Here is a 60,955-nt window from a genome sequence, read left to right on the forward strand (position 1 = left end):
GCCTCGAGGCCGGGGTCTGCGCCTGCGTGGGACAGGGGGCAGCCTGGCAGGGTGTGGCTCGGGGAGGGGGGTGCCGCACCTGGCTCCAAGCTGCAGACGGGACGCGACCTGGGCACAGGGAGCCAGGTGCGGGGGAGGGAGCTGGCCCTGTCCCCCTTTGCTGGAGGTGTGGGAGAGGCAGAGGGGAGGGGGAGTCGGGGCCCCTGGGTCCCCTCCATGACACTGGGCGTGGCGTGGCTCCATCCCAAACCCCGGCCAGCCAGACTGCATGGTTACTTTCCTCCCCAAAGAGGAAGGCTGAGACAGGGTTTGCAGACAAGCCCTCTGAGGACAGAACCCCCCGGCGCAGCCCCGCCAAAGTGCCCTTGTCAGTGACAGATGGGGTGGATTTTCCACGCAGCCTCCTGGCGGACACCCCAGAGCGGTCCAGCCACCTGGGTGGGGTGGGGGTCGTGCCAGCTCTGCTGCCAGGCCGAGGTGTCTGCTGATGCCCCCAGGGAAGGAAGGGCCTGACGGGGAGCCAGAGGCCAGGCGAGGGGAGACTCACATTTTCCGATGAGAGCTCTACAAGCAGGGCTGCCGGAGGCCCGGCTGATAAGGGGAAGGGGCCCCTTAATCCCCTCCTGCTCTGCCTCTTTGCACGGTGATCAGTCACAGCCACGGGATGGGGACGCAGGGCCTGCCCAGGGAGGTCCAGGCCAGGAGCCAATGTCACATGTGCCCCCCCCAAGGGGGTGGCAGCCTCCCCAGGGCCCTGGTCAGCTCCAGGCTCCAGAAACAGGCCATGGGTTCCTCACCCATTTCTCACCACCCACACGGGGCTGAGCAAGCCGGGTTGCAGAGAGGATGAGGATGAGGGCTGCTTGAAGGGAGGAATGAACGGATGGAGACGCTCGGGGCCCCAGGGGAGCACCTGCTCTGTCCCATGGAGCCAACAGGTCCTGCCGTCCAGGCCCAGCGTGTGCCTCACCAACGGGGCCAGCAGCTGTCCAGTGATGAGCCCAGGCCACCAGCCCTGGTCCCACGCATCCTCCAAACAACCAGCAGCAAGCCTGGATGCACGATCCCCACCCCTACACATAACATGTCATCAGGGAGGGGCAGGTGCAGGCTGGTCAGGAGCGAGGACCCAGGCCACAGCACACGGGTCCCTCCCAGCTCTGCACACCCTGGCTGTGCGGCCTTGGGCGAGTCACTTAACCTCTCTGTGCCTCCGAGCAACCCTGCTTGTTACTGCAGAGATCAGAAGCCCTCCCAGGCTTTCAGTGGGGGCTGGACAGAGCACAGGCGGGGGCTGGCCACGTGGGGACATCTCCTGGACACTCCACTTCGTGCAGAACACCAAGCTTCCAAATGAGGTGCTCGTCCAAACGCCACTTCTCGGGTCCGCGTTCCCGGGGCTGACGCATGGGCGATGTGCTGGAGGGGTGAGGTGGGGGAGGGCTGGTGGCGAGGGCCGATGAGTCCACGTGGTGGCCACGTCACCCACGCTGCCCTTTCACCTTCCCAGCAGCCCCATTCCATGCACGAGGGCACGGAGGCCCAAGGCTCGGGCTGACATGCCCGAGGCCCCCAGCACCGGGTGTGCCCCCCCCTCACTGTCCCCTGGGCTCCAGGTAACGTGTGTGCACACGACAGGCACATTTGGGAGGCCTGTGGGCGGTCTCACCCCTGGCAGACTCTGGGGCACCGTGGACAGGAGGGGAGCCTTGGGGCAGCCGGGCCCCTCCTAGCAGCCCAGCGCTGCCCTCCTGGCCCCTTCCAGCCAGGCTCTCGGACACATGGGGCCCCCAGCCAGCCAGCAGAGCTGGACACATGGGGCCAGTGATGAGCAGCAGGGCTCCTCCCCACAGTCACAGGAACAGCGGCTGCCAGAAGGCCGAAGAAAGGTCTATTGACTGGAACATTCTCTCTGAAACTCCCGAGCCAGGCCGGGGTTTGTCACTGTCCTGAGGAATCACGAACCCCAGGTGGGAGGGTCCTGGACCCTGGAAATGGGCTGCGCTGGCCCCTCCCCTCCACCCTCACCTCACCTGCCCCTTGGATCACGTGCCTCAAGTTCAAGGGGAGCAGCAGAGACCCCCGGGGGAGGAGGGCTCAGGTGCTGGGCCGTGTGTCTCGGGAAGGCCTGGCTGCCCCGGGTTAGGGTGGTCCGAGGATTCTGGGGCCCGAGGGAGGCAGTGGGGGTGAGACCTGGCCAGGCCGATGGGGGCAGACGGTCTGTGCCCAAGGGAGCGAGACTCGGGAAGCCCCGGGCCGAGAGGTCAGCTTGGACCCTTGCTGGCAGAGGCTGACATTTCCTCAGTTACTAGTTCAGCCAGAAATATTTACAAGTGCCCGTCATGTGCTGTGTTAGTGTCCTGGGCAGCTGAAGCAAAGGACCACCAACTGGGCAGCTGACAGCTACAAAAATTCACTCTCTCACAGCCTGGAGACCAGAAGTATGAAATCAGGGCCTCGGCAGGGCTGCGCCCCCCTCCAGGGGCTGCAGGGGAGGGTCCTCACCCCCTCCCAGCTCCTGGTGCTGCGGGCCGTCCCTGCGTCTCTGGGCTTGTGGCCACATCACTCCGATCTCCACTCGGTTGGCCCGTGGCTTCTCCCTGTGTCTCTCGTGGATGTCTTCTTTTGAGGACACCGGTCACTGGATCAGGGCCACCCTTGTGACCTCATCTTGACTCCATCACATCTGCAAAGACCCTATTTCCAAAGGAGGTCACGTGCACAGGTTCTGGGGGTCAGGACCCCAACATACCTCCTGGGGACACAGTTCACCCTCAACAGCTGCCAGCCCTGCTGGGTTCTAAGGGGGAGGCCGTGAGGGAGGTGGATCCCCTCCCCTCCTGGAGCCAATACTTGAGTGGGGGCAAGACCGACAAGGTGGGGAACAGCCGCTTGGCAGGTGCAAAGGCCCTGAGGCAGGCACCTGGTTGGCGGGGGTAGAAAGAGGGGAGGGGGCAGGAGAGGAAAACAGAGGGTGAGGGGCCAGTGCCAGCCTCCCGGCTTCTCCTCCAAGTGAAGTGGGAGCTGAGGGGGCGGAGGCGAGGGTCTCAACCTTCCATTACAGGGCCTCTGCTGCGGGGCTGGGCAAAGGCTGCAGCGAGGTGATCTGTGCACAGAGCAGGAGGCGGGGCGGCCCGTGAACCCCGCCCCCTGACCACGGGAACCGGACAGAGAAGGGATTTAAGTGCCACCCGTGGGAGGACTCAGCACAGTTCTCGCCACACACACAGCCATGGGCTAGCGAAACGTCTCAAGGGCCACCGCAGGTGTGACTGGGACACCCCACAGACCCACAAGTCACTGGGCCTTGGGGAGGGGGGTACCCAAAGCTGAGGAGTGGTCAGGGCAGTGGCCTCCCTCATTCGTGCGTTCAGCCCAGCCCTGGGCTACTTGGGCCTGGAGGGTGAGAGGGGTCCGTCCGCGTCTCCCCAGGGCTCACGGGAAAGCAGGTGATACAATGTTGTGTTGCCCCGTAAGGATGGGGGACCCCCACGTACCTGTTCCCCCACACCCCACACGGTCCCCTCAGGCTCCTGGGCTCCAAGCGGCAGGACGCGGCTGCCTCTGCAGGGACCTCGCTCTGGCCCAGGTCGCCTGGACCTCACCAACAGCTCCCAGCCCCAGTGTGGTGCCAGTGGCGAATGACACCCAGGTGCCACGTAGGAAGACCCAGAGCAGGGTCCGGACGTCCGGAGCCCCACACGGACACAGCACGTCTTCCGAAGGACGTGGTGTACACGCTGGGGCAGCGGGTTGGCCTCCGCCAGTCAGCTCCCTGGCGCCAGCCATGGACCCCGGGGCCGGGCAGCTGGCAAGGCGCCCAGCAGCGCGCTGGCACTCGCTGACCAGCACAGACCCCACCCCGACGGCCCTCCCTAGAAGGCACGGATGGCAGCGGCGAGTCCTAAGAAGCACCTCCAAGCCAAGAACCCGAGGGGGCCTGCGCAACGGGAAGGGGCCCTGCACCCGCGACTGCCCGGATCCCGCGCTCGCTCGGAAGGCTCTGCCTTCAGCAGGACCGGGATGGGTTCCTCCAAGTCCTCTTTTCCTCTAAAGAGGTCTTTGCTCCTGCCTTTGATCTTCCATAAAGCCCTGCGGCTTCTGCTTCGTGTCGGCCGTGACATTGACAATTGTTTATTAGTTCTAAAATAGCTGAAATTCATGTCAAACATTCCGCATGTTAGAAAAATGTTTATGAAGTGTTATCATGGTTTATGTAACTGTGCGTGTTTGGGAAAGCAACATAGGATGTAAGGACCACACAGGCCTCGGGCCTCAGTCCCAGGCCAGGCCTGCCTGGGCAAGGCAGGGTCCCACTCCCCTCCGGAGGCTCTCACTGCCTCTCAGGGTCAGGGAACTGTCCCCCGGTCCCCCGGCCACCCACCAGTGTCAGGGTCAAGGGAGGGCGGTGTCCACCACCTCCACCTCTAGGGCATTACTTAAGCCTCCAGGGGTCTCTCCCACCTGACGGGCCCCCGGCCCCAGTCTAGGGGTGAGGACGCTGACCTGTTTGTCTCCCCAGATTCTGAAGTGTCCACTTCTTAGCCACTGGATGGACCTTTCTTTGGTGGCTGCTCCTGTCTGTTCTGGGGCACAGGTGCCAGCAGAGACCACCTGGTCTGGCACTAGACGTCTGGGCTTCGTCACGGGCAAGCTCTGAGTCTGCCGACCACTCAGCCCACAACCCTGGACAGTTCACTTCACATCTCTGAGCTTCAGCTGTCTTACCTTCAAATTGGGATCAATACCCACAAGAATGGCTAAAATTAAAAGGACTGACAGGGACTTCCCTGGCGGTCCAGTGGTTGAGACTCCATGCTCCCAACGCAGGGGGCACGGGCTCGATCCCTGGTCGGGGAACTAAGATTCCGCAGGCCGCACCGAGCGGCCAAAAAAAAAGGACTGAGTGACAACACTGTGTGGGAAAGATTGGAGCAGCTGGGCTCTCATACCTGCTGGCAGGACCGCCGAACGGGGCAACCGCTGCTGACACAGTGCGGCTGTTTCTTACAGTTAACTACGTGCCATGTGACCCGACGCGTCATCCCTCCACCCCTGGGTGTTTGCCCATAGAAAGGAGAACCTACACTCACGCAAAGCCTGCGCAAACAGCAGCTCCATTCACCAAATGTGCATCCACGGGGAGCAGACAAACAAGTGTGGCCCATCCACTCGAGGGAATTCTGCTCAGCAAGAAGAGTGACCGCTGCGAAGGGGACGGGTCGGGTACATCTCAAACGCGAGACTCCAACCAGAAGAGACCACCCGCGGTGTGGCTGCATTCACCTCCGGTGGCAGAATGTGGCCTGGCAACTTCGTCGGGGGGCAGGAGGGGGTGAGATTCCCCAGAAAGAGGCCAGAGGCAGCCTGCCAGGCTGGGGAAAGCCCTGAGCTGCGATCTGGGGGTCACATGGTTGGACGTGTTCATCAAAACTCATCGAACTGAATGTTTCAGGCTGTGGGATGCCTTCAGAAAAATGCCTGCCAGGAGTTAATGCTCAAGAACAGTAATTCCTGTTCAACAAGACGTCCTTCGACTGGGAAGAAAATGTGTCTCCATCCCGAGCAAAATACCCGAAAGACGGATGACGGGAACCCAGATGCACATGCACGAGCGGTCACAGCGACACTGCTCACGGTACTGCAGGTGGGAGCAGCCCGTGTCCATCAAGGGGGTGACGGATAAACTAGATGTGGTCCATCCATACAATGGGCTATCAGCCAGTCATAAAAAGGAATGAAGCACCAACACCCGCTACCTCGTGGATGAACCTCAAAAACATGATGCTGAGTGAGCACGGCCAGACACGAACCACCGCGGACCGCAGGACCCCACTTACAGGAAGCATCCAGCACAGGCACGCCCATCAAGACAGAAGGCAGACTGGTGGTTGCCAGGGGCTGGCGAAGGAGAACAGGGAGTGACTGCCTAATGGACACAGGGTCTCCTTTTGAAGAGATAAAAATGTTTGGGAACTAGATAGAGGTGAAGGTTGCACAACATTGTGAATGTACTAAATGCCCCTGAATTGTTCGCTTTAAAATGGTTAATTTGAGATCATGAGAATTTCACCTTAATTTTAAGAATTAGAATAAAACCTGATCGGGACTTCTGTAGCGGCACAGTGGTTAAAAATCCACCTGCCAATGCAGGGGACACAGGTTCGATCCCTGATCCGGGAAGATCCCACATGCCGCGGAGCAACTAAGCCCGTGCACCACAACTACTGAGCCTGCGCTCTAGAACCGCGAGCCACAACCACTGGAGCCCACGTGCCTAGAGCCCGTGCTCCACGACAAGAGAAGCCACCGCAATGAGAAGCCCGCGCACCGCAACGAAGAGGAGCCCCCGCTCGCCGCAACTAGAGAAAGCCCGCGCTCAGCAACGAAGACCCAGTGCAGCCAAAAATAAATAAATAAATAAATTTATAAAAAAATAAACATAAAACGTGATCAAGGTTTAGAAGAGCCTAACCGTGGGTGTGCAGTGTTCCGGGTACACACGGCCGGCAGAGCTCACACACCCCGTCGACCGGCAAACCCCGGGGGGCGGCGGGGGAGCAAAGGCACAGCCGGGCAAGAGAAGCAATTCACCCGACAACCCATCACTTGACCTCGTGCGCTCTCAGTGCCCACCCTGGGCAGCTCCCAGTGAACAAGAGCCCGTGCGAGGGCTGGGGGACGGCCACCCTGACTCCCCACCATCACAGTACCTTCAGGGGCCCCCTAATTTGCTCTTTTGTCCAAGGTCATTCAAGCTGTTCAATCAATAAAATAAAGACTTAAATTCTGCACCCCAGAGAGTTTACCATCTGACAGGGAGCACGAGGTAGCCACAAAAATCCCCTTCTGGAAAGAGCTGGGGAACAAGCGAGTCCTCAGACCATCCCGGCCACACCAGAGCCAGGGGATCTGGGCTCGTTGGAGGCCCAGGTGCGGCTGCTGGGCCCCAGCCCTGAACATGCAGTGGCCCCCGCGCCGGGCCTGTGAATATTTGGAAAACCCCTACACCCCTCGCCCTGTCACTGTGCCCTCCAAACCTCCAGAGGACGAGGTTCCTAGCCGCCCCAGAGGGGCTGCCGGAGGCTAGCGGCGTGCATCAAGGGCACCTCGCCCCCAGGACCCTGAGACCAGCAGGGATAGAGACCTTGATCGCCGTTCCCATGTCCTCATTATCTAACATTTTTTTAAGGCCCTAACATTCTGACTTTTAATATTTTCAACTCTCGTTTCTCGTAAAACAACAGTATTAGTATTTCTGAAAAGACACATGGCCCATTAATGTATCTTTATGATGTGTGCGGAATCCGTGGTGTGTGGGCCATGGCTTTCCAACCTCACACTCCAGCCCACGAGGCCTCATTACAGCATCTTTGTCGACACAGGCTCCCTCGCGCGCTGCAGGAAGACGCAGCTTTATTGCCCGCGAGGTGCCGGTGGACAGCCGGGCTCAGGGCTGCGATCACTCCCGTCACAGACACCTCCTCGCCCCCGCTCCTCTCCTGGAACCCCAGACCAAGTCACCCCGCCCTACAGCGACTGTATACAGTTCCCACACGCGCTCCTATAAATTCCCACAGCCCGAGGAAGCCAGGGCCGCTGTGCGCAGACACACAGCGTCCGGGAGCGCTGCCATCGTGGTCCGGGCTGTTTATATCTGGGGACAAGCAAGCAGAAAAACGAGTTTTCAGCTTCCTGGAGGCCCAGAACTGCTGGCCTGGCTCCTCACGGCCGCCACAGCCCTGGTGACCAGGACGCCATGTCCAGGGGCAGAACCGCCTTCGCTGATGGTCTTGCCCCCTAAGCCCGTGGCCTACCTGGCCACAAGGCTGAGGGGTCAGCGCCCTCCTCAGCTGCTGACCCCCAAAATGCCAACAAACAAAGCAATCTCAAGAGTGCACGTTCGGGAGGTCTCAGCGGGCCAGGCAATGCCCAGGCTCCTCAACACGGGCAGTTCTCCCATCGAATGCCCACACCCTCCAGGAGGCAGACACCCCAGAAGCCACCATTGTCCCAAAAAGGAAGTTGAGGTGGGTGACAGTCCAAGGCACCAGGTTTGGCCCCAGGCCCCTCTGCCCCCCTCCCCAGAGCCTCCACCCTGCGGCCAGCGAAGGCTGTTTCAGGAGGATGTGGGAGATTCAGTGAAATCCCAACCAAAATCCCAGAAAGTTATTTTGTGGATATTGACAAACTGATTCTAAAGTTCACACGGAGAGGAGGCGAAAGACCCAGAATGGTCAACACAATATTGAAGGAGAAGAACAAAGTTGGAGGGCTGACTACCCAACTTCAAGACTTACTAAAAAGCTACAGTAATGAAGACAGTGTGGTACTGGGGAAAGAACAGACACATAGATCAACGGAACAGAACAGAGAGCCCAGAAATAGACCCACACAAATATAGTCAACCGATCTTGGACAAAGGGCCAAAAGCAATACAATGGAGCAAAGACAGTCTCCTCAACAAATGGTGCTGGAACCACTGGACACCCATCCACAAGCAAAAGATGAATCTAGACACAGACATTACACCCTTCATGGGAATTAACTCGAAACGCATCATAGACCTGAATGTAAAGTGCAAACTGTAAAACTCCAAGAAGATAACAGAGGAGAAAACCTAGATGACTTGGGCCTGGTGATGCCTTTTCAGATACAACACCAAAGGCAGGATCCATAAAAGAGAAAATTGATAGGCTGGACTTCTTTAAAACGAAAAACATCTGTTCTACAAAAGACAACTTCAAGAGAATGAGAAGACGAGCCGCAGACTGGGAGAAAATATTTGCAAAAGACACATCTGATAAAGGACTGTTAACCAAAATATACAAAGAACTCTTAAAACTCAGTAAGAAAACAAACAACCCAACTGGAACTGGGCCAAAGACCTAAACAGGTATCTCAGCAAAGAAGATATACAGATGGCAAATAAGCACATGAAAAGATGCTTCCCGTCATATCTCACCAGGGAAGTGCAAATTAAAACAAGGAGACACCACTATATCGCTCTCAGAATGGCCAAAATCCAGAACACTGACATCACCAAATGCTGGTGAGGAAGTGGAGCAACAGGAACTCTCATCACTGCTGGTGGGTATGTGAAATGGTGCAGCCACTTCGGAAGATAGTTTGACAGTTTCTTACAAAACTAAACATACTCTTACCACGTGAACCAGCAATTGTGTTCCTTGGTATTTACCCCAAAAGGATGAAAACTTATGTCTACACAAAAGCCTGCACACAGATGTTTAAAGCAGCTGTATTCATAGTTGCCAAAACTTGGAAGCAACCAATATATCCTTCAGCAGGTGACGGATGAATAAACTGTGGTGCATCCAGACAGTGGAACATTATTCGGCACTAAAAAGAAATGAGTTATTAAGCCATGAAAAGACATGGAGCAACCTTAAATGCATTTAACCAAGTGAAAGAAGCCAATCTGAAAAGGCTACATACTGCGTGATTTCAATTCTATGACATTCTGGAAAAAACAAAATTATGTAGACAGTAAAAAGATCAGTGGTCGCCAGGGCTTGAGGAAGAGGGATGAAGAGATAAAGCACAGAGGATTTGGGGGGCAGTAAAAATACTCTGTATGATACTGTAGTGGTGGATACAAATGTCCAGACCCATAGAATGTACGTCACCAAGAGTGAGCCCTGATGTAAACTGTGGACCCTGGGCAGTGACGAGGTGTCAGTGCAGGTTCACCGGTTGTAACAAATGCACCAGCTGGTGGGGGGCGTGGATAATGGGGGAGGCTGTGAACGCGGGGGGCAGGGGGTATATTATGGGAAATCTCTGTACCTCCCTCTCAATTTTTTTGTAAATTTAAAACTGCTCTAAAAAATAAAATCTTTATGTTAAAACAAACAAACAAAACACTATTCAGAGGTGAACTATATAAGGTACTGAGATTTTTTTTTCCCCTTTTTGCACAATTTTTGAGCACTCTGGGGTTAATGGTTGTCTTTTTTTTTTTTTTTCTCATTCTATATTCTTATCAGTACATAATTCCCAAAGGGATCAGCCATTGTCTACATCTCTTCTCAATCCGGCCGAAGCCCTCCGGGAGACCTCCTGCCGGGCCACCCGGCTGCACCCCTGACCCTGGCGACCCCGTGGGGACCCCTCTCTAGAGCCCAGCCCCGCACTCCCTTGGCTGACGCCCTGTTTGCTGCAACACAGACCCTGCAGCCTGCCTAGGGAGCCCGCCTCGCCCATAAGAACTCGAGTCCACCTTAATGCCTGGCAACGAGCGCCTAGGTAGATGCTTCCAGGCTTGAAGTCATGGTCTTGGGAACGCAGACTTTGCTCCACCGCCCTCCAGCCTCCAGAGTCACTGAGGAGAATTCTGAAGGCCTGCTGCGTCCTGATCCCTGCCTAGGACCTCTCCTTCCTTTCTGGAAGCTTCCAGGATTGCCTCCTCACACCAGGTGCTTGGAAACGTTGCCCCAAGATGCCCAGATGCGGGGCTTGCCCATCACACAGTTCTGGCCCCTCAAGGTCCTTTCCTTGTGGACACGTGCGTCCTTCCATTTGGGGAAATTTTCTTATATTATTCCTTCAACTGTGGACAGAATCTGCCAGGGTTAGAGTCACTTTGGGATCGCCCCGTTCATACATCCGTTTAAGAAATGTGTGTGTATGATCCAGCAATCCCACTCCTGGGCATATATCTGGAGAACTTGAAAAGATTCACACACCCCAGTGTTCACTGCAGCGCTATTTACAATAGCCAAGACATGGAAGCAACCTAATGTCCACCAACAGATGAACGGATAAAGAAGATGGGGTACCTATATACAATGGAATACTACTCAGACATAAAAAAGAACAAAATAACGCCATTTACAGCAACACGGATGGACCTAGAGATGATCATACTAAGTGAAGTAAGTCAGACAAAGACAAACATCATATGATATCACTTATATGTGGAATCTAAAAAAATGATAGAAATGAACTTATTTACAAAACAGAAGCAGACTCACAGACATAGAAAACAAACTTATGGTTACCAAAGAGAAAAGAGGGGGAGAGAGAAATTAGGAGTTTGGGATTAGCAGATACACACTACTATATATAAAATTGATAAACAAGAAGTTCCTACTGTATAGCACAGGGAACTACATTCAATATCTTGTAATAAACTATAATGGAAAAGAATCTTAAAAAAAAAAGGAAACGTGTGTGGAGCACCCGCCACGTGCCCAGTGGTGGGACAAGGAGATGGCATTCTGAAGTTACCCGGACCATCAAGAGGCCACTGAGACCTGCACTGTGTGAGCCTGTGAGAGAAGGGCCTGACCCAAGCTGCAGTCCAGGAGGGCTGCCCTGAGGAGGTGGTGCTTGGGCCAAGACCTCAAGGATGCCCAGGAGTTGGCTAGATGGAGGGAGAGAGCTGGCCACAGAGGATTCCCGCCAGGTGGGCATCAGTGGGCCCGTCCAGGAGGGATCAGACCCCAAGGCTCTGAGGAGGCTTCTGGCTGGCTGGGCTGAAGAAGCAGGAGTTTGGCCCAGGGAGCCATCAGCAGCAGGCGGAGAAGAGGAAGGGTCCCACGGAGGGGACAGCCCACACTGGCCGGCCCTGGGCTGTGTGCCTAAGCTACCCCGTGCTTAGAACAATCTGGCTAGGCGGAGCGGGCCAGCCCCTCTGCAGATTAGCAAAGGGCTCACTGCCCCGAGGCGCCTGCAGCAGATTCCACCCTGAGTCCGTACAACCCTGAGAACAGGCACCTCCCTCCCCTCACCCTTGTCCTGTCTTTATTTCAAATGTTGATAATTTGTTCATCATGAGATTTTTTTCCTATGAATTTTGATCTTTTAAAAGAGTGTATCAAAATATTATTGACCATTTCTTTAAAAACTAAACATGCAACTGCTCTACGAACCAGCCATTGCATCTTGGGCTTATATCCCAGAGCAATAAAAACTTGTGTTCAGGACTTCCCTGGTGGCGCAGTGGTTAAGAATCCGTCTGCCAATGCAGCGGACACGGGTTCGATCCCTGGTCCGGGAAGATCCCCCATGCCGCGGAGCAACTAAGCCCGTGCGCCACAACTACTGAGCCTGCGCTCTAGAGCCCACGTGCCACAACTACTGAAGCCCGTGCGCCTAGAGCCCGTGCTCTGCAACAAGAGAAGCCAAAGCAATGAGAAGACCGTGCACCTCAACGAAGAGTAGCCCCCGCTCACCACAGCTAGAGAAAGCCCACGCACGGCAACGAAGACCCAACACAGCCAAAAATAAATAAATAAATAAATAAATAAAAGAAAACTTGTGTTCACAGATACTTAGGTGTGGTCACCCACACAGGGCCCAGATGTCCTTCAAGGGGGAATAAATGGACACGTGCGGCCCGTCCACACTGCAGAGCTCCATCACGCAGTGATAAAGAGAAAGAAGCTGCTGTACAAATGCCAGTGACTCGGGAGGAGCTCAGGGCGTTTTGCTGAGTGCAAAAGCTAGTCCCAGAAGGTCACACACAGTGTGATCCCGTTTATAGAGTATTTTTGGAATAACAGATTCTAGAAATGGAGAACAGATTAGTGGCTGCCAGGGTTTAGGGACAGGGGCCGGAGGGAGGGGGTGTGTTTATAAAAGGACAAGCGTAAGGTCACAAAGGGTGCTGGGAATGTTCTCTGTCTCAGCTTTGGTGGTGGGTCCAGGAAACTACAGAGGAGATGAAACCATGTAGAATTTAAGACACACACCAGTGCAGGTAACGTATCACCAAGGAAGGCAGCCATGCCTTCCATGTAAAGGGCACACAGGACCTCTCTGCATTATTTCTTACAGCTGCATGTGACTCCACAACCATCTTGACAAAAATTTCATTAAAGCAAAACACAGAAATGTAAGTTACGTCTGTTGTTTGCTGAGCTTTTGGTGTGCCTTAAGTTTTGTACCCTCTCCTCACCCAGATCCAGCCCTGGTGGGACCCTCTGACCGCACGGACACCCCTCCTCTCCTCCTGACCCAGACCTCTGCAGGCCCAGCTGGGTCCTTCGCCAGGTCTCGTGCGCAGCCCAGCTCAGAGCCGGGGCGCAGCCCTCCAGCACGGAGCACGTGGGCGTGGAGCCCCCTCCACAAGCCCACTTCTCATCTTCCTGCAAGAATCAGTTGCACCCAGACTCAGGGAAGATGGCACGCCAGCACTTTGCCGCAGTTGAAAAATAAAACGCATCTCAGAAATGGAAGCAACGTGAAAGTCTATGAGCAGAAATGGCTAAATTCAGTGAGGTCACTCATAGGGAGGGACGCCCTGGAGCTGCTAGGATGGAATGAGGGAGATCGGGCTTCTAAGACTAGCCTGATCCTACAAACTGCCTGAGAGCTGGCTAAAACTAGATTCCCCGGTTTCACCTCTGACCTGCTGGCTCCGAGTCTCCATACCAGCCTGGACGTCGATCCGTCCATCCATCCGTCTATCCATCCACTGATCTGTCCATCTATCTCTCTATCCGTCTATCCATCCATCCGTCTATCCATCCACTGATCTGTCCATCTATCTCTCTATCCGTCTATCCATCCATCCGTCTATCCATCCATCTCTGTATCCATCTACGTCTCAATCCATCTATCCACAGATGCATCTATGTCTCCGTCATTCTGTCTACCCGTCTCCATCTGTCTGTCTACCATCTACCATCTCTTGACCTTCCTTCCATGCACTACAATAGACACAGAAAAATTTGTTTTCAATAAGGACCCCAGATGACTCCAACATCAGGGTGTGCAAAACATGCTGTGCTAAAGACTGTGTGCTTCTCATTAGCTGCTCAATTAAATCACCTTCAGGTATGTTAAAATCCTGAATCTTTTGGCAGCTCCCCAGAAAGTTAAACAGAGAGTCACCATGTGACCCATCACTTCCACTCCTAGGTATCTACCCAAGAGAACTGAAAACAGGTGTTCAATCAAAAAATGTCCTTGAATGTTCATAGCAGCACTGTTCACTGTAGCCAAAAAGTGGGAAAAAACAAATGTCCATCGACAAGTAAATGGATAAATAAAATATCTATTCATACAATGGAATATCATTCAGCCCCAAAAAGGAATATTGACACATGCTACAATATAGATGAACCTTGGAAATATTATGCTCAGTGAAAAAAGCCAGACACCATAGAACAGATAGTGTGATTCAACTTATATGAAATGTCCAGAACAGGCAGATCCATAGAGACAGAAAGCGGGTTAGGTGTTGCCAGAGGAGTGATAGCTAATAGGTACGAGGTTTGCTTTTGGGGTGATGAAAATGTTCTGAAATTAGTGGTGATGGTTGCACAAATTTAGGAATGTACTAAATGTACACTTTTAAGACAGTTAAAATGCACAGGTAAGTGGTTACACAGAGAAAGATCTGGCAAGAAACAGTCAGCCCAAGCAGAGGTTACCCTGGGAAGGGGACAAGGGGTGACAATAAAAAGAGACTTTGGCCTTGTTTGTAGTGTTTTACTGCTTTGCAAGGTGGGTCATCCTTACCGTTCTTGTGTTATCAAAAGGAATTTTAAAAATAGGGTGCTGAGCGTTGAGGCCAAGCGGAGGGAGGGCTGGGGGTGCCTCACCTTCTCCCTCCCCCAAGAAATCCCAGGCCCCCTTCACCCTCCCAACTGCCCAGGCCAGGCCTACCGCCGGCCGCCCCTCCCCCAGCCAGGTCATCCAGAGCCTGTCTGCAGTGAGGGTGGGGACCGCAGCCCCAGACATCACAGAAGCCCCACCACCACAGGGCCATGCTAATAGGTGACCCATTTATCTGGGGGCCAGTGCCCCCCACATCACCCTCCCACCCCATCCATCAATCCAGTAACCCAAACAGCAGGCAGAACAGGCCCGGCTTTTGAAGGTACATTTGCAAAACGCTTTGAAGCCTTATCTCCGACCCCTCCCAGCACAGGGATAAAAGCCCAGGAGAACGCCTCACCTCTGGGCCAGCATTTTGCCTCCAGCTGTCTGCTGGGGAAGCTGGGCCAGGGGCCCGGGAGCCCTGGTTCACAGCTCCAGCCCCCAGGTGTGAGAGGGGCTGGCTTCTGGGAGCTGCTCCTGACTCCCTGCTCCCCTGGCAGGGATGGCCCTACCTGCTCCGGCCTCGATCTGAAGCTGAAGACTGGGGGGCGAGGGGGGGGGCCATGGAGCAGCCCCCAAGCTCCGACGCCTGGCGGCAGTCTCCTGGACAACATGCCCTCCGAGGGGCGGGTGACGCTGGTTAGATCCTCCCATCCCCCCGCTCCTAGCTCCCTAGGGCTTCAACTTTGAATGAATGCATGCATGATGGCAGGATACAATCCCATCTAATCCTCACATCCACCCTGCAAAGTGGGCATCTCTGTCTCTGGGTTACAGATGAGTAAACTGAGGCTCAGGGAGAGCTTCTGGGCGCCCGATTCTGGCAGCCAAAAGTCTCCTAAGCAGGAGGGAAGTGTTAGCATCAGGGTCACGACCATGTGTGCCCAGAGCCCAGGATAGAGCTCTGTAGATGGTGAGATGAAGAAATGAGTGAATGAGTGAACAAACGACTGGGCAGGAGCTGGGTACCTGCCCCCACCCCCACACCCTCTTCCCAAACCCTCCGCCCAGTCCCGCACTCCAGACCCTCCCCACAGACCTCACCCCCCAGACCTCCCCCCAGACCCTCCCCCCAGATGCCCCTCCTCAGGCTGGGCGGTGCCCCCAGCTGCCCTTGCTCTTCCTTCCCCCTCCTCCACCCACCGCCCCAGAGGCAGAGAAGCTTTGCCTGCTGCTTCTGGAAGCTGCTGGCCTACCCAGTGGCACCTGTGCCTGAGCCCTGGCCAGCTGCGGCTCTCCCGATGGCCCCTCAGTCGCGGCACAGCGGGAGGGGCGCCCCAGACCTCACAGGGCGTTTTCCTGGACTTTCGTGTCCACCGAGATGATCCAGCCTTCCCAGGCAGGGCCTTGGCGGCGGCCGGTCAAATGAATGGAGAAACTGAGGCCTGAACCAGGGTCCCACAAGCTGCCGGGCTTGGGAAGGGACCACACCACCCCTCCCTGACCCCGTGGACCCCGCCACCCCACGGGCACTCTCCAGCCACTCAGCCTCGCCCCCCTGTTCCCACCCTACATCACCCTTCAGCCCTCTCCTCCCTCAGGTCTCAGCGGAAGCCTCCTGCTCTGCACCCGATCTCAGGGCGCCCTCACCCTGTCGCAAACAGGCCTTTGCTTCCTCTTCCCCACGGCACCGGCACCAGCTCCAGCTCACGTGACCAGGGCGATCATGTATCACCAGGGCCACACTCAGCGGGGCTCTGGAAAGAGGTGCCGCCCTCCTGTCACAGCCAGGACCTAAGGCTGCTGCGTCTTCCCAGCTCACCTGCACCAGGCTGGCCCCACCGCTCCCAACCCATGGGGCCTGTATTAACACAGGAACGAACGTCATATGTTCAGTGTCCGCACACGTCTGGGGCGGAGGGGGTGGGCCTGAATGAAGCTGTGCCCCCCCCCCCCAATCTCCCCTGCCCCTGGTCCCTGCACAGCGGCGGCAGCAAGGGCAGGAGGTGTCACCTGGGAGTGTCAGGCTGATGTGGCCGTTGGCCTGGTTGAACAGTGGAGCTTTATTATCTTCGGGTCTGGGTGCGGGGCAGGTGTAGGGCTGGGAGAAGAGCCAGCCCACCTGCCCCGGCAGGGTTTCTCAGGGGGCACGCACTGGGGCCCTGTGTGTTCTCCCCCACGCCCGCAGACTCTGGGCCCTGACAGGTCCTCAGGTCAAGGCCGCTTCCCCAGAACCGCAAGGCCCATGGCTGCAGTGCATGAGCTCCTGGTCTCCCAGGGGCAGTGGGGACCGTCCCAGACTCCAGGATCAGCCCCATGCCCGCTGCCCCCTTCCTGGGCTCACTGGCTGCCAGCCCTCTGCGGCTCCCTGTGGGCTACGCCCCGTCCATGGCGGACACTGTCAGTATCTCCATCTTCAAGGTTGGGGTGGGCCACCCGGGAAGAGGTGGGAGTGACTCCTGACTGCGCAGCCCAACCCTCCCCTGAGACTGGGGCTCCCCGAGCCCCCCACTATGTGGCCAGAAGAAGACAGACATGCTTCTTCCCCTCAGGGCTGCAGCATCCTGGGGGAGCAGGGCCTGTCACCTCTGACCTGCAGACAGGGTGCCTGGTGGTGGGTGCCGGGGTTGCCTTGGAGGCGTAGGGGGCTCGTCCTGGCAAGACATCCAGGAGGGGCTCACCTGGGCATCTGAGCCAGGCTGTAGCACTAGGAACCTTATCAACAAAAAAGCAACGTTTATGGCGCACCAACTGCATACCTGACTTGTGTGAGTGCTGGCGCTGACCAGGTCTCCATCTGGGGGTTCAGTCTAGGAGGGACTGAGCCCTGAAGGGGGGTATGGATCCCCAGAGGGGACAGGTGGTCTGATGGGACCAGCAGAGTTTCCCAATGTCACAGCCAGACGCCTCCCAGACTCCCTTAGAAACAAGTACACCCACTGTCTCACCCACTTCAGAGGGTCTCAGACCCTCCGCCCCTACCTTGCAGCCCATCATGGGCCCCAGGCCAGACATGAACACACAGAGGTGGGGGGAGAGTTTGAGAAAGTAGCTTGTGGGGGGGTGTACGAGGCGGGTGGGTGCAGCCTGGGACCCCACCCAGGGGAGGCCCGCCCCGCAGGGCCTGACTCCCCACGTGCACAGAGGGGCTGCATCGTGGTGGGAAGGCTGAGGTGCCGCTCTCAGACACACCTGGGTTCAAGTCCTTCAGCAGGTGATGCCCTGTGCTGGGCACCTCACCTCCCTGGCCTCGGTTTCCCCCCGAGAGGAGAGGGCAAAGGTGCTGCTACAGGAGAGCCCTTGGCCTCTGGCCCACATTCAAGGACAGCTGTTGTGATTCCAGCAGGATGGGGGGAATAGGGGGCCCTGGCTGCAAAGCGGGAAGACACCTATTCGTCCTCCAGCCCGCACCCGCCGTGCAAACAGGTCGGCCAGAGGGAGGGGACAGGACGCCCTCAGGGATGTCAGGTGCAGCTGCTCGCTTCCCCAAGACGGGGTGGGAGCAGTGGCCTCTCCGCAGCCCAGCGGCCGCACCAGAACCCAGACAAGGCCCGAAAGAAATCAGGGCACACAGCAAATGAGGCCAGAGGCCAGAGCCCAATGCCGGTGTCCTGCTCCAAGGCCAGGCTGGGGCTGGGGCTGACCGGCAGGCAGGGCAGGAGCCAAGGGCTGGAGCTGCTGGGCAGAGCGTGGGCAGTGGATGGTCACACCCGGCCCCCGGCCCTAGAGAGCATTTCAGCTTTTTAAAAATCAAATTTATTCTTACAAAACGAAACATGCTCTTACCATACCATCTAGCAATCATGCTCCTTCACACTTACCCAGAGGATTTGAAAATTATGTCCACACCAAAACCTGCACGTAGACGTTTACAACAGCTTTATTCATAACTGCCACAACTTGGTTGCAATCAAGATGGCCTTCAGCAGGTGAATGGATAAATAAACTGTGATACACCCAGACAGCGGAGTATTGAATAATATTCAACTGAATAGCACTAGAAAGAAATGAGCTATCAAGCCATGGAAAGATACAGAGGAAACGTAAATGCATTTTACTAGTGAAAGAAGCCAATCTGAAAAAGCTACAGACTGCGTGGTTCCACCCTATGCCATTCTGGAAAAGGCAGAACTATGGAGACAGTAAAGAGAGCAGGGGTTGCCAGGGGTTAATGGGGAGGGAGGGATGAACCGGTGGAGCGCAGAGGGTTTTTAGGGCAGTGAAACTACTCTGTATGATACTGTAAAGCTGGATACAAGCCCTTATACATTTGTCCAAACCCGTAGAATGTACGTCACCAAGAGTGAGCCCTGATGTAAACCGTGGACCCTGAGCGGTGACGAGGTGTCAGTGCAGGTTCACCGGTTGTAACAAACGCACCGCCTGGTGGGGGCTGAGGATAATGGGGCAGGCTGTGAACGTGGGGGGCAGGGCGCATACGGGAAATCACTGTGTCTCCTTCTCATTTTGCTGTGAACCTAAAACTACTCTAGTAAACAAAGTGTATTAATTCTAAAAAAACTTTATCGGGGTATCATTTGCATAAAACAAAAGCCACACTTTTTAAGTGTAAGGCGATGAGTTTCGCCAAACAGGCGCTCCCCTGTAATAACCGCCACCACAATAAGATACAGAACTAGCCATCAGAACTGGGAAGTTTCTGCTGCCCTTTGCTCCCGCCGACCCTGGACCCTGGCAGCCTCCCACCGCCTCTGGCTGTTCCCTCCTGGGCTCTTGTCAGCGGAGTCAGATGGCATCCCCCTGCGGAGCAGCGCCCTGCCCTGGCGGGATGCCTGACATTCACCGCATCGCTGGTGTGTCAGAGGTGTGCTAATGCCGAGCCACAGTGTGGATGGCCCGAGGGTCGCTCGCCCACGCGCCCGCTGAGGCACGGTTGCATAGTTATGGATACGGCGCTGTGAGCACCTCAGGTGCCTGGGTTGTGGCGTAGCTGTGAGCTTGTCTTTAGGAGACCAGAGCTTTTGCTCAACTACTAACATGGTCCAGGCGGAGCCCCTGCCCCATCCACTGACCAACATGGTGAGCACCTCCTGGGGCGGTCCCTGGCCCAGCCGCCATCGTGAAGCCGATGGCTTCATTTTCATGAGGCCGTGGCTCAGGGCGTTTGGGTAACTGGCCCAAGGTGGCCCAGCTCTCAAGGGGCAGAGTCAGGATTCAAACCTGGCTGAGGTGGGGGGAAGGCAACAGGGCTCAGTTAGGCTGACCCTGGCTGGTCTGAAGGTCAGTCCTGCCCCTGCCTCTGCCCTCCCCACGGGGACACCCAGACACACACACATGCAAAGCGACACAGCCCACACTCACGTCCACAACCCCTACCTTGCCCGTGGTACACCAGCCACACGACAGGAACACACCAAACACATGAACACACAAGCCAAGGGGTGAGCACACACATGCACACGGCCCCACGTGCGCAAACACCCCTCAGCATGCAGACACCCCTCCCGAGGGCCCAGCCAGGCGGCATCGGCAAAGCTCCAGGGCCCAGCTGGCCTGCGGGGTGCCCGGCTGACCGCTGCTCCCCTGAGAGCCCAGGGCCGGCCAGCAGTGGCCAGCAGAGGCCTCACCGGGGAGCAGGAAGTGCCTCTGGGACCTCACCAGGGCGGCTGGCCTGGAGCCTGGGTCCTCCCCCACCGAGCCCTGAGCACTCCCTGGGGTTCCCTCAGGCGCCCTTGGGGGAGGGCTCCTGCGCAGAGCGGGAGATGGGGGGGAGGGGAGCACAGGGCGGGGCCTGGCGGAGGGAACAGGGGAGTGGGGGAGGGCTGTGGGCGAGCGGGGGAGGGGTGGTCAGCGGCTGCGGCCCTCGGAGGCCAGCTCTTTTTGGCATGAGTGCGGCCACAGTGTCGCCGAGCGGAGGACAAACACGGAAAACCGCAACGCCCGGCTCCTCCTGCGCTCACCGCCCCACAGGGCACCCCAGGCTGCCCTGAGACCCAGAGGTGCCCACCCGCCTGGGCCACCTGCTTGCTCTCCTCTGGGGTGGGAGTGCGGAGGGGGCAGTGCAGGGCAGGGGCCTTCAACCCGGCACGGCCACTGCCAGCCCCACTTCCGGATGTCCATCTACAGAGCTCTGATAGGGACAGGCCTGCCGTCATTATCCCCAGTTTACAGACAAGGAAACTGAGGCCAGAAAGGTCAGCCCACGGGAGCCAGGGGGAGAGGCAGGAGGCACCGCTGCCGCCCCGCTCTGCCCCAAGGTGACGACTGCTCCCTCCTGCCTGCCCTGCCTGCCCTCGCTGCCCTGCCTCTCGCGTCCGTGTCCAGGCCCTGGATTCTCCTTGCTGCCTGGCCCACTCCAGCCAGAGGCACGGGCCAGGCGGTAATTATGGGAAAACAATCCCATCTCTATGAGGGTTCAGACCCGACCCGTTTTGCCACTTTCTGTGCAACGGCAGAACCCGTTGGGCAGCTTTGGGCAGTCTCTGCCTCCTTTCTGCTCCTGGCCGGGGGAATCGAAAACCTGTCAAGCGGGTTTGGCCAAAATTATGTCTTGTTCTCAAGCAAGTTCACAGTGCTGGCTTCCATCTCTCGGGCGGGACATTCCGGATCGGAGTGGAGGTCCACAGAGGTCGATGCGGACGGGGGGCCCTGTGAGTACCTTCAGCAGTTGGGGGCAAGGGAAGGGGGCGCATGAGCTGGGGTCACTGTCGGGGTGCCTGCCACGAAGGTGGAGGCCCAGCCCCTGCTTGCTGGGCAGGAGGTGGGGCCGGCAGCAGGGCTGGCCTAGGGGGCACAGCCACCTGCTCCGGGGCACCTGGTCCAGGGGACCGACTGGGGGCAGGGGCCTCAGTGGGCTTCCTGGGCAGAGGGGCTGGGTGAGCCAAGGCTGGGCCTGGCACTGCCCGTCGTCGGGTGAGGGTCTGGGGACACCAGCAAGGGGCCGGTAGCCTGCCACTTCATCCAGGACCTGCCCCACTGCCTAGACCCTCCCGGGTCAGAAGGGGTGCAGCCGAGGAGTGAGGGGTGGTGCGTGGCGCAGCCAGCCCCAGCTCAGAGCCAGGCACGGTGGGACACTTGGCTGCCCTCAGCTTGCTGTCCCCTGGGAGGCAGCGACAAATGCCTCCCGGGGGCCTCGGGTCCTGCTCAGCTCCCCCAGCCAGGCCTCTGGAAGGCAGCCCACGAAGGCACAGCAGCCGTGGGGCCGGCCCATCCTTTTTTTTTTTTTAATATTTATTTATTTGCTTATTTGGCTGCACCAGGTCCTAGTTGTGGCATGCGAACTCTTAGTTGCAGCATGTGGGATCTAGTTCCCTGACCAGGGATCAAACTTGGGCCCCCTGCATTGGGAGCACAGAGTCTTAACCACTGGACCACCAGGGAAGTCCCCTGGCCCATCCTCGAGGAGTCGGGTTGCAGGGCCCGCTGGTACCTGAGCCACCCAGCGAGCGCGCACCTGCCTTGAGCCTCTGTGCATGTGTGCACACGCACGTGCAACGCACGAGTATGTGCGCGCACGTGCAGGCAGCTCTCCCCGTGCCCGTGCAGTGCTGTGTGTGCAGCGGGGGAGGTGGCTGAGGGCGGCACCCACGTGCTTGGCGTTTCTCTGGTGTGCGCACGCATGTTGGGATACTGTTGGGATACTGTTGTGTCTGTATGTGTGGGTGTGGGCGTCACACGTGTGCACGTGTGCCATGGGTCTATGTGTCTGGTGATGTCAGAAACCATCCCGGCAGTGGCACCTCTGTGGACTCAGCCTGCCATCTGAGCTTGCCCAGGAGGTCGCCAGGAGGCTGCACTGGCCATGTCCCTTGCAAGCTGGTGACTGTGGGCAGGTGACATCACTCTGAGCTGCAGGTTCCTCATCTGGGAAGTGGGGGCTGCCGGGGCCACTCCATGGGCAACATGAGCACCGTGACTCACTGCACGTGACACTCGTGCCGGGCACCTGGATGTGGGGGCTGGCAGGCGGGCCCCTGACCACCTGCGGTCGATGGGCACTGGATGCCCACCACATCGAGGAGACCCGACAGCCCACGGTGGTGGCGCAGACTCCCTCCAGCCTCCAGGAGCTGGGCCAGGGCACCCCACCGTCTGTTCTGTGGCCCAGGACACTGAGGCACAGCCGCGGCAGTGACTTGGCTAACGTTGCCGGGGGAGGGGCTTCGCCCATCACCACGGAGGCCACAGAGACACCAGAGCCTCTTACCTGCTTTGAGCCTCAGTGCCTGAATCTGTAGAATGGCACAGTCAGAGCCTTCTCAGAAGGCCGGGCGAGCTCCAGTCACACGTGTGGGCCGAGCCTGGGTCCACAGCGGGTGCTGCATAAATGCTCTTGCCAAGAACATTCAAAGGGCTTGGACGGTGTGCCTGGCCCTGCGTGGTCCCTTGGTGACAGGCAGGCTGAGTGTCCCTGGGATCACTCCGCTTCTTCAGAGGAGCTCTGGGACGTTGCAGGGCCCCTGCAGTAGACGCCACACAGCGTGTAGAGCCCCAGCCCAGTGCTTGGCTGACTGGACGCTCGGGAAACCGAGGCCACCGCTATGGTTACTGCTGTGTCGTTGTCCTTGTGTTACGGGTAGGTGGGTAGACAGATCACTGGCAGAGAAGGGGCATAATCGGGGACTAGGTGCTCCTGCACCCGAGGGACCTGCTGGAGAAGAGGCTCCAACAAGGGAAGGCAGCCAGGGAGTGAGGAGCCTGGGGCCCCGCGGACCCAGCAAGGCAAGAGCCTCTACCGTGGGCTTCGCTGCTCAGCCAGGCAGAGCCCGGCCCAGGCCCACAGCTGGGGCTTCGGTGCCTCCTCTGTGCAGGGGGTCCAGGGGGCGCCTCCCCCAGACATGGCCACCAAGACCCAGTGGACCCCGTGAGTGTCCACTCAGTGAGCGAGTGTGTGCCATCACTGCTGGAACCTGAGACCTCGGCCCTGAACTCAGGGTGGGTGAGGGGGGCGTCCTTGACCTCCTGCAAAGGGCGTTTGTGGCAATGGCACTTGAACTTGTCCGAGGGAGAAGGGGCTCCTGTAAGCTGCACCGCTGGACTCCTGGGGCCGCCTGTGGGGCAGGTCCTGGTGGGGGGACTGCACGGGGTGGACGCAGGGTCTCCACCCGCAGTTAACTGAGCACCTGCCAGGCCCTGGGCTGAGTACACGTCACCCAGACACGTGTCACCTGGACACACGTTACTCGTGTGTAACTCGTGTACAACAACCTGATATGGGGGTGGAATTACCCCCCAGATGGGGAAACTGAGGCTCAGAGAGGTAAAACGCTTGTCCCGGTCACGCAGTGGGTAAAGGCAGGGCCCACACCTGTGGGCTTGGAGGTCCCCTGCCCTGGCTGACTCTGCCCTGTGTGAGTGGCAGGTGGGCAGGGTCACTGGCGTAGCTGACCCCCCGCCCTTCCCTCCCACCTGCTCCTTCCGGGGCTCCTCCCAGCCTGAGCATCCAGGGTAGGAGGGGCTGGGATCCCCGCGGGACCCTGAGGAGCAGCTCTCAGGCCTCTGCCCCCAGGCCCACCCCCACCCCAGCCGGCAACTCGGGCCACCCTCCCCTGTACGCAGGCCCCGCCGGCCCAGAGGCAGCAGCCCGGACCCCTAGCCCACAGGCCTGCTGCCTCATCCCAGCGCCACTGCAGCCCCACCCCACGCCCGGGGGACAGCCCTCCTGCCTGGAGTTCCCTGAACCCCCAGCGCCCCGCCCGGCGGCTCTGCACACCTGGCAAACACAGCGCCGCCACCGGGGAGGGCTGGGCCCCCGACCCCTGGCAGCAGACCCTATGCACCTCCACAGCGGGGATTCTTCCTACTCACAACCACCACATTCACCTCGGTGCGGACCCGCCTCCCTCCTCCTCCTGCCGCTTCCTTGGACCCTCCCCACACCGAGGGTGGGGCTGGGACAGGGGCTGCCCCAGGAGACTGTCTACTTCACAGACCAAACGCCCTTCTGTCACCTGCCTGCCCAGGGAAGTCACACCACCCCCATGGCACTGTCACCAGGGCTGGATGGCCCTGGTCCTCCCGGGAAATGCAGGGCTCCCAGCAGGATACATCCCTTCCAGCTGTGCCCCCAGCCACTTGCGCATCCTGCCCAGGACCCATGTCCATGCTGCTTCCCTGCCCACCATGCAGGAGGGTGTCTCCCCCTGCCCATCAGAGACCCCGAGAGGGGCAGCCAGGCGGGGCCCTGGGTGGTTTGGGATGGTTTGGATACAGAGAGGAGCCAGGGTATGGGGAACAGAGGGTGCCCTGGTCCTTTACCAACGGGGCCTCCACACCACAGCATGGGCATAGGGAACGGTGCTGGTCTCTCACTCAGACCTGGTGTCCACAGAGCCTCTCCCAGCCCCAGGGGCACTGCAGGCTCCCTGGGGCGGCTCCTTTACGAGCATTGGCCCAGCCCACATGCCGCAGCAGGCAGCAGGCTCTGGCTCTGATGGGGAAGAGCAGCCTGACAGACGGGTCTGGGTGGAATTTCAGGCACAGTGGCTCGGCCCCTCCCTGGCCAACCTCCCCCAGCCTTCAGGGAGCCCGAGCCCACGGGGTGGGGGTGGCCCTCACAGTCTTATCTCCCAGAAGCCCCACCGCAAAATAAAGAAGTGCAGAGCCGGCACAGCAGGGCCACCTGGAGTGCGTACCTGGTCCACAGCGGTGAGGGCACATCCTCAGCGCCAGAGTGAATTCAAGCCCCGACCCCCGCTTCCCACTGGGTGGCCAGGGAGCGTGACTTGATCTCTCTGGGCCTCAGTTTCCCCATCTGGAAAGTGGGCTCCTTGCAACGTGATCAAGGTTAGATGGGTTCAGGAAGTGGGGCCGGGATTATCACATACACCCCGCTCGAGCCCTGGTCTCCCCCAGCCTCTGCAATTCAGCATCTTTTCCCCTAACCTGCCAGGACATCCCTCTGGCTCCCGGCCTCGAGGAGGGGGACCCTCCCAAGCTCCCCTTGTTCGCAGAGCCCTCACCCACCTGACACAGAGCCGTCATGCAACGCCCCCACTCCCCTGGCCATCGCTCAGGAGTGTCCCAGAAGCCAGGCAGGTCTAAAATGAGTTTGGGGAGCTCTACCTTCCTGCCGCTCAACCCCCCAGCACACCCCATTTGGCCCTGCCCGCCAGCTCCCGTGGCCACCACAGGACGCAGGACTGCACTCTGTCCCCTTGCTGGTCCCAGCCTCGCATCTGGAAGTCGAGGCTTCCCCGGTACTCTGACCTTGACCTGGGGTTCGAGGACCCAGTTGAAAGCCAGGCTCCACTGTCAAGTCTCCCCTCAGGCAGCTCGCCCCGGCCGGCCCCTGGCTTCTCGTGGGATCACAGGGCCTGCTCCCCTCAGTTAACGATCCCACTCCCCGGGGTGCCCACCACCCCAACTTCTGAGAGCCCAGAGCAGTTGTGTCTCTTCTGCACTCCCGGTGAGTGAATCCCACAGCGGGCTGGCTTTCGGGTCTGGCCCCCCACTCTGCAATGGCATGGGACGTCACCGCTCCTGCCACCGCAGGACATTCACCAGCAGGCATTTGAGGGTTTCCAGTTTGGGGACTGTTGCTGCAAACACTCCAGTCTTGGGGCAAACTTTGAAAGGCAAGCGAGACCACGCCCCTCCTTCAGTGTGCCCTGGGGGGAATCAGGCATGGCCTCCCGCAGGGAGCTTTGAGCAGAGGTCCCCAGGGCTTGTGCAGAGAGTGCCTCCGGGGGAGAGGCATGGAAGCTGGGGGGGCCAATGCAGAGCCGGCAGTGCACCCACCGGCAGTGGGGTGGTGGCTTGGGCCAGGCAGGTGCCATGAAAGAAGGAAAGATGAGGCTCTGGGGGAGGTTCCGGGGGTGTACAGAAGGCAAACCAAGAGCTGCTGCTGACAGATCAGGGTAGGATGCCGGCAGACGAGACGGGAGTGCCAGGACCCCAGACGCTCATTTTCAGGGTCAGCTGACCCCCAGGGCTCCTCAGGCTGAGGACAAGGAGGGAACAGAGGGGCTGTCACCACCTGGCCTGGAGACAGCGATGGCGGAGGTCTCTGCTGGTGGCATCTGCGCTGATCTGGCTCTGTGAGCTGTGCGTCTGACTCCCAGGTCTGTGACAGATGGTGACACAGAGCTGGACAGTGGCGGGCAGTGGTGGCCTCGGTACCCACCACCAGAGGTGTGCCACAAGGACTGAGGGGCTCTCGCCTGGTGGAGGGTGGTGCCTGGCACCACGGTGAGGAAGCTGTCGCTGGGCTGAGCCCCGGCCTCACACCCAGCTCCGAGGAGCTGGACCCCATGGGACCCCGCGGGATACTCACCAGTGCCCACTAGACAGGCACCGTGGCCACTGCCAGAAGGAAGAAAGCGCGGCTCAGAGGGGCCAGAGCTCATGGTGGTCACACTGCGGGCAAAGTTTGTCCAGCTCCCAGCTTAGGCTCTCAACCCCACACTCTTAATTTTTAGCAAACACTTCATGGAGGTGAAACACAGGCAGGAAAAAGGGCCCAGGCCATGAGGGGCGGCTGGGTAGACTTCCACCTATGCACGGTCACCAGCTCCTGCAGGGGAAACAACTAGCCAGCCCCCAAAGCCCCCCGCCATGGCCCCACGGGGCCATCCATGCCACTGCGGGCACCTGGACCCCACCGAGTGGGCTCTCCCATTGGATGAACGCGCCCTGGCTGACTGGCCCGCTGGCTGGGGGCGGGCACGGGCATCTCCAGTCTGGGGCCTCGTCAACACGCATCGCATGCACCGTTGTGGTCCCAGCACCAAGCGGGAACTGGTGCCTTCAGGCATCTGCTTTGCTGCGAGGACTGGCTTAGGGAGTTGAGATCAAGTGAGAATGCCCCGTCCCTCTATGTGCCCCTCAGGTGTGGACATGACCCAGTGGGTGGTCATAAGACAGGACTCCCACACCCACCGGGACCGGCCCCCACCTCCTCTCCAGGCTACTGCCGGACCCTACATCCCACAGGCCCTTCCTGAGCTAATGTGACCGTCTCCGCACTTTCCGCTCCATAGGCTGGAAACGGAGGGGCAGTAGAGGCCAAGGGGCCACCCCTACACCTGGAGCACAGAGGGGCCTGGGCCAGGGCCAGGGCCTCGGGAAGCCATGGAGAGCTTCATGGAGTCGCTGAACAGGCTGAAGGACGTCCATGAGAATGAGATCACGGGTGAGCGTCTTGGGATGGACAAACCCTCACCCGGACAGCAGCCTAAGGGCCAAAGCCAGGCCGGGGGGGCTCCCACACATCACCTCCAAACCTCGCCAAACCTGCGGACCTTGCCTTCCAGGCCCAGAAGGGGAGTCATGACCCAGAGCCCAGAGCTGCAAGTGGTCAGGCGCCCAGCCTCAGACCAGCACCCCCGACCGCAGCCCTGGAGGGGTGGGCCCTGAATGAGCAGCTAGCATCAGAGCCAAAATAAGAAGCCAGCCTGGTCACAGAGAGCCGAGAAGCTCTGGCCGAGACCGGCCCCTTTCCCAAGGTGGGGACCTCAGTGTCCCCCAAAAGGGAGGTCACCTACTTCCCTACTCGCAGTGGGATCTCGAGGCTCCAGAGGCCTGTCTAGAGCTTTCCAGGGCGCTGAGCTGAAACCCCTCTGCTCCCCTCCAGGACACCCAGGCTGAGGTCTGCCCGGCCGACACATCTGTCCGATTCTCCCGCCGGCAACAGGGCTGCAGCCACACCACCCCCTTCACTCCAGTGCCCGGGCCAGACCCTCCCGAGACCTTTCTGAGAGTACTCACACACACCCTGAAGCCCAAAAGGGCCTGGGTCACCTCCCCCAGAGACCCAGAGGGGCAGGGGCTGCTTGGGCTAGCCTAGGGCCCAAGCCAGACCACAATGAGGTGAGGAAGAGGGGGTCTGCTGGGGTCTTCCCCAAGGGCCCATTTTATTTCAACTCTGGTAGCACCCAAAAAACATTCCTCTTGGGACTTGGCCAGGTAGCTGGTCACTCCCAGCATCAGGGTCCCTCCCCATCTCCAGACAGACACCAGAGCCAGAGACCCCAGGGAGGGGAGAGGCTGGGCCCGGACCGGGTCCCAGGCAGCCAGGAGAGGGGGCGGAAGCTGTCAGCAGGTGCAGACTGGGAGCCCGCCGAGGGGGCGACCTCCGGGAGTCAGTGAGGGGACCCAGGCAGGCGGCAGGCGTCTGGAGAGGGCCTTGCCAGACAACCGGGGACAGGAAATGCCCCAGCTCTGCGGCAGGGGTGGCAGCACAGCTGGGCCTGACCCTCTGCTCCTTTGCTCGCTCCTCCAGGCCTGCAGAACAAGCTTCTGGAACTGAACTCAGAGAGGTGCCGGTGAGTGAGGACAGGCCCTGGGCCAGCAGGTGGGAAGGGCAGCGGCTCCCCAGCCGCTCACGCGCACGCCCGCAGCCCCAGGGCCCCGGAACTGCCACCAGCTGTGATGCAGAAGCGGACACTGAGGCTCGGCGTGGGGGGTGGGGGAGTCTCCGGTCCAAGGTCCAAGCCCCTCCCCCAGTGAACAGGGACCCTCCAGGGGGCTGGGCAAGCCGCGTCCATGCAGGGCGCCTCCGGGACCAATGATTATCAACAGGAGGACTCGTCGTGAGTCCGGGAGACCCGCGGGCCGGCTCCCCGAGTCCCCCTTGCACAGAGGAGGCTGCAGGTGGCACATGGATGAGACAGGGTCCCCAGGGAGGCCGCGAACACTCTCGCTTGGGCGTGCTGGCATTGCCCTTGCGAGGCCCCACTTCTCAAGGCAGTCCCAGGCCACGGGAGAGGCTGGCGGGGCAGCGCGGGGGGGCCCCCGGCAGAGCAGCACGCGCACGGCGGCCCGTCCCCCGCAGGGACGCCCAGAGGGCGGAGGAGCTCTGTGCCAAGAACCGTCAGCTCAGGGAGCAGCAGAGGGCGCTGAAAGAGAACCTGCGGGCGCTGGAGAACAGGTGGGGCGCCTGGCGCCGCGCGCACTCTGGGGGCGGGGCGCACGCGCACGGTGGGGGCGGGGCGCACGGGAAGCCGCGGAGGGCTGTGCGGAGAACGAGTCCGGGAAGCTCCGGGAAAAACGAAACCACCGCAGGACATCTCAGAGCCTTAAGTAAATTGCATTTTCAAGGTTCCTTCCCAAACTCAAGGGCCCATGGAACGCTTAGCCCCCAGGGTAGGGGTGAGGCGGGCTTCCACGGAACGCAGTTTGGGAGAGGCAGGGCTCGTCCAGGGAGGGGGGCAGCGCGGGTCCCAGCCTCCCTGCTCAGAGCGGCCTCCCGTCTCCTCGCCCCCGCAGGCTGCGGGCCGGCCTGTGCGACCGCTGCGTGGTCACCCAGGAGCTGGCGAGGAAGAAGCAGCAGGAGTTCGAGAGCTCCCTGCTCCAGAGCCTGCAGCATGTCTTCCTTCTCAGTGAGCCCGCCCCCGGGCGTCCCTCCCGTGGGGGCCGGCGACCCCCCCAGGGCCTGCTCAGCCCGACCACGGGTCCCGGGGAAAGGGGAAGAGGCGGTCTGGGACGCGCCATCGGTGGCCGGGGGACACCCACGCCCCCACTCACAGACAAATGGTGCAAAGCCCCCCGCTGGCGCCCACGTGCCCCCCACTGGTCAGTTACCCAGGCAGGGGGCGTCCCTGCCCTCTCGGGACCTCAGCTCCCGCCTTCCCGTGATGAGGAGGGTCCTGCGGAGCCCTGAGGTCTCACAGGGCCTGCCGATGAGGACACGCCCCTTTCCCTCGGCGGGGGCTCCCTGGGGGCTGGGGCCAGGACAGGAGGGGTTCCGGGGGGCTGTGAGGGCCCCACCCCGCCCCGCTTCCCCTCCCGCAGTCCCTCCTAATCAGCGCCTTCTGCAGCGACCGAGCTGACCCGGCTGCAGGAGGAAAACGATGCCTTGAAGGAGGAGGTGAAGCAGCTCTGGGGCCCAGGGTGAGTCGGGGGTGGGGCACCAGGGCCCAGCAACCCTCACCCCGCACACCTCAGCCACAGCAGGCGCCCAGCACGGCGGCGCAGAGGGGAGGGGCTCCCGCAGGCCAGCTGCCCAGAGCAGATGCCGCCTCCCCTGGTCTGCAAGCACAGGTCCTAGAAGCGGGGCAGGGCCCCAGCACCCGCGGCAGCTCTGACGCCTGGGCTCCACGGGGACATCGGTGTGAGCCGACGATGGTGGTCTTTCCTGGTCACCTGGGTCCCCAGGAGGGCGCCCTGGCCTTTCTGATCGCCTCTGGGGCACTGCCCTCCCTTACCCACACTGTGCTTGCCTCCCCTCTCGAGACAGGCCCAAGCCCCAGCCCAGGGAGGGCGCCCCAGAGCCCCCGTCACCCCTGCTGCTCCCCTCCCTGGGCACCTGGAAGGCCGTCACCGAGAAGCCACTGGGAGGCCGTGAGGAGACGGAGGACGACCACGCAGGTGCGGGTCCACGGGGAGGAGGGGCTGCTGGGGGGCGGGGGAGGCCGGGAGGCTGGAGCCCCGGGACCGGGGAGCCCTCTGCGCTGAGCTGGCCCCTCTGAGCACCTCCCAGCCAACCTGCCCTCTGCTTCTCCTCCCACAGAAAGGCCGGTGGCGTACGGGACGTCTCCAGTAGCCAAAATCTCCCCGGGTGCCAGCCTGCCTGAGCCCCGGGCCCCGGACATGGTGAGGGAGAGGGACCCAGAGCCCACTCCTTCCTCTCCCCGGGCAGCCCGAGGCAGGAGGCTGGCAGCCGCCAGCCCTGCCATGTGCCACGCACATGGCCCGTGCCAAGCAGGGACCCCTGAGCTCCTTGTGACGTGGGTGGAGGCGAGGCTCAGAGCGGGTGGGTGACCTGCCCAAGGTCGCACAGAGGAAAGGGCAGAGGGCAGCAGCCAACCCCACCCAGGCTGACCCATACACCCCGTGCAGAGCCCCCAGCACATCTCCAACCAGCTACACGGGACCATCGCCGTGGTGCGGCCAGGGTCCCGGGCCTGCTCCGCCAACCGGGGCTCCGTCAACGGGACGTCCCCACTGCCGCCCCCCAGGAGCAGCCCCCCAAGCCCGCCTGGAGAGCACAGCCTCCCTCTGGACAGGTGAGGCCCAGCCCGCCGCCACCACCAGGACCAGCCTCAGTCGGGCACCCAGTCTCCTACTCTGGTCCCACCTTTGGGGAAGGGGCCAGCAGCCCGGGGAAGTCCCTCCCATTATCCCTCCAGGAGCCCCACCCTTCCCTGGCTTGGCTTTCCCAGCTACCCTGCCCGGAGCACAGTTCCCATGTGGCCATCTCTTGAAAGGCCAGAGCGGGATGGGGGGACATGGAGGTTGGAGATGGGGACCGAGAAGCCCCTCAGAAGAGCCCACGCAAAGGCTCTCACCGTGGTCTGAGACCACTCTCAGCGTCTGAGAGGAGACTGGGGGCGGGGCTGCAGTGGGCCCACGGGTGGGCTCGGCGCTCCAGGGGACCGGGCAGGCAGCCGATGCCCAGAAGAGGGCGAGGCCTTGGTGGCCAGGTCCCTCGTCAGAGCCCCCAGGCCCCAGGTCAACTCTGCCCGGGGGGCCCGGGCGGTCCCCTCCCCACTACCCACCGCGTGACCCGGGCGCTCGCCTCGCCTCCCTGGGCCCCCGGTCCTCCCTGTGAAACGGGGGTGACCGTGGGCCATGGTCAGCGGGCTCCTCCTCGCCCACAGCTTCCTGCAGGCCTCTCTGCCCTCTGCCAAGCCCTGCGAGTCCCCGAAGCGCTCCCTCCAGGCTGACCGCCTCTGCCACCTGAACCGCCACCTGGCCCTGCCCCATGGGAGCCCTCACAGAGGACCCCAGGCCCCCGCCGCAGCCCCCAGCGGCCCCCAGCCCCAGGGCCTCAAGGCCAGGGAGGCGGAGGCCTGGGAGGGGCCCGCGGGTCTGCTGGGCCTGCCAGGCGCCCTGGCGGGCGTGCGGGACCCGCGGCTGGAGGGAGCGCTGCACCTGCTCCTGGCCCAGCAGCTGTGGGCCCGGGGGCGGGCGGGCGGTGCCGGGCTGAGGGGCCCACCGGTGCCGGGGAAGACGCCACCCTCCCCGCCAGCCGGCTCCCACTCGGAGGGTCCCGGGGGCAGGGCAGCCGGGGCAGCCCTGCCCAGAGGGCAGCACCCACAGCCCACAGGCCCAGGCAGTCCCGGGACAAAGGAGGCCACGGCCACACAGGACTATGTCCCAGACAAGCCTCTGGACCTCTCCGAGTGGGGCCGGGGCCGGGACGGCGCCCCCAAGCCTGCCAGCCTGCCAGGATCACTCAGCCCCCCAGGTGCCCACACGCCCAGCCCCAAGCCACCCCAGGGAGTGGAGCCCTCTGCACAGTCTGGGGTCCAGGGACTCAGCGACGGCACCAAGGGGGCCAAAGAGCCAGAGGCAGAAGAGCCTCCACCTTCCACGGTAAGGGACCAAGCCCTGCTCCTGGCCTCCACGCGCCCCACCCAGAGCACCCAGCGGCCCTGGGCTGCTCTCCTTCCTCTGTTCCACCAGCCGGCCGCCTGAGTCACACCACACGGGAGACGGCTGACCCTCCAGCCCCAGCCAGGATCCCGCAGGCTGTGCCCAAAGCCGGGCGAGGGCAGGGAAGTTGCCTCACGTGAACTCAAGTCACTTACTTGCTTCCCCCCAGGAACCCTCACATTCTCTCCCAGGCCCCAGCCTGCCCTCTCCAAGTGGGCCAGGAGATGAGGACAGAGGGAGGCCAAAACTGCCCCCCTGCGCGCAAAGGCCTGATGGAGACAGCCACCCGGGTGAGGATGAGTACGGGCGTCACGAGAACACAGGAAGTGGCACCACAGCAGGGAGGGAGGTGCAGTGGTCAGCGTCAGCTAGGGGCACCTATCCCAGGACCTGGCTCAGCCCCCTGGGCCTGACCGACCAAACCCTGGGTCTCGGACTTGGTTTCCCCCACCTACAGACCCAGAAAGCAGTTGGGGGCTCAGGGAGGGCACGTTTCTGACCACAGGCAGTGAAGGGAGAGCATCTTAACAATTAGGGCTTCCGGGCAGGTAGTGAGTTCCCCGTCACCCAGCAACCAAGCCAGGGGACACCCCAGCCGGTGGGGTCATTGTACGGGTGCTGGAGACACTGGGCCTGGATTCGACCCCAGGGCAGGTTCTTCAGTCCCTCTGTGCCTCAGTTTCCTCATCTGAAGAGTTGTTGCCACTGGTCCTAGTATGGCAGGTTAGAGGCCTGTGCTTCCGCTAGACTCCCAGGCCACCAGCCTGGCCTGACCCACACCCTGCGTCCTGCAGAGCTCAGCAAAGCCCAAGGACAGTGGCCGGAGTCGGATGAGCTAGATAAGCCAGACACCTCGGACAGCGAGGTGGGTGCCCGGCCACACAGCGGGGTGAGGCGGGGGCACCAGGGCTGCCCCAGGCTTCGGGGAGGGTCCTCAGCATGACCACACCCCCACCCCATCAGGTGGGCCTGAGCACCGAGGCGGGGGCCACGCGGAGCTCGCCAGCCGAGGGACCCAGGGGTTTCTGCGCCAAGGAGCGTGGGCGGGGCCCACAGAAGAGGAAGCGGGCCTCAGACCAGTGGAGCAAAGGTGGGAGGCCAGGGCTGGGCGGGGCGGCCACAGCACTGATGCCCCCACCCCACCTTTCTGGCTACTTGGAGCCCAGCAGCCAGCCCTGGAGCCTCTCCCAGAGCAGCCCCCTAACAGAGACCCGGGTCAGGCCTGCGTGAACCCTGACTCCACTTCCTCCTCCTCGCGGGCTGGCCCTTTCACCCCCAGTCTGTTTCCCTCTGGAAAGGGGGTGATACCAGGGCTAGCGTGAGATTCCAGGGACACAGCCGAGGATGGTCGTGTCGTCTTCGTTGTCACAGGGGAGAAGGGGCGTCCTGGGCCACGAGCAGCCCCCAGGCCTGGTGGTCCTGAGCCCCTCCCCCTCTCCCAGTCCCACCGGGATGGGTGGGCACTCCTGGACCCTCTTGTGCACCTTCCAAGAGAAGCAGCAGCAGAGGGTGCTGCCCCAGGGTGTGGGTGTGTTTGTTCCCTCTGGGGGTTCAGGGGCCGCTCACGTGCTTGCCAAGGGTGGTACCTGTGGGCTTCCCCCACCCCCCGCTCCAGCCTCGGGTATCAGGACATCCTCCCACTTCCCGCTCCGGCCACGGTGGCAGCTCAGGCCAGGCCTCCGGGTGCCCACGAGAGCCTTAGAACGCCTGAGCTAGCTGATACTGCATGCCGCCTGGTGTTTGTCCAAGCAGGCCTGTGTCGCAGGCTGGGCTGTGGCCGCCACAATGCGCCATTGTTGCCGGGAAGGTGACCGCAGCCTGTGTTTGCCGGGTGAGCGGTGGAGGAGGCCAGCACGTCTGTGTGATCTCGTGGCACATCCCGCTGGGCATTTTTGGAAGCTGTCCCGGTGGGCGCGGTCCGAAGGGGTGCGCCGTGTCCGCCCCCACCCTCCACACTGAGTCAAGCCCACTCCCACCCTCACCCGCCCACCCGGGCCAGGGCAGGGCCTCCCCAGCGGGCACCCACGCCCCCCAACACCCACAGGGGTGATCAGTGAGAACGGGCCCCTTGCCCAGCTTGTGCCACACGGCTCGGCGCCAGGGGCAGCGCCCTTGTATCTTGTGCCCGTGGAGCGGTTCAAGACAGCGTCCAGTCGTTACTGCCTTTGGGTCTCATGACGCAGCCCAGTGATGAATCTTCACTGTTTCACAGATGGGGAAACTGAGGCTCAGAGATGCGGTAACTTGCCCAGGGTTACGGAGCCGGTACATGGGGTCAGGATTCCAACCTGATCTGTCTGACCTAGAACCTAGAGCTTGTTCTGCATCAGAGACGGGCCTGAAGCCCCGCATCTCGGCAGGTCCCACCTGTAAGGGTCTCAAGGACCAGATGCCCCTTCCCTGTGGCCGCAGAGGCAGGCCCATGGAAGCACCTAGCCTGTGTCTTGGGGATTCTGAGAGCACTTCCCCGTGAGCTCGGCCTATCCAGAATGTCCCAGACCCTCTGCAAGGTGGCAAGGGAGGCACCGGGGCCAGGCCAATTCTAGGATCACACACCTGGGGAGAGGGTCTGTGCTTCCACCAAATTCCCAAGGCTCACCCTTCAATCGGGCCACCCTACTCCGGTGTCCGTTGCTGTCGGGAACAAGTGTGGGCTCTTGAGTTCTCAGAAACTGCCCACGAGGCCCTGGGTGAGAGCCCAGTGTTGCTGCAAAAGAGGGCACACAAGGCCACTACAGCGCCTCCTGGTCTAACCTCGGTCTACTTCCCACAGCCTCGAAGAAGCCGTCCTGAGGAATAAGGAACCCAGGGGAGCCAGGAGCCCGAGGGACCCCGAGGACGGCAGCCCCTCACCCAGCACCAGCAGCTGGGAAGAGAGCCAGGGGCACCCCAGCCTGCCCAGCCGTGCTCCCCACCCGACTGCCCGCGGCCAGGACAGCCCACGCCGCCAGCCAGCAGACGGCCCCAGCAGCAGCGTAGTGGACTGGGTCCTGGCCCACATCCAAAGGGGTTGGGAAGGCCAAGAGGGCTGGTCTTCTGAACCCCTCCATCTCAGAAATGGTCTTGCCCGCCACCCTCAGCCCAGCATCTGCTCCCTTGCAGGGAGTAGGGGCCTGGGAGGCCAGGGTGGCTCAGGCTCCAGCCCAGCCCCAGCCCCCACCCCTGCTGTGCACAGGCAGCCCTTCCTGGACAGTGTCCCCTCCTCCCACCAACTCCGCTAGCATCCTGGGCCCAAGGGGCTACGAGCCTGGCCGCCTATTCCTGACGGGGCATGGGGCTCTGAGTGGTGGTCTCGGGCGCCCCCTCGTGGAGTCCCACAAACAGGTGCTGGGCAGTGAGGGCGCAGGAAGGCTGACGGCAGCACCTGGGGAGGGGGGGGTCCCAGGGCACCCAGAGAATAAAGTGTAATGAAGGATGGCGTGTGCAGCTGGCAGGGTCGGGGGTCATCTGGGCTTCCACCTGCCTGGGCAGGTGACGCAAGAGGCTCTTGAATGTGCCCAGGGATGGGAAGTCACTCCCTTTCTGAAGGTCAGGATCAAAACCAGCCCCGTCTGCAGAGCATTACAGGGACCAGGGCAGCCTCTGGGGAGGGCTGTGGGAACACAACAGGGAATGTCCGCCAGGCCCCACACAGAGCCCCTCCACACTCTGGGTCCCTGGTCCACTGGCCTGTGAGCCATCACCACAGGGCAGCTCACCCAGGCTTCCAACCGACAGACACAGAACCTGGAAGAAGACCACGCCCACTCCCCCCGACCCCGACCCCCACCCCGTCCCTGCGGCACCACCAAAGTTTAACATAATGCCAGTTGGCAGAGGAGGCAAGTCTGCAGGGCCCAGCTCCATTATCGGGCAGCAGACAGCATGGTTTTGGAGCTGAGGGCCAATAACCAAATGACAGCCCTCCACCGCTTCAGCCTCCCACCGCCCCTTTTCATTTCCCTCATCTGACATCCGCTTAACTATTAGCTACCAGTTTGGCAGCCCGTCCCCGCCCCAACCTGCCAGGGTCCTCCTACTGGTAGGTAACAGCTGGCCAGCAGGGCCAGGCCCTGGGGCCCTGATCCATGATGATGATGCTGGCCTCCCGCTCGCTAAGAGGCGCTCTGCAGACCAGGGCTGTGTCGGCCCCGCCCCCCGACACCAGCACGGAGGAGAGAAATGCGTGTGGCGTGTATGGTTCCACGCAGGAGTATTCACAGCTGCGTGGGCAAACCACACGGCAAGTGCCGGTCTCCAGCCGCTGGGAAGACCCAGCGCTGGTGACAGCCCCGGGCTGAGCCCACTCAACCCTGACCACACCCTGAGGTGGAAATCAGTGTCCCCACCTGAAGGATAAGTAGGCACACAGCTGGACAGAGCAGGCCAGTGGCACAGAGGTGGCTGCAGGACCCTGCCCCCCAAGACACAGGTGGGCTCCTGGGGGCTCCAGGAGGCAGCACCTGAGCATGAAGCCACCGGCTCTGAAGTTGGGGGTCCTGGTACAGAAGAGGAAGCAGGCCTGGCACCCCCCAGACTCAAGGTCGCTTTGCTGCTGACGGCCGTGCAGGACTCTGTCTGGGGCTGAAGGCCCAGCACCGCCCGCCTGCCTGCCACGCCAGGCAGGTGCCTTCTCCCCTCGGACTCGCGGTGTCGTCTTCAGTCACTGGGGGAGGCCAGGGGGCACCGCTGGCCATTCCGGGGGCTCCCCGCGGGTGGTACAGCTCCAGCGCCCGCACGTCAGACCCCCGCCCCCGCAAAGACACACACCCCAAGAGGGGAAGTGCCTGGAGCCTAAAGACGAGGCTTTAAGAACGCTGACCACGAACGCCACAGCCCAGCAAGTGGAACAGAGCACTGGCGCCCCGGGGCCGCGACTTCCGAGCAGGGACTCGAACCCGCGGCTCCTCCACCGCTCGCCCAGAGCCAGGCCTCGCGAGCCCGGCCGGCGGGCAGACGCGCTTCTCCCGGCTCCCCACTGGTCGCCTCGGAACCCGCTCTAGGACCCAAGGGAGCCGCTCCCGCCTCCGCCCCCGGCGGCGCCGCGCTGGCCAATGGGCGGGCGTAACGGCCATGTATTTGCATACGGGTGCGCCCTGGCCAATGGGCGGCGGGCGCGGGCGCATGCGCGAGCGGGAGGGCGGTGGCGGGCGCGCGGCGGGCTCAGTCGGAGGATGGCCGCGGCCGCGGCGGGTGGGTCCCCGGGCCAGTCCCCCGGCCCCGCCGCCGCTCGGGCCGCGCCGCAGGCGCTGCGGCGGCGAGGGGATTCGCGGCGCCGCCAGGCCGCTCTCTTCTTCCTCAACAACATCTCCCTGGACGGGCGGCCCCCGAGCCTGGGCCCGGGCGGCGAGAAGCCCCCGCCGCCGCCGCCGCCGCCGCCCGCCGAGGCCCGCGAGCCGCCCGCGCCGCCGCCGCCACCGCCGCCGCCGCCGCCCGCGGCCCCCGCCGGCCTGCCCCTGCCCGGACCCGCGGGCAGGGCCTCGGCGCCCCAGGGCCTGCTCAGCCCCGCGCCCGCGCCCGCCGGCTTGGGCCTCGGCCTGAGCCTGGGTCTGGACGGGCAGCGCCAGAGGTGAGTGTGGCCCGGGTCACCTGGGGCCTGGGGGGCGGCGGGGTGGCCTGGGGCTGGGTCAGCGCGGGGGCCGGGGTCACCTGGCGGAGTCACCCAGGGCTCAGAGTTGGGGGCAGTGGAGTGGCCCAGGCAGGGGTTGAGGTGGCCTGGGGGCCATCAGCACAGTGAGCAGGGTGGCAAGGTGGCCCTGGGCTGGCTCAGCTCATAATGTGGGGTTGAGGTGACCTACGGAAGATGAGGATCAGCTCGTGACACAGGGTCTGAGTGACCCGTCAGCATAGGACTTGGAGATCTGGAGGTGACCCTGATCTCCTGTGAGCCCCAGACACAAGTTGGGGTGTCCTGGGCCCTGTCAGTGAGGGACACAGGGTTGGGGTGTCCTGCGCCTTGCCAGCCTCAGAAGGGAGTCTTGACTGGGCCCACCATCCTAAGACGTCAGAGTCAAGAGTCATCTGCGAGCTGTCAACTCCCTGGACACGGATCTTAGGGTTTCCTTGGGCCCCGTGAGTCCCCAGACTTAAGGGTCATGGTCCCCTTAATTCTGCCACCCCTGAATACGGGGTCAGGGTCCTCTCAATCTTGTCAATGCCCTGAACGTGGGTCTGGGGTTCCCTCAGCCCTTATCAGCCCCCAGACACAGCCCTGTCAGCTCCAGACACACACCCCCTCCCCAGCCCACTGTTACCGGTCCCGCTGACACAGGGACTCACAAACACCCCCTCTATGTTTCCCTTCGTTCTGTAAACTGGGTGACCCCCTCCATGTGGGCCAGGGATCTTCCCTGTACTGTGACATCTAGCCCCAGAGTCTCCCACACCAGGCCAGACCTCCCAGCCCCCCATCCCACAGCTACTGGTCACTGGAGGCCCCCCATTACCCCTGCCTCCTTTGTCCCCTCTGAGCTCAGGGCCCCTGGACCTGTCACATCCCAGATCGCAGGCACTCCCCCTGCCCTGATCTCATTTCTAGGAGCGCCTCAGCCCATCTCAGGGCCACCCCCACCCCTGAGCTCTGCCCCTCTAGTCTGTGCCCCCTGCCCCAAAGCCTGCTTTCCTCAGCCGGCAGACTCTCCCACGAAGTGGTCCTGTCTCCTGGCAGCCGTCAGCCCGAGGAAAGACAGTCTCCCCTTCACGCCAGGTCCCATTCGAGTCACTCCGACACTCCAGGGCAGAGCGGCAGGGACATCCACTGCGTGAGGCCTCGTGGGTCCCACTCACCTACAGCCAAGCCTGCGCTGTGCCCTCCTCTCCCGGTCCCGCTGACCTGTGTGTGGTGCTGGGCAGGCCGTGTGTCATTCAGCAAACAGTTCAGGCGCCCCGGTTGGGGGCCAGGCCCTCCCTGTGAACCAGACAGGCCGGCAGCCTGGCCCACGAAGCTGTTCGAACGGGAGCATGCAGTGAAGCGCCTGTAACCAGGAGCCCTGCGTGGCGATGGCGCTTGATGGCGCTTGCGCTGCTTCTGAAGAGCGTGTGAGGGGCCCACGCTCTGGAGGACGCAGAACAGGCTGGGATGTGGCGCAAGTCAGGTGCCCTTCGCTGTTCCCGCTGCGCCCTCCACGGTCCCGGTGTCCCTCCTCCCCTGGCCTGGCCCGTGCAGGGAGCCCTCTCCTGCCCCTCCCTCCCACTTGGCCTTCCAATCCCCGTTCAGATGTCGCAGGGCCGCACCTGCCCACCCAGACTCTGTCCCTCCTCGGCTTCTGCTGCCGAGCACAGGGCTCAGCCCTTGGGTCTGAGGGTCACTGACCCTCCCCTGACAGATGGCAGGTTCCTGGGGTGGGCACTGTCCGTTTCTCTCTGTGCTCCCTGGGCCCAGAGGCAGGGCGGCGGATAGTCGCTGCTGAGTAGCAAAGGGGGCTGCCAGCTATAGGCTGTGGACTTCGAGGGTAAGTTGTTCTGGGGAATGGAGAGAATCCGGAGGGTCTTTTCCCGAAGTCTGTGTCACGAGTGTGGTGGTCTGACCCAGGCTTTGGGAACAGACCTAGTTGGAATTCCTGCTCCACCTCTCAGGAGCTCTGTGACTCAGAGCAGGTGGCACAGCCTCTCTGAGCCTCAGTTTGCTTCTCTGTGAGATGGGTTTGTGTTAGGCACTACCTGCCGGAGGGGCTGTTGTGAGGTCTGCTGGATGGCCAGGGCTCAGCGAGGGTGGCAGTGGCCCGGCCCGGGGAGTGAGGACTCACGTTACATCCCGGTTGCCCAGGGTGTGCTCACAGCTCAGCCCACGGTGGGGAGTTTGTGTTTCATGCTCAGGGCACAGTCTGGTGTGGCTGTTTCTGCTAAGCCAGTGAGTGAATCATCAGAATCCTTATCTGCCTCCCTAGAACTTTGTTTTCGTTTCAGCACCGTGGTCACCTAGCACTTACCCGGTTTCTGGGCTTCTCAGGCTGGGTCAGACACAGGCTTGCAGGTCCTCTGCCTGCCCCATGAGACCGCTGTGCCCTCCTCCGTCCTGTTGGCCCTCCTCTCTCCTGGGGGAGGCCTGGAGGCTTCAGACAGCAGCAGGGTTCCCTCTCTCAGTCCTGGAAGTCACAAGCCTGAGTCAGGGTGTGGGCAGGGCCTTGCTCCTGGGAGGGCCCCGGGGTAAGGGTCCCCCAGGTGTCCTGGGCTTGTGGCCACAACCCTGCAGTCTCTGACTCTGTCCTCACACAGCTTCCCCTTGGTGTCTCTGTTTTCACCTGGCGTTTCTCTCTGCTTATAAGGACACCCTCCCTAATCCAGCCGGTCATTGGATCAGGGCCCAGCCTAATGGCTTCATCTTAACTTGATCACACCTGTGAAGACCCTATTGCAGATGTGGTCGTAGTCACAGCTGACAGGGGTGAGGACTTCAGCACATATTTTGGGGACACCGTTCAACCCCCAGCAGTCGTCATTAGTGTCCAGGGCACTAACAAGGGGGAAGGTGAGCCGGGGGCGTGGCCGGGTTAGCTGGGAGCAGAAACCCTTGCGATTCTGAAGGGTTTGCGCAGGGTTGGCTCCGAGAAAGGGCCTGGGATTTTAGCTGCCGTCTTGGCCAGGAGCCGCCTAGCGCTCTGGAGGCTGCCGAGTGCCTGTCCAAATTAAAGCGATTTCGGTGGAGTGTCTGGCAGTCTGTTCACATCACTGATTTGGGGGTTTCTTGCTCTCCAGCTGGAAAACGGCTGGAGGTGGTCACCGAGGTTGGAGCCTAGAGGGGGTCCAGAGGCCTTGCTGAGATGGAGGTCGGCCCAGGACCGCATGTGGGTCCTGTCACCCGGGCAAGCTGGCAGGGACTTGGGGAGACAGGGTACCCAGGACGACCCACTCACTCAGCAAGGATGCGCGACGGCCTGTGATGTGCCAGGCCCCGTGCTCAGGCCGGGGTAGAGTGGTGGGCCGGCCGGACGAGACCCCTGCCCACGCTCTCCTGGCAGGGGCGGGTTCAGTGTCGTCGTGCTGGCCCCTGTCAGCGGCCTGCCCGTTCTCAGACCATCTGAGCCCACGTACAGCAGCCCCTGCACGTGGCCCCTGGCTCGGCCTGAGGGGTCTCCCAACTAGGCAGGAGCCCTTCTCTTCTCAGCTGGGCCATTTTTTCAGTTACAAAGTGAAGGAGTTTATCAGGCAGTGGAAACAACGTCTAAAAAGTGGCGATGTCTCTTCCTGCCTGTCTCTGGGGGAAGGCGGGTATGGGTCACCGGTTTGTAAAGGGGCAGCCGTGAACGTGAGCCAGTGGGGTGGTTGCCTGTGCCATCTTGACAGCCTCCCCTGTGCCCCCGACCCCGTCCTCCCTACAGAGTCCAGCGCAGGCGGCCTCGGGCCAGTCGCCGCCATGTGGGGGACACCATCCCGTGTGCCTTGGACGGCTTAGCCGCGAGGGCCTCCTGGCTCCCTGGGACTTGCATTTGCCCAGACGTCAGGGAGTGGGAGGGTGTTAGCTGAGGTGGCAGGAGCCCAAACTTTGTTCTTTGTAGTTTGTCCGTAGCAGTTTTTAAACAGGGGTGTAACGGGCATACAGGGAGAGGCGCACACATCGTGACCACCGACCACCAGGACTCGGGGCGCGGCACCGCCTGTCCCCCCTCAGGTTCTCAGCCAGGCCCTGCACACACCGCTTCCAGGGGCCTGCTCCCAATGGGGTCCACGGCAGGATTGCTCCCAGTGGGGGTCGTTCCGGGTAGAGCTGCTGGAACGTTCCTGTCGTGCCTGCAGGCCCGGGCCGGCATGTGGTCAGCGTTGGGATTCTGAGCCGTTTCCAGAGCAGCGAGTGCTTAGGTGTGCCGTCTTCCCAGGGCCACGTGGGAGACCGTGGAGGTCCCGCCTCGGGACTCCTGAGAGGCTGCCTCTGAGGTCGACCGGCCAGTGGTGGGTTTGGAAAGGGCGCCGCCTAAGGAAGGGGCCGGGCGCCAGTCCCCGTGCTGGGACGAGCGAGCCCACAGCTGCCTGGAGGCCCCCGGAGGGTCCCCATCCCAGCGGGGCTCTCGGCCTCCCTCGGGCCGCGGGGCCAGCTCCTCGGGGGTGGCAGGTGGGAAGGGGGGGCTCGAAAGCAACGGCCCCTCACTTGGCCAGCCTGGTCCGTGCTCAGAATTCAGGGTTCCATCGTCAGCGTTGTCCCTGCCTCTGGACCCAAACCCAAATAGCATCACGCGGACACAGGCCGAGTTCAGGAAAGGAGCCCTGAGAGCACGGAGCAGCCTTGATTCCAGCTCCCCCGACGCGGTCAGGAGGGCGGCACGGGGACGGGTGGCAGAATCCAGGGGCGGAGGCAGCGCAGGGCGCAGCTCCCAGCCCCTAACCCCCGCCAGCTCTGCGCCTCAGTTTCACCACCTGTACGCTGAGGGCTGTGAGGATTGAGTTTGCGTATAAAATGCTTACAGAGAAGGAAACGTAGAAGAAAACCACAAAGACGGAGATGAACGAAGCCAGCTGGGACCAGGTGTTGAAGCTTGGTGGGGTGAGAGGCGGCTCCCGGAGCGAGCTGGGCCAGAGGTCAGGCCACCGGGGGCTGGGGGCGCTGACCGTGCCCCGGGGCTGGCCCCCGAGGGCCCATGGCTGCCTCCGTGGAGACTGCCGCTGGCCTCTGGGCCCTGTAAACGAGGCCGCGGGCGTGCAGGAGCCGTCGGGCCTCACCTGGGAAATTACCTGAGGAGGCGAGCCTGAGAGAGCCACACGGGACTGCTGCCCGGGGCCTCTGAGCCCAGCCCCGCGGGGCAGGACACGCACACCTGTCTGGGGCGTTCCCGTCTCCACCAGGCCAGCTTCGCTTCCCGGCACGGGTCCTGCACGTCCACCTGCAGTGGGGCACCCTCTCAGGGCAGGGCCTGCCTCATCGCCCACCGTGGGGCCGGTGCTCACCGGCCCCTACCCCAGGCCTCCTTGGTTGCTGGGTGTCTGCCTGACGTGCCCCTCCCACCTGGCCTCAACTGGGAGAGATGGCCTGGCCGTGCCAGGCCTCGTCTGGACGCCAGGGGTCCTGCTGGGGGGAGGGTCCCGTGAGACGCTGCAAGGAAGGCGGCGTCTGGGCAGGCTGCAGCTTCCGGGAGCGGCTCAGCAGCAAGCCCTCCTCTCTCCCTCCCTAGGAGCCCACATGCGGCTCAGGCTCTTAGGAAATGGCCGCTGTTGACACCTGGGCCCTGGGCACCTGCCCAGCCCAGGCTGAGTGTGAGACCCGTGTTCCTCCATCTCGTAAACCACGGCGACCTGAGCTCCAGGAGGAGTGGGGCAGCAGGGCCCGCCTTCTTGGCTTTGTCCTGAGCGGTCCCTGCTGGTGGCCTTGGTGGCAAGAACCTGGGTGTGTTACCTTGAGCTGAGGGTGCAGCCTGCGCAGGGCTTCTGGGCCCCGTGCCGGGTGGGAGGCTGCCCTCCCGAGCTCCCTGTGTGCTGGTAAGGCCCCCTCCTGGGATGGTTGTAAACCAGACCAAACCCCGGTTTGTCTCTGGGACAACCCCAGCGCTGTCAGCACCTCAGAGGGCTGGGGGGAGCCCCCGACTGTCATCGGGCGGCCGGTCTTTGGTTCCCTTTTGAGGTCACCGACACTCCTCCCCGACCCCCCAGCACGTCTGGGGTCTCTGGGCTTCAGCCTCAGGCCTGACCTAAGGCCATTTGTGTCCCCTCCCGAGGAGTCGCTGAGGCCATCTCCCCAGCCCAGGGGGCCTCCTGACCACGCAGCCACGCATCTGGGTTCAGACTCCCCTCTGCGTGGGTCTAATAGAAGCGCTTTCCTCCCTGTCCCTGGGCAGGGCCTTGCTCCGGGAAGAATTCTGGCCGCCAGGCCTGGACGGTGCTGAGGAGGGGCTGCGGGTTGATGGGTTTCTGCCTCCTTTATGTTCCCAGGCGTGGGCTGAGAGGCAGGAGGCGAGGGAGGGTGGGGGAGCACCGCGAGCTCAGAACGCCCACCGTGCTTCCCGCCAGGCGACAGGCCCAAGCAGACACCTCCCTGACATGCATGCCAGGGCTGCCGCTGCCTGGGGAGGGGGAGGGCCACGTGAGCTGAGCCTCAAGTCAAGGGGGACGCAGCCGTGGGAAGATCTGGAGAAAGAAGGTTCCAGACCGAGAGAACAGCCCCTGCGAGTGCCCTGAGGCCGGGGGTGGGGGCTGGTGCAGGGAGGGCGGCCCAGCCGAGGGGGAGAGGCTTCTGGGTGTCCTGGGCCGGGGGCAGCACTTGTGGCGGCTCCACACGCTGAGGTGGGCAGGAGAGGGTTGGCAGGACGTGTGCTTGTCTGACGTCCAGCCCTGCAGAGCCACCGCTGGACCCTGTCCAGCCCCACCATGCCCCCTTCTCGGGACCCCTGGCTGAGCTCCGAGAGGCAGTGGGCAGACCAGGGCCCGGCCAGCCATCCCTCCCGGTGCCATGTCCCCCTCAGGTTCTTCTGGCCTTGGGTGGCCCTGCCCAACACTCAGACCTCACCGCAGACCTGCTTCTGGCCCGTGGCCTGGGGGCCCCATCGGGGCCTGAGAAGCAGGCTGGGCCTCTGGGAGGAGGGCCCACGAGGCAGCCTCTGGACAGTACCCTGAGGCCCTGCCGTGTCCTCTTTACAGAAGGCGCGTAGGCTCCCAGCGCTGCTCCCTCGAGTTTCTGGAAGACACGGTGGGATGTGCCTCGGTTCAAAGGTAAGGAGCCCCGCCTGCCGCTTGCACCCCCGTCCTTTCTCCTGGGGCCAGAGAGGCTCCCAGGAGGGGAAGAGTGACCTGCTTTTCACCTGCAGAACCAAACATACGTCTGGATCCCCAAGACACAAAGGCCTGAAGAAGACGCACTTCATCAAGAACATGAGGCAGTACGACACCAAGAACAGCAGGTGCCAGCGTGCGCCAGCCCAGCCCCAGCCCTGGGGCTGCCCACCATGTCCTCCCTCGAGCCTGGTGGGATCTGGGGTCCTGCCCTTGTCAGCAACCCTTTCTTCCTTCAGTGCGCTAAGGAAGTGCTCGCCCACACGGCCCAGCCCATGTCCCTTCGGAAGTGGACCTTCCTCCCCATCCCACCCTCTTCCCTCTGTATTCAGCAAACGCTGGGGTCCGCCGCCCGGCCACCCCAGCCTTGAGTAGAAGTCTAAAACACAGGGACATAGGAAACACAGTGGGAACAGGCAGAGTGGTGGGCTGTGTCTGGGAGAGAAGGGAACACAGAGGGCATCTGGCTTGCCTGAACCGGGCTGCAGAGTGACAGCCAGTGCCCAGCACAGCCCTCCGAGGCCCTACATCTGTAGAAGCCCCGTCCCTCATGCCCCGTGTCCCTCACGCTCTGGCCTTGAGGCCATCGTCCTGACCCAGAGCGTCTCCAGACCGTTCCCCTTCCTGCTGGAGGCCGTGCCCAGGCACCTACCGGGCAGCCCTGGTCGGGCAGTGCTGTGTCTTCCCTGCGCTGGCTGTAGCTCGGACAGTCCTGGGTCCCCAGCATGACGGGCTTGGCCCAGGAGCAGGCCCCCAGCAGACTGAGCGCCAGGCTGGCTTCACTGGGCCCTGGGTGCCCAGGGTCCCAGCCAGGGAAGGGGGTCTTCCACCGTCGTCCTCCCTGCTGAACTGGGGCCGGGCTGGGCAGAGCCATGCCCAGAGGAGGGAAAGGCCGTCCTCCCTGCTGTGCGCCCCACACAGCGGCCCCTCTCGGGCCACTTTGTCTCGGCACATGGAACTGGGCGCTTTCTGATGCCATTCGGCTCCTACCCCGCTGGGATGCCTGAGGACGGGCTTCCTCAACCAACCGCCCTCGGGCACGTGCCTCTGCCTCTGGCGTCTGCACAGCCTGGCCTCTCTTGTATGAACCGCCATCCCGGGCACCCCCTGATGCCTGGGGCAGTTCCCATCTGAGTCTAGGCAGGAAGGGAGACGCCTGCCGCCCTGCCCTGACCCCGTCCTTCCCGCAGGATTGTGCTCATCTGCGCCAAGCGGTCCCTGTGTGCGGCCTTTTCGGTCCTGCCCTATGGAGAAGGCCTGCGCGTCAGGTGAGCGGCTGGTCCCCACCGGCCGGGGGCTCCACACCATCACAGACTCACACGGGGCCAGCAGACCAGCTTCTGCCGAAGCTGCTTGAGAGCTCTGAAGGCCCTCTGGGTCCTGGTTCTCTGGGAGGGGCGCGTCCACACTGTTATCTCGTTTGAGCTGCTAAACGTCGGTGCCTGGCGGGACACTGCTGTGCCTCCCGTGACCAGTCCAGGCAGCTGTGCCCAGCGCGTGGCCCCGGGAAGAGGGAGATGGCTGTCAGGGTGGGGACGGCGCGGCGGGACCTGTGTGCCCGAGGGTGTGGCTGCAGGTGGAGGGCGCACCCCTGGGAAGCGACTTGGGGTGAAGCCGAGGTCGGCCCACCACCAGGGAGATTGAACAGGAAGGGCCTGGGACCAGGAAGGAGCTGAGACAGAGACAGCTCTCCCAGCGGGAGTCCTCGTGACCCCTGCTGAGGCTGCTACAGAGGGAGGGCGGGTCTCGAGGGTGCGGAGCTGGGGCGCTGCGGACCCCTGGGGCTCGGCTCCCCGCCTGCGCGAGGTCAGGGGCGGGGCCGGCAGCCTGTGCCATCCCGTGCGTTGCAGTGACCTGAGGGTGGAGAGCCAGAAGCAGAGGCATCCATCCGGCGGCGTCTCCGTGTCTTCCGAGATGCTTTTCCAGTTGGAAGGCGTCGAGCTGGGGGCGGATGGAAAGGTAGGAGCAGACGCCGGGTGGGGGCGGGGGTCTTACGTGTGTCCGTCGAGGAAGTCGACTCAAAGTTGTGTTTCACTTGAGTCCTCGAAAACGTAAGGTCCAGCGGGAGGCAGCCACGCAGCCTGTGCAAACAGGCCGGTCACCTCGTGGGGGCCTGGTGACGACGGGAGGTCGGGGCCCCTGAGGCAGGGAGGAGCTCCGGCTGCAGACCCCAGATGCGGGGCGGGGCGTTCTGGAACCTGCAAGGGGGAAGCAGCGTCAGCCCTGGGCGGCGGGCGGCGGGAGCTGCAGCCATCAGGAGGGACCTGGCTGGACCTCTCGTCCTGGACGGGGCGGCGGGGCTAAGCCCGATGCACTGCTTGCCAGGTCGTGTCTTACGCCAAGTTCCTGTACCCCACCAACGCCCTGGTCACGCTCAAGCCGGACACCCACGGCCCGCCGCCTCAGCCCCGGCCCAGTGCCCCCCGCGCTCTGCTGGGGCCCAGATGCAAATCCGTCCCGCCCAGGGCGGCGCCAGCTGGCTCGGAGCTAGGTAGCCCAAGGGCCCTGACCGGGGGCAGGGCAGGTGGCCCAGTGCATCCCATCCGAGCCCACAGTCCTCAGCCCAAGCCTGGGGAGCGGGTCCGCCGCAGCCTCTCAGGAGGGAGGCCCCCAGAGCGCACGCCCTGTGCTGCGCCTGAGCCCAGCCGTGGAGAACCTGCACCCACCGATGGCTCCGGGCGGGGGCCCCTCCTCATCAGGACGTCCTCCCCGACCCCGGCCCCCGAGGAGGGGGACCACGCCTGGAGACCCCGACCCCGCTCTCCTTGTCCCACGATGACGCCCTCAGCACAGCTGCTGCCTGGCACTAGGCCGGGGATGGCCAAGCCGCTCACCGGGGCTCGTGGTGGGTCAGGGCTGCGCTCTGCTCGCAGGGGCCGACGCGGGGGATGCCCTGGAGTACAACCCCGACCTCCTGGATGACCCTCAGTGGCCCTGCGGCAAGCACAAGCGCGTCCTCATCTTCGCGTCCTACATGGTAGGGGCGCCGCCCAGGGCTGGGCTGTGGGCCGGCACCGGGGGCGGGGGCAGCTACGCGCCCTGGGCCCAGCCTCACCCACGTCTCGGCACCGTTCTCGCGGGCCCGGGGCCTCACGGTCGCAGGCCCAGGTGGCATGCAGACGCCCCTAGGCCTGCATGGGGACGGTCCTTCTCCGTTGCAGACCACAGTGATAGAGTATGTGAAGCCCTCCGACCTCAAGAAGGACATGAACGAGACCTTCCGGGAGAAGTTCCCACACATCAAGCTGACGCTGAGCAAAATTAGGAGGTGAGGAGGGCTGAGGCGGGCATCCTCGAGCCCGCTGCCCAACAGGGCCTTCCGCAAGCTGCTGCCAGGCCGGGTCCGCGTAGATTCCTGAGCTTGATAAAGGGCCGCGCCCCTCCTAAGCCCCCTCCCGCCGTGCAGCCAGGCCAGTACCAGCAGCTCCCCTGCCGCCTCCTCGGTCAGGTGCCCTCGGTGCTTCTCATACCTGCCCACGCCTGCAGGGCTCCCCCTCACTGGCGCCCACAGCCCCTGAGCCGGGCCCTGTGACCGTCCCCGCTCGATAGATGAGGAGGTTGAGGCCCCACAGCCAGAGGTCCAGACTCTGCCTCAGCACGGCTGCACCTCAGGGCCTTTGCACTGCCCTTCCTTCCCCACACGGCCCCCTCGCTGCCACAGGAGCACGGGGACGCTGTCCTCCGGGGGGGTCCCCTTGAGGACAGTTGGGTGCCGCGCGCCCAGCTGAGGGCTGAGTGGAGACCGAGACCAGCCTGCTGCCCGCCCACCAAGCCGTGAGCCCTAGCGCCGGGCCACAGCCTCTGGGAGGAAATGGCGCTTTTCTAGTGGCCCAAAGGCACACCCCTCAAGCAGGGACGTGGCCGCCTCCTGGCCCCAAAGCCCTTGGCTCCCGTGTAAACCCACAGTTTGAAACGAGAGATGCAGAACCTGTCTGAGGAGTGTGGTCTGGAGCCCGTGACAGTGTCCATGGCCTACGTGTACTTCGAGAAGCTGGTCCTGCAGGGCAAGCTCAACAAGCAGAACCGCAAGCTGTGTGCAGGCGCCTGCGTGCTGCTGGCCGCCAAGATCAGCAGCGACCTCCGCAAGAACGACGTGAAGCAGCTCATTGATGTGAGTATGCATGTCCCTGTCCCAGCCCTCCCGGCTGCGGGAGCGGGGATCACCGCCCATGCCCAGACCCGGCCACCTGGCCGCCTGGACGGGAACCGGAGGAGGGGCCGCAGCCCAACCCCTCTCTTCTTCAACACAGAAGTTAGAAGAAAAGTTTCGGTTCAACAGACGAGATCTAATTGGGTTTGAGTTCACCGTGCTCGTGGCCCTGGAACTTGCTCTCTACCTTCCCGAGAACCAGGTGTTACCTCATTACAGACGCCTCACGCAGCAGTTCTAGCCTGGCCCGGCCCTGCGGGCGCGTTTCCAGGCACTGGGTGTGGACGCGCGGCCCTCGAAGGCTGGTGCCACTCCCCCTCCACGCCCCTGCTTCCCTGGAGGGACACCACAGCACCGCGGTATTTCGGAGAGCCCTGCTGCATTCCTCCGTGAACAAAATGTGGGGCTCTGTTGTTGTTTCTTTTTTTCCTGTGCCTGGTCTGGCACCAGGACTTTGATTTATGATGCGCGGTGGTGAATCCTGACTTCACAGCGTTTCTCCTGTTTGCGTCACCCAGCCTTCTGCTACCATCGTAGCCACCGCGCTAGCATCTTGTGGAGATCTGGGTTTCCAGACCTCACCGCACGCGCTGGATTGCTAGCGTTAACCTGTTGGGGCATTAATCTCGGCTGTTTGGGGTTTTCGGACGTGGAGACCGCATTGTGGAATCCCCACTCCCCCCCTCGGCCCGACTCCTTCCCAGCCCAGCACAGCCCCCTCGGGGGGTGTGCACCCACCTCCCCGCATCCACACACACAGCTCTGGCGTCAGCCTAAGCCAAGGAGAACAGACCCCTGGTTGGTTTGGGTCTCATTTTTTTACTCTCGGACTTCTGTTCTTCCAAGGATCACATCACTGTGAAGTCCTGATGCCCTGTTGGGGGTCACACACCCCAACAGGCCTCTGGGCACAGAACTGGCCCACCCCACGCAGGGATCCGTCTCACCGGGAAGACCCCCCCCTTGCCCACGATACTTGGGACCTTCAGGTTGACTGGATGGCTGGCTCTTGATCTTCCTAAGCAATATTGTGGAGAAACCGTGTTTACTGTCGTGTAGGATTTGGTTCGGTGGGTCTATTTTTCCTGAGGGAACAGAAACTTGTTAAACGGCGTCTGCTGAAGTTGTGACTTGACCCACACTTGACCCTCCAGCGGGGAGGAGACCCCTTCACAGCCCTGCCTCCCCGCCAGGGTCTGGTCAGCCTTCTTCCTCCCGGCAGGAAGAGCCGCCTTGGCCGGAGGAGCCGCCACACCAAGCAGACCCCAAGGGCTGGTCGTTGTCCTGGGCAGGTGTGTGCCCGGCTCGCCAGCTTCTCTACGCTCCACGTGGCCCAGTTCTTCCACTTGCTGCCCCGCCAGAAACACTGAAGACCACGGGCTGGAGCTTCTCCTTCACGGGTCAGCTGCTCTCAGAAAGGACTGTGTTGGCTGGGCCATTAAGCTGCTTCCCTACTGCTGTCCCATAAAGCAGTCACTGGAGGGGCTTCGGGACAGCCCCACCCTGCATCCTACGCATGTGCACTGGTGCTTTTGCAGAACGGAGAGGCCAGCCCTCATCAGAGTGCTCAACCACCAGCAACTTGAGACCCCAGCAGGGGTGCAGGACGGCAGCTCCCGCCCTGCTGGCTGCTGTTCCTTCTGCCTCAGTCAGTCGCTTGGGCTGAGGGAGGAGAGGGGGACAAGTGCGGGATGCAGCGCGAAGCCCAAGTCTGTATTCCGACCTTATTTATCAAGATGTGCCTCTTCCCTGTCTTCCCCAAGACGGCTCCCAAACCTGATGTGCACCAAGGAGGGCTTGAAGGATGAAGCTGCTAGGCCCCAGGCAACTCTTCTGCAAAGTGACCTGTCCAGCCGACACAGCGTCTCAAGGACACTTCTGTTAACAGGCACTGCAGGGGACCAATTTACAAAACATGCGTCCTGGTTTACAATTAGCCTTGAGGAACGTATCTTCCTGGAAATTTCTATACAGATGTTAGAGTGGCTGATACAGTAACTTTACAGTAAGTTTGCCTGTTCATGTAGTGAGAATTAGTCATTCACCAAACCTGTCTGTAACCTTCCCTTTAGTGCATTGCGTCCTTTTTAATGTCAACAGCTGCCACTGTGTGGTACTCAAGTGAAGCCAGTATTTAAGGCATTAAACTTCAGCCTAAAATGTCACCCCCTAGAACCAGCCCAGACATCTGTATCCAAGGGCCTGGGGCCACTCCCTCAGTGCCTAGGAGGCGCTGTGGACTTAAAATGAGCACATAAGTGGCCCTCTGACCTCACTGTCTAGTCAAGTGTCATGGATCTGTTTGCAAAAAGTAATTGTGCTTTAAGTAAAATTTGGTTTTGCAACATGTGTCACAGGCTGCCCTTCAGCCGGCCGGCCCCTTCCAATCACAGCAAACCACCAGCCCCGACCCTCCAGAGCCCAGAGGAGCCCCCCGCACACACACCAAAGCACAGAAGCGAAACAACAGATAGGTTTTCACTCTTTATTTACGACACACGTTCCACATCCAGGATCCTCTCCAGTCAGAAGTTCCTGGAACAAAAGGAAGAACTTTAAAACCTGGTCTCCAAAGACATCCTGGGCCTCTGTGCCCAGACCCCAGTCCTCTTACTTTGAGACAATGCCGTCAGCCTTGGCCAGTCGGAGAATGGAGTCATCTGACTCGCCCTAGGAGAGAACGCACATTGGGACCAGGCGCCCTGCTGGCTGGAGGTCCAGCCACACTGCCGTCCAAACCGAACAAGGGGAGACACGCTAGCATCAGGCAGACCCCTGACGGTACGGGGTCAGACCCCTGGGGCCTGAGAGAGCTGTGATAACTGGGAAGCTCCGAGGTCATCGCCTGCCTGTTTTCTCAGGGTGGGCCCTTTCTTGGGCCCCCGAGCACCCTTTTCCACCCCCAGGAACAGGCTGGCAGCCAGCACAGTCCAGTGCAGCAGGCTCCAGTCTATTCTGCCAACAAACCTGCTCAGGTTGGGAACAGGGAGGGAGATGCCACTCCGCCTCAAAGGCCCGCTGAGCAAGGCCGGGGAACACTCACCATCCTGCGAATGGCCCCGCAGATGGCGTAGGTTTTAAACTGGCCGTTAAACCTGCCTGTCACCTTGTCAACCTATGGATCGAGAATGGGGGTCACAAAGGGGTACACCCAAACGCCTTCGGGTCTTAACCTGGGGTTTGGGAATCGACGTGAGGCCCGCCCAGACCTCGCCCCCTCCCCAGGGGACAAGCCGTCCCGCCGCCCGGCTCACCTCGGCCACGTTCATCTGGATGGACGCGTGGTCCTTGGCGCCTATGATGCGGTTGCTGGCAGAGCTACGGGGGGAGCGCAGTGAGCGGGGACGGGGCTCGGCGGGCGAGGGGCAGGGGAGACGGCTCGGTGGCCGGTGGCGGCGGCGGCGGGGGGATGCAGGGACGGGGCGGAAGATGCTTACCATTTCCGCGGCACGTACAGGTCCACGAACTCGCCGGCGTCGTTCTGCATGTTGAGGAAGCGTCTGCGGAGCCCCCCGCAGCGCCGTGAGGACGGGCCGTGTCCGCGCGCTCGGGTCCGTCCCCGCCCCGCACCGACCCCGGGCCCCGGGCCGCCCCCCCCGCCCAGGCCCCGACCCCCGCACGCCCGAGTCCGTCCCCGCCCCGCACCGACCCAGGCCCCCGCGCCACCACCCAGCCCGGGCCCCGGCCCCGACCCCGACCGCGGCCGCGAAACCTACCTTGCGGCACCACAACGAGCGCGAGCGCAGAAAGGAAGGGCCCTGTCCCCCGGCAGTGCTATTAGCGGGTGGGGCGGGGCCTCGGCGAGTACTTCCGGGTCCCGCACGCCGCCGCGACTCTACGCAGAGAGCAAGGCCGGGCGCTCTGACGCACTTCTGCTTCCGGCGGGTGAAAGCTTCCTGACGTTCGGCTGCCGCAGGGTGGCTGCGGCCGGACCTCGAGAGCGAGTCGCAGTGCTGGGCGGGTGGCCGGCGCGGACTCGCGAGGGCGCCCGCGGGCGGGTCCACGCAGCGGTGGGCTGCGCCCAGGGCGGGCGCTTCCCGCCGCCGGGACCGCCCGGAGCCCGCGGCCGCTCAGTCAGGACCTGCGGACCCGGGGGGGCGAGGGCGGGGGCCCTGGAACGGGCCGCGCTCGTCAGCACGTGAGAGCTGCGGACCGGAGCGCTTACCCCGGAGACAAGCCCGGCATCACGAACGTGGACGCAGTAGGGCCGCTATTGGTTCTAAGAGCGAAGAGTGGAGAGAGCCCCTGAGGTCTTGAGGGAGGAGCGGCAGGGCTGGGGTGGGGGGCGCCCTCCCAGGATGTGGAAGACAAGCCCTCGGGAAACCAGTGCCTGAGCAGGGAAGGAGCTCGGCCAAGCCTCGTGGCAGAACCAGGTCGAACCCCACCAGCCCTTCCGTCGCCCTGCACCATCCGGCCCCTGCCCAGGACCCCTCCTCCCACATCACGCCCACTCCGTCCTCCACGAAGCAGTCTCTCCTGGTGCCAAGGGTCCGTTAAGGAAGAAAATAGAAAAACTCCAGGCTTCAGAGCTGACTTCCCAGGGTCCCCCGCCCTGCGTTCCTGGGAGCGTGCCCTGCAGCCTCAACTAAAACATCCCGCTGGGCTTCATCTCGCGGAGGAGAGGGAAGGCCCCTCGGGGGTGGACTCCAGACCCTGCGCCCTTGGCCTCCGCCTGCTGCCCGGGCTGAGCCTGGCCGTGGAGTCTCCGAAGTCCAAATGCCCCTTTGCTTGGCACGCTCTCCCCATCCTCCCAGTGTGGGCTCCCAGCTCACTTCCCAGGGCTGTGTCTGCTCACCCTGTGGTGACGTGCAAATGCTCCCCATCAGCTTGGCCACACGGTGCCCCATTTGAGTCACTGCCAACTTCTGTGCGGCTCTGGGAGGGTTTAACATCTGGGCCTGGTGGGGGCTGAGGCCACCAGTTCCCTCGTACCCGGAAACTAGTGTTCGTGCGGGCAGTGTGTCTGCTGTTGCTTCCACTGGGCGCCAGCAGCTGGGCATCAGGAGTGAGGTCACCGAGGCCAGCGCCCTGTAGGAAGGTCACACTCCACGTTCATGCCAGCCCTGCGAGGTGTGTGCTTTTTCCAGGACCCCCCAGCACGCGCACAGACATTACGTGTTTATGTTTGTGGTTGTGATACCGACCAGGGTTCTTGGTCTTCCCTAATCAGTAGAAATTGATAAAAAGCCAGACAAATTCAGGTAAGGCTTTATCGGGGCTCCTGCTGCAGCAGGGGGGAGCGGAAACAAGTAACGGGTTCCCTTGCTAGCTCCCCAGGGGAGTCGAGCTGGTTCCTTATATGGGGTGAGGATAGGGGCACGTCCAGGGCTCGGGCCAGAGGGGTGGCTTAGGTGGTCTGCCCACCCCTCTGGTGGTGGGGTGTGCAGGGCGCATGCGCAGGACCCTGCTTTTGCTCCCTGTACCCTGTTTTTGCTCCCAGCTCTTTAAAAGTGGCAGCTGGGATTTTGGTCTTTTTGTATCTTTCTGTCCATAATTTGCCTCCGCTGTGCATGTATGCTGCTATTTTTCATCCCATACAGTTATTTTGTACAATGTTTTGTAGCTCAAGGAGACATCTGTCCAGGTGCAAGCCTTGCAGCAAAGGGTCCCAGGTGCCAGCCTGTCTCAGTTGGGGGTCTGCACAGCTGGCCTGCCTGTCAGTGTGTGGGTCAGCCCAGCTAGGCCTGGTCATCAAGAGATTGTCTCTGTAGCTGAGAGGCAGGAGACGGAGACAGCTAGAGCCCCGGAGCACCAGAAAGGAGAGAGGCAGAGCGAGGTCTGCGAGAGTCCTATCCGTCAGAGTAGAGAGCCCAGAAATAAACTCTCACACATGCACACATATGGTCAAATGATTTTTGATGAGAACCGTTTAAGAAGGAAAGGACTGTCTTTTCAACAAGTGTGCTGGGAAAACTGGGTCTGCACATGCAAAAGAATGAAGCTGGACCCTTACCTCACACCAGTTGCAAAAATTAACTCAAAATGGATCAAGTACATAGACACAAAACGTGAAACTATAAAACTCTTAGAAGAAAACATAGGACACAACCTTCATGACATTGGGTTTGGCAATGATTTCTTACATATGAGACCAAAGGCACAGGCAGCAGCAACAACAACCAAAAAAAATTGGACTTCATGAAAAATTTGTGCATCAAAAAGACACCATTGGGGGACTTCCCTGGTGGCTCAGTGGTTAAGAATCTGCCTGCCGGGGCTTCCCTGGTGGCGCAGTGGTTGAGAGTCTGCCTGCCAATGCAGGGGACACGGGGTCGAGCCCTGGTCTGGGAGGATCCCACATTGCCGCGGAGCAACTGGGCCCGTGAGCCACAATTGCTGAGCCTGCGCGTCTGGAGCCTGTGCTCCGCAGCAGGAGAGGCCGCGATGGTGAGAGGCCAGCGCACCGCGATGAAGAGGGGCCCCCACTTGCCATGACTGGAGAACGCCCTCGCACAGAAACGAAGACCCAACACAGCCATAAATAAATAAATAAAATTCAAAGTTTAAAAAAAAAAAAAGAATCTGCCTGCCAATGCAGGGGACACGGGTTCGAGCCCTGGTCCAGGAAGATTCCCACGTGCCGCAGAGCAGCTAAGCCTGTGAGCCGCAACTACTGAAGCCCGTGTGCCTAGAGCCCACGCTCCTCAACAAGAGAAGCCACCGCAGTGAAAAGCCCACGCACCACAACGAAGAGTAGACTCCGCTCGCCGCAGCTAGAGAAAAGCCTGTGCGCAGCAACAAAGACCCAATGCGGCCAAAAATATATAAATAAATTCATAAGAAAAAGAGACACCATCAGGACTTCACTGGCGGTCCAGTGGTTAACACTCTGCCCTTCCAATGCAGGGGGTGCAGGTTTGGGGAACTAAGATCCCACGTGCCTCGTGGCGTGGCCCCCCCAAATTTTTTTAAATAAAATTTTCTTTAAGAGACACCATCAACAGAGTAAAAAGGCAACCCAAAGAATGGGAGAAAATATTTGCAAATCATACATCTGATAAGGGATTAATATTCAGAATGTAGAGAGAACTCCTAAAACTAATCAACAACAACAACAACAAAAACCTAATTCAAAAATGGGCAAAGGACTCCGAAAGACATTTCACCAGAGAAGATATACAAATGGCCAATAGGAACATTTAAACAAGTGCAGCATCCACTAATCAGGGAAATGCCAGTCAAAACTACAACGAGACACCACTCAAACCCACTATAAAATATAATATAAAAAATAAATATTATAAAAATAAAAATGTTGACAAGGATATAGAGAAATTGGAACCCTTGTGCATTGTTGGTAGGAATGTAAAATAGTACAGCTGCTGTGGGAAACAGTATGGTGGTTCCTCAAAAACTTAAAAATAGAACTACCATGTGATCCAGCAATTCCACTTCTGGGTCATTTACCCAAAAGAACGGAAAACTGTCTTGAAGAGATATTTGCACACCCATGTTCACAGCAGCATTATTCACAATAGCCAAGAGGTGGAAGTAACCCAAGTGTCTATGGGTGGATGAACAGATAAGCAAAATGTGGGCTATGCATACAGTGGAATATTATCCTTAAAAAGGAAGGAAATTGTGACACGTGTACAGATGAACCTTGGAGATGTTCTGCGAATTAAAATAAGCCAGTCATAAAAAGACAAATACTGTGTAATTCCACTTATACAAGGTACCTAGAGGAGTCAAATTTAGATGGAGAGTAGAATGGTGGGTGCCAGGGGCTGGAAGATGGGAATGGGGTATTAGTGTCTAATGGGTATAGAGTTCCATTTTACAAGATGAGAAAGTTCTGGAGATGGATGGTGGTGACGGCTGCACAATATTATGTATGTGTTTAATACCTCTGAACTGCACACTTAAAAATGATCAAGGTGGTCAGTTCTATGTTATAATGTATTTTATCACAATCCAAAAAAAAAAAAAACATTTAAGACTATAGGTCACGCATGCATGCACACACATGGGCATACACACAAGACATCACAGTCTCATCTTCCCCGAGGTGGGATCCCAAGGCCAAGATCTTCAAAAGGAAGCCCTGTGACCCCACCCTCGGGCCTGTGAAATCTGGATGAGCCCCCCCCCCCCCCGCCTTTAAGAAACCCTGCTGTCTGAAGTCTCAGGTGCCACAGACAGAGGAGCCAGTGGTCCCTGAAGGGAGCCTACGTGGGCCTTCCATCAGCAGGGCCTCCTGGCATCTGAAGTGGCGGGGGGCAGCCGCTCAGGCTGGAGGCTGCCAGAGGTCAGGAACCTGGGGAGAGGTGTCCCCACATCCCACTTGTACTCTCCCCAGCAGCCACTATGGGGCGCCCAAGAGCTGCACCTGGCCCTGCAGGCAGCCCTGCGAGGGGCCCAAGGGCAGAGGCTCACCTGTCCACTCTCTGCCCACTTTCCTGCCAGCTGAAGGGGGCTGGCCACCTCCCTCAGGCCCCTGGCCCCTCGCCCCTTGCCCAAGGGGTGACTTGTTTACTGAGCTTCCTGTGGGGTCTCCAGGTTGGAAAAGGACCAGAGGCTGGGTGGGATGAAGGGATTGGAGACGGGAGGACCTGGCACTTGAAGACACTGTCCTGAGCCCTTTTTGCAGCTCCCGGGGCAGCTCCCAGGGGCTCAGAGCGGCAGCTCTTCAGCAGGATGGTCCCCATCAGGATCCCCGAGCACTTCCAGGTCTACAGAGCATACACCTGTTCCTGCCCCCTGCACCCCCAAGTGCTCTAGATCACCCTGACTTCCAGTATGCCATCAGGATGGCAGGCTGACTTTGCACCCTCCCTCTGCCTCGTAGCTGTATGACAGGTCACTTAGCTGTCTCCTCCTCCTCCCGGCTCTAAAGTAGGGACAGCTGTAAGAGCACCACCCGGGAGGGGTAACACATATGCGGTGCTCAGAGTGGACGTGGCGTTCAGGAGGCCCTCAGCATCCCCATCGTCACGATCAACATCACTGCCACCTTCGTCATCCCTGCGATCACTATCACTATTATGCTGAGACCCCAGGTCCCACCGCTATAGACTTGAACCCTCGGCTGACGACTCCAGAAGCTGCACTATCACCACCCCAGTCTCACACGGGTCCTCATTCAGGCTGCCCAGCTGGGTGACAGCGGCCAGTGGTGTTAGATGGTGTCTGTGTGCGGCATCCGCTGCCCATTCCCCAGCACCGTCCTGGGGGCCCACCTCACAGACAGGTAAGCGAGGCTCTCAGCCTTCCTGGGGCGCCTCCCTCCTCCTCCCAGAGTGGCTGCTTCTGGGCCGGGTGGGGCCAGGTCAGCCTGAAATGTATTGTGTGTGGAAGGGAACCAGCCCCAAAACCAGGAAACCCTCCTTCCGGGCCTGGGCGCGGGCCAGGGTGAGCTGCAGCTCAGGGCCAAGGGACAGGCTTCTCCCTGTGCAGACCCGGCCAGGAGCTGTGGCCACTGGCCCTTCCTGCCTGCCCTGTTCTCTCGGGAGAAGGCCCAGCTCACGACAGAGTTCCTGCCTCAGAGGGGCTCCCAGGGGCCGAGGGGCACGCAGGCTCCCACCGAGGAGGTCCTGGTGCCACCGCCCCCAGCCGTGATTCCAGACCATCCTCTGGTCTCAGGGAGATAGGCAGACGCCGGCCCTCCCCAGTCTCCGTGAGGCTCAAGGGAGGTCACAGCCGGCGTGCAGCCCCAGCACGTGGGTCCAGCCTCGGTGACCTGGGCTGTGGGGCCTTGGGCGTCGTTACTCACAGGCTGTCAGAGCCGGGGGCGCCTGAGAGTGTCTGGCCGGCGTCACGTTCTCTTCTATTTTACTTTATTTTGTCATTTTATTTTATTTATTTTACCATATGATGTTTTTTCATTGAGATATAAGCTACACGTGGTAAGGAACACAAACCCTAAGCTCCCACCCCCTGGGTTTTTACATCTGTGTTCGCCCAGGCAGGCAGGGTGTGCTGCTGACTGCGGTGGCATTGGGGCAGGTCTGGGTGGCTCCCCGGAGGCCCTCGCGGGCCCCTCCCCAGTTACAGGCGCAGGCACTCTGGAGGCGGAGTGGGGGGCTGGGCCGGGCACCCGGACCCCGGCTGACACCCAGCGGAGAGGACTCTGAGGTCAGAGACACCCAAGAACGTCCATCCTCTGGCCCCATCCCTCCGGTGGGGCCAGGCTACAAGGACTGAGCCAAGGACAGGAAAGGAGGCACTTCCGCCCCAGGCACGCACACAGCGTCCAGCTGGCTCATCCTAGTGGACATGCTGCGGGCTCAGCATGCTGGCCACAGGCCAAGATGTTCCAGCCAAACCAGTGGAGTTTCAGGTTCAAAGCAAGAAGGCTGCAGAGAGCAGGCAGCAAGGCCCACCTTTACCCCCCGGGTCTGGCTCCAGGCTGACCTCTGTCCCAGGCCCCGCCATCCTGAAGGGGCAGCACAGTAATTAAGGCAAAGACCTGGGAACCGGGCAGGCCTGTTTTCTAGTGCCGACTCCCCGGCCCCAGCCCCTCTCCTTTCTTTTTTTTTTTTTTAAAGATTTTTTGATGTGGACCATTTTTAAAGTATTTATTGAATTTGTTACAATACTGCTTCTGTTTTATGGTTTGGTTTTTTGGCCGTGAGACATGTGGGATCTTAGCTCCCTGACCAGGGATCGAACCTGCACCCCTTGCACTGGAAGGTGAAGTCTTAACCACTGGACCACCAGGGAAGTCCCCCCTCTCCTTTTTGAGCCTCAGTTTCCCCATCAGAAGGTCGAAACTGTTCTCCCTTCCCCCATGGGTGGAGGTGAGGGTTCAACAGGACCCGGCAGCTGGGGGCCTTGTACACCTGCGGGCGGGCACAGACCTAGGGAGGGAAAGACCACTCTTCCACCCACCCCTTTGCTGCTGTTCTCTTCAGTGGAAACGGGTACTGCGGTCTATCTGTCTGTCTGTCTGGGAGGTGACCTTGGACTGGCTCTTCCTGCCCTGGGAGGAACCAGCAGCATGTACACCGCAGGAAACTGAGGCCAAGGGAGAGGAAGTGGCTCCCCCAGAGTCACGGAGCCAGGATGCAGGGCAGGGCTTGAACCCAGCCTTGGGCTCTGGGGGTGGAGGGGTGGGACGCAGCGCAGCCAGGACGGGCCCTTGTGCCGGCGGAGAGGACCCCCACGTGACCCCCCCGCCCCAAGCTGAGCCCTAAGGAGGGTTAATGGTGGGCTTTCAGGCACGGTGCACTCAGAGGCGGCGGTTTGGAGGCCCTTCACCTCCCTGCTCTGCCCCGGGGACGCCCAGCAGGGGGCCCGGGTGGACAGGGGTGCGTGTGGGGCCCAGCCCAGCCTCTGAGCACCAGGCAGCCGAGCGTGTCAGCCGCTGCAGAAACACGCCCAGGGACAGAGGTTTGCTGGGCCTGG

The 60,955-nt window shown here is 61.3% G+C and overlaps 3 protein-coding genes across 3 annotated transcripts; 2 read left to right on the forward strand and 1 right to left on the reverse strand.

The window, feature by feature from the left end:
* Positions 1-27,543: 27,543 nt before the first annotated feature.
* RBBP8NL (RBBP8 N-terminal like) lies at positions 27,544-34,601 on the forward strand. Its single transcript, XM_068524403.1, has 13 exons — positions 27,544-27,604; positions 28,694-28,736; positions 29,246-29,341; positions 29,680-29,792; positions 30,231-30,303; positions 30,650-30,780; positions 30,923-31,005; positions 31,252-31,418; positions 31,992-32,730; positions 32,960-33,098; positions 33,585-33,655; positions 33,754-33,880; positions 34,543-34,601. Exons 1-13 carry the CDS (start codon positions 27,544-27,546, stop codon positions 34,599-34,601), a joined length of 1,902 nt encoding a protein of 633 aa, XP_068380504.1.
* A 3,327-nt stretch (positions 34,602-37,928) lies between these two features.
* On the forward strand, positions 37,929-51,924 carry CABLES2 (Cdk5 and Abl enzyme substrate 2). The gene is made up of 10 exons (XM_068524643.1): positions 37,929-38,338; positions 45,328-45,399; positions 45,495-45,587; positions 46,650-46,727; positions 47,310-47,418; positions 47,785-47,950; positions 48,333-48,436; positions 48,621-48,727; positions 49,366-49,570; positions 49,710-51,924. The coding sequence occupies exons 1-10, from the start codon at positions 37,944-37,946 to the stop codon at positions 49,848-49,850; spliced, it is 1,470 nt and encodes a 489-aa protein (XP_068380744.1). The 5' UTR covers positions 37,929-37,943; the 3' UTR covers positions 49,851-51,924.
* Positions 51,925-52,080: 156 nt separating this feature from the next.
* On the reverse strand, positions 52,081-53,437 carry RPS21 (ribosomal protein S21). Its single transcript, XM_068524647.1, has 6 exons — positions 53,326-53,437; positions 53,047-53,109; positions 52,864-52,927; positions 52,653-52,724; positions 52,224-52,279; positions 52,081-52,144 (listed from the first exon to the last, which is right to left on the reverse strand). The coding sequence occupies exons 2-6, from the start codon at positions 53,094-53,096 to the stop codon at positions 52,135-52,137; spliced, it is 252 nt and encodes an 83-aa protein (XP_068380748.1). The 5' UTR covers positions 53,097-53,109; positions 53,326-53,437; the 3' UTR covers positions 52,081-52,134.
* Positions 53,438-60,955: the final 7,518 nt, after the last annotated feature.

This window comes from Eschrichtius robustus, chromosome 16 (genome assembly GCF_028021215.1).
Source record: "Eschrichtius robustus isolate mEscRob2 chromosome 16, mEscRob2.pri, whole genome shotgun sequence".
Classification (NCBI taxonomy): Eukaryota; Metazoa; Chordata; class Mammalia; order Artiodactyla; family Eschrichtiidae; genus Eschrichtius; species Eschrichtius robustus.

Bases quoted from the DNA above. Each gene is read 5' to 3' on its own strand.
- RPS21 (XM_068524647.1), bottom strand. From the start codon at position 53,096: ATGCAGAACGACGCCGGCGAGTTCGTGGACCTGTACGTGCCGCGGAAA. The intron at 52,928-53,046 runs GTAAGCATCTTC...CTCCCCCCGTAG, and splicing joins CTGTACGTGCCGCGGAAATG to CTCTGCCAGCAACCGCATCA. The intron at 52,725-52,863 runs GTGAGCCGGGCG...CTCGATCCATAG, and splicing joins TCCAGATGAACGTGGCCGAG to GTTGACAAGGTGACAGGCAG.
- CABLES2 (XM_068524643.1), top strand. From the start codon at position 37,944: ATGGCCGCGGCCGCGGCGGGTGGGTCCCCGGGCCAGTCCCCCGGCCCC. The intron at 46,728-47,309 runs GTGAGCGGCTGG...CGTGCGTTGCAG, and splicing joins GGAGAAGGCCTGCGCGTCAG to TGACCTGAGGGTGGAGAGCC. The intron at 47,951-48,332 runs GTAGCCCAAGGG...CTCTGCTCGCAG, and splicing joins GCCAGCTGGCTCGGAGCTAG to GGGCCGACGCGGGGGATGCC.
- RBBP8NL (XM_068524403.1), top strand. From the start codon at position 27,544: ATGGAGAGCTTCATGGAGTCGCTGAACAGGCTGAAGGACGTCCATGAG. The intron at 28,737-29,245 runs GTGAGTGAGGAC...CGTCCCCCGCAG, and splicing joins CTGAACTCAGAGAGGTGCCG to GGACGCCCAGAGGGCGGAGG. The intron at 29,793-30,230 runs GTGAGCCCGCCC...CGCCTTCTGCAG, and splicing joins GCAGCATGTCTTCCTTCTCA to CGACCGAGCTGACCCGGCTG.